We start from the raw sequence: 72,089 nt of genomic DNA, 5'->3' as shown, positions 1-72,089 counted from the left end.
CATGGCAAATGCTCTGCAAACAGATGTGGATAGGGAAATAACTTAAAATGAAATAAAATAGCAAAAAATTACAAATTATTAACCTGCAACTCAGAGAAGGAGGTGGATATGGAGTCGGAGGTTGAGGAGGCGGTGAATGTGGTGTTGTAGGTGGAGGCAGCAATGGAGGAGGAGGTGGTAGCCAACAATGTTTATTTTTATTTATTTTTTACTGGGGTAGGTAGCCCCCAAAATATTGGGACAAATAAAAAAAAAAAGAGAACAAAGAATCATTGCACTTGGCTTGAGTACAAGAATGTATGTTTGATGGTGGTATAAATGTTTATTCTGAACAAGGTACAGACAAGTCTTGTGGGATCCAAGCCTGGTTCATTTTAATGGCTGGCTGTGGACAGGCGGCTGCGTCTGTCTGTATTGAAGCCTCCTGCCATGCTAAATACACGTTCAGAGAGTACACTGGCTGCAGGAAAGGCCAGCACCTCCAAGGCATACAGGGCAAGCTCTGGCCATGTGGACAATTTGGAGACACAGAAGTTGAATGGAGCGGAATCATCAGTCAGTACGTGTAGGCGTGTGCACAGGTACTGTTCCACCATGTTGTTCAAATGCTGCCTCCTGCTAACACGCTCCATATCAGCAGTTGGGGACGGTTGTTGCGGCGAAGTGACAAAGCTTTTCCACATGTCAGCCATGCTAACCCTGCCTTCTGAGGTGCTGGCGCTGACACAGCTGCATTGGTGACCTCTTCCTCCTCCCCTGCCTTCGCCTTGTGCTTCCACTTGTCCCCCGGCGTCAGTCGGGAATGCTCTCAGGAGCACGTCTACCAGCGTGCGCCTGTAGTCCCACATCTTTCGATCACGCTCCAGTGAGGGAATTAAGGACGGCACATTGCCTTTGTTACGAGTATCCAGCAGGGTGGCCACCCAGTAGTCAGCACACGTTAAAATGTGGGCAACTCTGCTGTCGTTGCGCAGGCACTGCAGCATGTAGTCGCTCATGTGTGCCAAGCTGCCCAGAGGTAAGGACAAGCTGTCCTCTGTGGGAGGCGTATCGTCTGCGTCCTCCGTATCCCCCCAGCCATGCAGCAGTGACGGGCCTGAACTGCGTTGGATGCCACCCTGCTGTGAACATGCTTCATCCCAATCCTCCTCCTCATCCTCATCCTCCTCCTCCTCCAGTAGTGGGTCCTGGCTGGCCAAATTTGTACCTGGCCTCTGCTGTTGCAAAAATCCTCTTTCTGAGCCTGTTCAAAAAGACTGGCCTGAAAGTGTTAGAGATGACCCCTCTTCCTCCTCCTCGTCCTGGGCCACATCCTCTTCCATCATCGCCCTAAGTGTTTTCTCAAGGAGACATAGAAGTGGTATTGTAACGCTGATAACGGCGTCATCTCCACTGGCAATGTTGGTGGAGTACTTAAAACAGCGCAACAGGGCACACAGGTCTCGTATGGAGGCCCAGTCATTGGTGGTGAAGGGTGAAGTGGTGCTGTTCCGCAGTGCGACTCACCCGTGCGTGCTGCAGCAGAAACTTCACTATGGCCTGCTGCTGCTCGCACAGTCTCTCCAGCATGTGCAAGGTGGAGTTCTACCTGGTAGGCACGTCGCATATGAGGCCGAAGTTACGCTGTAGCGCAGACAGCCGAGCGGCGGCAGGATGAGAACGCCGGAAGCGCGCACAGACGGCCCGCACTTTACGCAGCAGCCCTGACATGTTGGGGTAGTTGTGAATGAATTTCTGCACCACCAAATTCAGCACATGCGCCAGGCAAGGGATGTGCGTCAAACCGGCTAGTCCCAGAGCTGCAACGATATTTCGTCCATTATCGCACACCACCAGGCCGGGCTTGAGGCTTACTGGCAGCAACTCCTCGTCGGTCTGTTGTTCTATACCCTGCCACAACACCTGCGCGGTGTGGGGTTTGTCCCCCAAACACATCAGTTTCAGAACAGCCTGCTGACGTTTACCCCTGGCTGTGCTGAACTTGATGGTGAAGGTCTGTCGCTGACCGGATGAGGAGGTGGTAGAAGAGGATGAGGAAGCCGAGTAGGAAGAGGAGGCAACAGGAGGCAAAGAATAATGCCCTGCGATCCTTGGCGGCAGAAGGACGTGCGCCAAACAGCTCTCTGCCTGGGGCTCAGCCGCCACTACATTTACCCAGTGTGCAGTTAGGGAGATATAGCGTCCCTGGCTGTGCTTACTGGTCCACGTATCTGTGGTTAGGTGGACCTTGCCACAGATGGCGTTGCGCAGTGCACACTTGATTTTATCTGATACTTGGTTGTTCAAGGGAGGGCACGGCTCTCCTGGAGAAGTAGTGGCGGCTGGGAACGACGTACTGTGAAACAGCAAGCGACATGAGCTTTTTGAAGCTGTCCGTCTCCACCAGCCTGAATGACAGCATTTCAAAGGCCAGTAGTTTAGAATTGCTGGCATTCAGGGCCAGGGATCGAGGGTGGCTAGGTGGGAATTTACGCTTTCTCACAAAGGTTTGTGAGATGGAGAGCTGAACGCTTCCGTGTGACATGGTGGAGATGCTTGGTGAGGGAGGTGGTGTTGTTGGTGGCACATCCTCTGTTTGCTGGGTGGCAGGTGCCAACGTTCCTCCAGAGGCGGATGAAGAGGCCGAGGCAGCAGCAGAAGAGGGAGCAGGAGGGGCCTAAACCCTTTCTTGGTTTTGAAGGTGCTTACTCCACTGCAGCCCGTGTCTCGCATGTAGATGTCTGGTCATGCAGGTTGTGCTAAGGTTCAGAATGTTAATGCCTCGCTTCAGGCTCTGATGGCACAGCGTGCAAACCACTCGGGTCTTGTCATCAGCACATTGAAGTGAAGAAGTGCCATGCCAGGGAACTCCTTGAAGCTGCTTTTGGAGTGCTCGGTCTCTGGTGACGGTGGCCAGTAGCAGGCGAACTGTTTTGGCAATGGCTGCCCTCTTTTGCACCCTGTTCCCGCTTTTGCTACGCTGTTGGCTCGGTCTCACCACTGCCTCTTCCTCCGAACTCTGAAAGTCAGTGGGACGACCTTCATTCCATGTGGGTTCTAGGACCTCATCATCCCCTGCATCGTCTTCCACCCAGTCTTCCTCCCTGACCTCCTTTTCGGTCTGCACACTGCAGAAAGATGCAGCAATTGGCACCTGTGTTTCGTCATCATCAGAGATGTGCTGAGGTGGTATTCCCATGTCCTCATTAGGAAACATAAGTGGTTGTGCGTCAGTGCATTCTATGTCTTCCACCCCTGGGGAAGGGCTAGGTGGATGCCCTTGGGAAACCCTGCCAGCAGAGTATTCAAACAGCATAAGAGACTGCTGCATGACTTGAGGCTCAGACAGGTTCCCCGATATGCACGGGGGTGATGTGACAGACTGATGGGCATGGGTTTCAGGCACCACCTGTGCGCTTTCTGCAGAAGACTGGGTGGGAGATAATGTGAACGTGCTGGATCCACTGTCGGCCACCCAATTGACTAGCGCCTGTACTTGCTCAGGCCTTACCATCCTTAGAACGGCATTAGGCCCGACCAAATATCGCTGTAGATTCTGGCGGCTACTGGGACCTGAGGTAGTAGGTTCAGTAGGACGTGTAGCTGTGGCAGAACGGCCACGTCCTCTCCCTGCACCAGAGGCTCCACCAACACCACCACCACGACCATGACCGCGTCCCTTATTAGATGTTTGCCTCATAGTTAGCGTTCACAAAGCAAAGTAAAAAGTGGTTAAGTCTGTTAAAATTAATTAACCGCTAATAAAAACCCTGATGTAGGGTATTGAACTCCAATATTTTTTTTTTTTACTCTATATGACAGCGGAATTTGTGGCCTAAATTTCACAGTAACTTATGCACGTCTAATCCCAGATGTGCAGTATATCAGAGGTTTTTTTTCACCCCAGTAACCAAAAAGCCGTATTTCTGGCCTAAAAAAGACAGTTGCTTATGCTCGTCTAATCCCACATGTGCAGTATATATTAGAGGGTTTTTTCACCCCAGTAACCAAAAAGCCGCATTTCTGGCCTAAAAAAGACAGTCGCTTATGCACGTCTTATCCCAGATGTGCAGTATATTAGAGGGTTTTTTCACCCCAGTAACCAAAAAGATGTATTTGTGGCCTAAATGTGACAGTCACTTATGCACGTCTTATCCCAGATTTTGCAGTATATTAGAGGGTTTTTTCACCCCAGTAAGCAAAAAGATGTATTTCTGGCCTAAATGTGACACTCACTTATGCACGTCTTATCCCAGATGTGCAGTATATCAGAGGGTTTTTTCACCCCAGTAACCAAAAAGCCGTATTTCTGGCCTAAATGTGACAGTAACTTATGCATGTCTAATCCCAGATGTGCAGTATGTTAGAGGGTTTTTTCACCCCAGTAACCAAAAAGATGTATTTCTGGCCTAAATGTGACAGTCACTTATGCACGTCTTATCCCAGATTTTGCAGTATATTAGAGGGTTTTTTCACCCCAGTATGCAAAAAGATGTATTTCTGGCCTAAATGTGACAGTCACTTATGCACGTCTTATCCCAGATTTTGCAGTATATTAGAGGGTTTTTTCACCCCAGTAAGCAAAAAGATGTATTTCTGGACTTGCAGACATGCAGATAGCCTGTGCTGGTGCACTATCGTTGCATAAAATGGCTGCCGATTATGTATTGATATTGACAAACTGTAAAAAAAGTTTGTTTTCAGCAGTAGTTGGCTCAGGGCAGGCTTAAAAAAATTGTGCACTGCACCCACAAAACACATTTGCTGTAGATCGCTGAGTAAAAAAAGCAGTTCTTGATAAGATTTCTCCCTGATCTCTCCCGCACAGCAGCTGCAGCCTCTCCCTACACTAATACGAGCAGAGTGAAGGGCGGCGCTATGTGACTCCAGCTTAAATAGAGGCTGGGTCACATGCTGCAGTTAGCCAATCACAGCCATGCCAATAGTAGGCATGGCTGTGATGGCCTTTTGGGGCAAGTAGTATGACGCTTGTTGATTGGCTGCTGTGCAGCCTTTCAAAAAGTGCCAAGAAAGTGCCGAACACCGAACCCGAACCCGAACTTTTACTTAAATGTTCGGGTTCGGATCCGGGTGCCGAAAAACCTAAAGTTCGGTACAGTTCGGGTTCGCTCAACTCGAGACCCAACCCCACAGATGAACACCATAAAAAATAAAAATAAAAACAGTGCCAAAAAAGCCATTTTTTGTCACCTAACATAACATTACGTGCAACACCAACTGATCAAAAATGCGTATGCCCCCCAAAACAGTACCAATCAAATTGTCACCTCACCCTGTAAAAAATGAGATCCTACCTAAGACAATTGGTTGAAAAATAAAAAAGCTATGGCTTTCAGACTATGGAGACACTAAAACATTTTTTTTTTGTTTCAAAAAAGCTATTATTGTGTAAAACTTAAATAACAAAAAGTAAACATATTAGGTATTGCTGTGTCCGTAACGACCTGCTCTGAAAAAATATCACATGACCTAACCCCTCAGGTGAACACTCTAAAAATAAATAAATAAAAACTGTGCCAAAACATTTTTTGGTCACCTTGCCTCATAAAGTGTGATATTGAATGATCAAAAAAATCATATGTACCCAAAAATGGTACCAATAAAAACATCAACTCTTCCTGCAAAAAACAAGCCCCTGCACAAGACGATCGGCGGAAAAATAAAAAAATTATGGCGTTCAGAAAATGGAGACACAAAACCGTACCAAATTGCTGTATGAAAATAGCACATGATCTAACCTTTCAGATGAACATTGTAAAAAACAAAAAATTAAAATGGTGCCAAAACAGCAATTTTTTGGTTACCTTTCCTAAAAAGCATATGTACCCTAAAATATTACCCATAAAACGGTTACCTTATCCCGTAGTTTCCAAAATGGGGTCACTTTTGGGAGTTTCTACTGTAGGGGTGCATCAGGGGGGGCTTCAAATGGGATATATCAGTTTACGACCACATATGGGGTGTTTCTGTAAACTATAGAATCGCGGTAATAAATATTGAGTTTTGTTTGGCAGTTAACCCTCGGTGTGTTAAAGAAAAAAAATAGATTAAAATGGAAAATGTGCGTGACCGCTGAGCGTGATGGAGGTCTGAGACAGAGCTCCTGCCGCTTAGACCCGTGTTTCAATACATAAAGACACCCAGACGCCGATGAACATGGTCAAAATCGGGAGAGACAAGCCCAGAGACCATCAGGCAACCCCAAAACATAAAAAAGGACAGACGGAGATGGACCGTTTTAGACGGAGATGGACCGTTTTATCAGAAAAAAGCTGTCGCTCTCACCAGCGCGGCTGATCAAAATGGCGCCACAACCCTCGCTACCGGAGTCGGAGGAAGACGACGGAGAGGAGTGCACAGGTGCAGAGGGAGGAGGGGAAGAGGTCGATACCGTACATTCGGACGACAACAATACCATCCTCACGAGATCTTTCCTCAAAGACTCACTTGCCCAAGCAATGGCGCCGCTGCTCCAGGAAGTTAGAGACATGAGGGAAGATGTGAAATCGCTAGGCCACAGGGTCGAGTCCCTTGAAGGGAACCAAAGTCTGCTAACTAATAGAGCGTCTGCAGTATCCGATCTCCTGGACATGCAAGAAAAATCGCTCAATACAGCTCTGATGCTAATTGAAGACCAGGAGAATCGGAGCAGAAGAAAAAATGTCCGATTCAAAGGCCTACCAGAATCTGTGAGTAATGCAGATCTTCAAGATACTGCCGAGCAACTTTTTATTGATTTATTAGGGGCAGATAAAGCGCAGGACATTACTATTGAAAGGATCCATAGATCCCTGCGACCAGTCCCTAAGAAAGGGGAACCACCACGCGATGTCATTTGCGGCCTACTAAGTTTCAGAAGCACCGCGGCCCTATTACAAGCGGCAAGAAAAAGGAAGGAGCTACGTTACGAGGATGCGAAAATATCCTTATATCAGGACATAGCCCCATCTACGCTTTATAAAAGAAGGTTATTGAAACCACTAACGGATCACCTTAGAGAACAAAAGATACTATATAGGTGGCTGTATCCCTTCGGTCTCACCTTCAACAAAGATGGCCGACGCTTCACGATCCGAACCTTAGCAGACCTACCTGAATTATGGGATCACCTGGGAATTGATCCTATACCGGTGGACTCTTGGATGCCTGTAGACAGCTCTTCTAGACAGATGCCCCCTCTACCGCGATTGGAACCGTGGTCGACCCCATCCAGAAACAGACATTCGAGATCAACCCGAAGATGAAAAATGCTTCACATCCAGAAGATACTTATCAAGAATACCAGCTAATTAAGTATTGTGTTCTCGTTTAGTGAACCTGCTAAGTCAATTACTGATAATCTCCCCCTCCATACATAGATACAAAAGCAGTGTAATATTCGCACTGCGCTCTCTCCACTTATGTCTCACTTACTGTCTCTCCATTCTTTACGATTTTCTCTTTGTTTAATCGATCTTCTTCTTTTCTCCTTGTCTTCGCTTCCTTTCCCCTGCGCCTCCCCCCTCCACCTCTGCAAGTTCGCTCCACTTTTTAGATAATATCTGAGTGATTGCAGTTTCTCTGAACCCCCTATCATCTACACCCTTCTTCTCATATAATGTACTTCTCCATCTTCTTCACTATTCTCCCACCCACTAATTTGTCTTTATCTAATCGTGTCTCTAAACGTATATATGTAATTTCTGTCTCATGCTATACCATTGTTCTAACATGATTTTAGAGCTTCTTGATGCAGAAATAGGTATGTGTACAGTTGGTGGCCAAATAACAGATCCACCTACTGCAACACATACAATCACAGTTAGCAATAGATTATTTGGTGTCTTTACCTTTTATAAATATCTAAGGATAAGGATTATGCATTGTCACATTTTGTTTCGGGGATAACTTAACCCTTTACTGATCAATATCTCAATGAATACTCATTATGGTCACGTTGAAAGCCTATTTCACTGGATACCTTCCCACTCTCTTCCTATAATCCTCTCCCCCTCCCTACCATTGTTTGTGTGTCCTCCCCCCTCCCCACCTTCTTTTTCCACCCCCATCCTCCCATTTAGGCTTTTTAATGTTGCTATTGATCAGTTTTTCGAGATTTGATTACCCTGAACAGTTTCTAATGAGGCGTTTATAGAATGCATATCTTTACCTACCTCACACACGGGTCTACGGTGCCAGATCAGGAATCCCATTGGATCTTCTGTCCCCGCATATCCTCTCTACATGAGCAACAGTGGCCAACGTACTAGGCCCATTCCATCATGTAGAAGAACTAGGTCCTTCTTAAAACTTACTCTAAGAATAACATCTAATGGACCTACTTTTGTTTATAAGTCAGATTTGAATGACTTTGTTTATAAGTCAGATGTTAATGACTATGTTATTGTTTCTTTTATGTATGATTTACTACAGGCTGCTTCCAGGAATTTTCTTCCTGATGACTACATTCCCTTACAAATCTCAAATCCATGGCATCTGTAACCACAACTACCTTTAACGTCAGAGGATTCAACTCACCTCAAAAGAGGTCCCAGGTACTAGCTCTCTTGAGGAAGAGCAATTCAGACATTTGCTTTCTTCAAGAGACCCATCTAAAAACTGATAGAATACCTAAATTACCACATTTACGTTATGACAAATGGTTTCACTCTACTTACAAAAAAGCAGCCAGAGGAGTCAGCATAGCAATAGCTAAACACATACCCTTTGAACACATTTTAACGCTCTCAGATTTAGAGGGGCGTTTTATTTTTGTTAAGGGTAAGATAGGTCAAACCTTAATATCCCTAGCGAGCATTTATGCACCAAATAAAAATCTATTTAGGTGGCTCAAAACCACACTTGAAAAATTTCAAACGTTTGCTAAGGTCTATTGCTAGTAGGAGGGGACTTGAACGTATCCCTTAACCCCAGTTTGGATACTTCAAGAGGTGTCTCAGCCCTAGCACAAAAAACTCTTGGAAGCATTCAAAAACTTTTAACCAAGACCCACTTAATAGATACATGGAGAACCCTTAATGTCTCAGCAAAGGATTACTCCTATTTCTCACAAGTCCACCACTCTTTCCAAAGAATAGATTACATATTCATCTCAGACGCGCATTTGAACACTCTTGAAAAGGCAGAAATCGGATCTATCACAATTTCAGATCACGCACCGGTCTCGGCGTGCATGTCCCTTTCCTCCCTTCCAGCGAGGGAATGGACATGGAGGCTAAATGAGACTCTGCTTGACACGGATCGCTCTCTAACAGATCTATCTAAGAAATTGGCCCTTTACTTTCAAGAAAACAAATCGTCTGACACATCTCAGACCATAGTTTGGGAGGCACATAAAGCTTTCATTAGAGGAGAATTAATAGCCCTAGGTACTAAGGTCAAAAAGGATAGACAAAAAATGTTAAATTCCCTTTTATCACAAATTGCAGCTCTAGAATCTATACAGAAACATTCAAAAGCAAAGATCATGAATGAGGACCTGATTTCTCTTTGCAATAAATTAAAAGAAATGCTCAATATTAGATGTGCTAAAGAGTACCAGTATGCACAATTCAAACATTATGCACACGGAGACAGGGGGAGCAAACTAACATCCTACCTAATCAAAAAAAGGAAAGATGCACAGTTTATTAAATGCATTAAAACACACTCGGGTAACCTGGTCAATGACACGAGGGAGATAGCTACCGAATTCAGTCACTTTTATAGTCAACTATATAATTTACCCTCAAATTCACAAATAGAAATGAAGCTACAAAAAATTGATGCTTTTCTTTCCAAACTTAACCTTCCTAGCATTTCCGAAAAAGATAGTATATCTCTATTAGCTCCTATAACAGCGGATGAACTTACAGATATTGTTAAAGCACTCCCTAATGGAAAAGCCCCGGGTCCTGATGGACTACCTGCGGGATATTATAAAAAATTACTCCCGGTTCTTCTTCCTCATATGACAGCATGGTGTCAGGCACTAATGTCAGGAACTCGTCCACCAAAACAAACTTTAGAAGCTACCATCACAGTTATAGCGAAAGAGGGCAAAAAAGAAACAGAGTGCGGTAGTTATAGACCAATCTCTCTCCTCAATCTAGACGTTAAGGTTTGGGCGAAGATCCTAGCAAATCGACTCAATAAAATTATTCCAAGTATAATCCATTGGGACCAAGCTGGATTTGTTAGGGGCAGAGAAGGAAATTTTCACTCGTGTAGAGTCCTACATGCGATACAACTAGCGAAATCTAGGAAATGTCCTCTCATCCTTCTCGGCACAGATGCCGAAAAGGCATTTGACCGTGTTGACTGGTCATATATGCAAAAGGCTCTTCATAGATTCGGTATACCCCCCCTCTTTGTTGATGCGATTATGTCTCTTTACCACCAACCTAGTGCAAGAGTGAGGGTCAACGGCACGCTATCAAAACCATTCAACATAAGTAATGGCACCCGCCAGGGTTGTCCGTTGTCCCCCACTCTTTTCATTATCACTATGGAGACCTTATTGCAAGCAATAAGGGACAACCCACAGATCAAAGGTATAAAAACCAACCTGGAGGAGCATAAATGCGCCGCTTTTGCGGATGATCTTCTTCTCCTAATTACAAACCCCATCCAAGCATTCCCACCACTTATGACTTTATTTGAACAATTTGGAACAATATCAATTTTTTAAATTAATTACTCTAAGTCAGAAGCACTTAATATTTCCATCCCATCATCCTAAGTCCAACTTTTACGCTCTTCTTACCCATTTGTATGGCAACAAGAAAAAATCAAGTATCTTGGTATTTTCTTAACAAATGATACAAAGTCCCTTTATTCCATGAACTATACTCCCTTACTGAAAAATATCAAAGACCAGCTGGGTTCGCTATCTCTTCCCTTCGTGTCATGGCTAGGCAGAAAAAACCTTCTTCAGATATATAATATGCCTAGACTGCTATATCTCCTTCAAATGATTCCCATCCACCTACCGCAATCCTTTCTTGCTACTACGCGCTCATTATTCTCTTCTTTCCTTTGGAAAGGGAATAAGTCACGCTTAGCGTATGACAAATTAATTAGAGACAGATCACAAGGAGCATGGGTCTACCAGATGCGCAGACCTATTACAAAGAAATCCAACTAAAAATATGGTTGCAACTGTGCATCCCTAAATTCAGAATTGTAGGTTCTGACATAGAACTCCTATCCCTGACCAAGTGCCAAATAGAAAATCTATGGGGCATAAAGAAATCTGCATACCCGATTGGTGGGCTGTCCAAAGGGATCCTCACAACCTTCAATACTATCTCCAAAAACACTCAATTGCTATCCGACCCCCCCCCCCAATTTTCTTCCCTCTCCATTGAGCCCTTTTTTGGTCTACCCTAACATCACAAACCCACCAGATTTTTGGAACTCATTTAAAGACATAACTATAGGAGAACTAATGGTTAGCACTAACACAACTTCAGCAAAAGATGCAATAAGTTCCCTTCATGTAAAGCAGGACAATTTTTTGGACATAAAAGTGTTTAAAGATACGTGCTCTAAATTGCATAGCAAATATGCAATGGACAAGGAATTAACTTGGTTTGAAAAAATTATACAAAAACAAAAAACTCTTAGTCATGCAATTTCCAATATTTATAGAAACCTGCTCCACTTACGAAAACAGAATAAACCAGACTATATTGCCCAGTGGGAGAAGGATTTGGGAGTATCATTTAGCGTAAAAGAAATAGACCAAATCCATCTAAGATCACACGGTTTCGCTAGATGCGTAAAAATACAAGAACATTCATGCAAAACAATGGTTCGGTGGTATAACGACCCTAGTAAACTTCTGAGGATGGGTCTGACAAAGACAGACACATGCTGGCGGTGCTTCCAAGGTGTAGGTACTCTAGGACACATAATGTGGTCATGCCCTAAAATAACTGGTTTTTGGTCACTTATTGAAAATGAAATAAATAATATCTGCAATTCCTCACTTAAGCTCACTCCTACTTCTGTACTTCTATGGCTTCCAGTTAAAAGCTGGTCCCCTAAAGCCTATGATCTAGTCACATGGCTGGTTCAAGCAGCTAGGTCACTGATACCTCTACGTTGGCTAGATCCGGACCCTCCTACAATTTCTCAGTGGAAGGCAAAGGTTGACCAACTGTATCTCATGGAGGAACTCAGCAGCTGGGCCAACCGCTCGCACTCCAAATTCCTTAGATTATGGAAACCCTGGACTGATCACAGGAAAACATAGATATCACAGCTATCAAATTTAATTTCACTTAATTTGAGCTTTATACACACTTGCCATACAGTATTACATCTTAAACAATCCCATTATATCTACAAACGCCTCTTGAATATATATATATAACACATGACGGAATGAATCCACATGTGTTCCTTATTTGAGATTTGTAACGGTCACATATTTAGCACAAATCTACAAATTTAAAAGCTATATAACATTTTTCATGGTCTATAGATCTTCGTACCTAGGAGCAGTCTATGTAGTCTTCTTGTTATGTTAGATATATTTGTTATATGGAGGTCTTATCGTTCCTCCAGATGTTATTTTACCTATCACTATTACCGACAATTGAATAATGGCTCTTCAATGTGATTGTATTTAAACTGTGAAAAGTGAACAGTTTTAATTCACATGAACCTAAGAAGCTTAACTACATTTGTCAAGCCTATTGTAAATTTAAACTGACATTTAATCTTTTTACTATGCAAGTAACTCTTTTTATTTGATGTTATATGCACATTATTGCTATCCGATTTTATATCACGTCTTTATTTTTTCCTTGAATTGTATTGCTACAATTGTCATGTATTTACTTTATATAAAAAACAAATAAAAAGATATTTGTTAAAAAAAATGGAAAATGTGCCAAAAAAAGTGAAATTTTTAAATTTCATCTCCATTTTCCTTTAATTCTTGTGGAACGACTTAAAGGTTAACAACGTTTGTAAAATCTGTTTTGAGTAACTTGAGGGGTGTAATTTCTACAATGGGGTCATTTATGGGGGGTTTCTACTACAGTTGAAACCAGAAGTTTACATGCTCTATATAAAAAGACACATATGAATGTTTTTCTCAATATCTGACAAGAAATCTGAATAAACCTTTCCTGTTTTTGGTCAATTAGGATTACCATAATTATTATTATTTGCCAAATGCCAGAATAATGAGAGAGAATGTTTAAGGCATTTCATTAATATTTGGTACCATTGACCTTAAACTGCATGACTTGGGTCAAACGTTTTGGATATCCTTCCACAATCTTCTCACAATAGTTGGTCGGAATTTGGGACCATTTCTGAGTCCTGAAAAAACTGGTGTAACTGAGCCATGTTTGTTGGTCGCCTTGCTCGCACCTGCCTTTTCAGCTTTGCCTATAAATTTTCAATAGGATTGAGATCATGGCTTTGTGATGGCCACTCCAAAACATTGACTTTGTTATCCTTAAGCCACTTTGTAACTAGTGTTGATCACGAATATTCGAATTTCGAATTTTTATTGCGAATATAGGTACTTCGAAAATTCGCAAATATTTCTAATATAGTTATATATATTCGTAATTTCGAATATTCATTTTTATTTCATTTTTTTTATTATAATTATTATTATTTTTTTATCAGTACACATGATCCCTCACTGCTTCTAGCTTGTGGGCCAATAAGAAGGCTGCAATATACTTGACTTTAGGAGTAGTAGTGTTGCGAATTTTGCTCTATATAATTTTTTTTAAATATTTGCTATATTGCTAAATATTCTTATTTTAGAATATTACGATTATTCGAAAAAACTAAGTTATAGCAATATAGAGAATATTCGAAAAAAAATCGAATATAGAGCAATTTAGCTAATATAGTGCTATAATCTTCTTTGTCTAATAGTTGTAAGTTGAAAAATTCGCAATACAAAATTTGAATCCGAAAATTCGAATTCCAAAAATTCGCATATTACACAGTCATTACCTTTACGGTTTTTTGAGTAAAAAAAAAATCGTGAATTTTCGAATTTGCCAATTTTTTGACGAATATTCTACAAAATATTCACGAAATATCGCGAATTCGAATATGACCCCTGCCGCTCATCACTATTTGTAACCAGTTTGGCAGTATGCTTCGGGTCATTGTCCATTTGAAAGACCCATTTGCACCCAAGCTTTAACTTCCTGGCTGATGTCTTGAGATGTTGCTTCAGTATTTCCACATAATCTTCTTTCCTCATGATGCCATCTATTTAGTGAAGTGCACCAGTCCCTCCTGCAGCAAAACAACCCCACAACATGATGCTGCCAACCCCGTGTTTCACAGTTGGGATGGTGTTCTTAGGCTTCCAAGCTTCTCCCTTTTTCTTCTAAACGTAACGATGGTCATTATGGCCAAAAAGTTCAATTTTAGTTTTGTTAGACCACAGGACATGTCTCCAAAAATGTAGGTCTTTGCAAACATTAATCTGGCTTTTTTATGTTTCTTTTGGAGTAATGGCTTCTTCCTGGCAGAGTAGCCTTTTAGCCTATGTTGATACAGTACTCGTTTTACTGTGGATATTAACACAATCTTACCAGCTTCCGCCATCATCTTCGCAAGGTCTTTTGCTTTTGTTCTTGGGTTGATATGCACATGTCGGACCAAAGCACATTCATCTCTGGGACACAGAACCCGCCTCCTTCCTGAGCGATATGATGGCTGGACATTCCCATTTTGTTTGTACTTGCGTATAATTGTTTGTACAGATGAACGAGGGACCTTCAGGTATCTTGAAATTGCACCCAAGGTTGAGCAAGTCCACAAGTCTCTTCCTGATATCTTGGCTGATTTCTTTAGACTTTCCCATGATGCTACACAAAGAAGCAGTGTGTTTTAGGTCTGCATTTAAATATATCCACAAGTGTGTCTCTAATTAACTCAGATGTTTCCAACAAACCTAACAGAAGCTTCCAAACACATTACATCATCATATGGGCAGTCTAGAATTGTTTAAAGGCATAGTGATCTTAGTGTATTCGGACACAGTGAGGGGTTGTGTCTGGCATGGCAGGTATTTTCCTCCAAGCATGCGTGGCTGGGCTGGTTGCAAGCCAGGTGAGGTCAAATACCGGAACCGAGTTTAAGTGCTGGTCTGGGTTTTGACAGCACCTGGGTGTCCTTAAATAGGCAGCTGGGCTCAGCAGAGTGTCTCTGTTTTTGAGATATGAGGCTTTGTGCCGTGCTGTAGGTCTGGGAGGTGCACACTGGGGAAACAGGCCCCCTAAAGCCTGCTGTGGACTACTGGATGCAGAACTGCCAGCAAGGTGACTTGTGTTATATGAACTTTCTATTGTGTGTGAATTAAAACCAAGACTGCAAAGTTACATGCTGTTTTGTGCAATTGACTCAAGTGTGAATAAACACTGGTGTGTTGAGTTAAGAACTTGTATTTTGCCTCTGTACTGGGCCCGCCTACCCTATCTACCAGAGTGAAAACCCCACAGTATGTCAAACTTTTGACATTGCAGAAAGTAATAAAATGCCTTAAAACATTCTCTCTCTAATTATTCTGGCATTTGGCAAATAATAATAATTATGGTAAACCTAATTGACCAAAAACAGGAAAGGTTTATTCTGATTTCATGTCAGATATTAAGAAAAACATGCATATGTGTCTTTTTATATAGTGTATGTAAACCTTTGGTTTCAACTGTATGTAAGCCCTACAAAGTGACTTCAGAACTGAACTGGTCTGTAAATAGTGGGTTTTTGAAATTTACTTAAAAACTTTAAGAATTGCTTTTAAAATTGCAAACCTTCTAACGTCCTAAAAAAATAAAATGACATTTACAAAATGGTACCAACATAAAGTAGACATATGGGGAATATTAAGTAATAAATATTTTATGAGGTATCACTTTGTTTTAAAAGCAGATAATTAGAAATTTTGAAAATTGCTAATTTTTCAAAATGTTTTGGTAAATTTGGGATTTTTTCATAAATAAAGGGGAAATTATAGTGACTCACATTCAAAATGGCCTGGGCAGGAGGGTGAGAACTGGGCAGGTGTAGAAGGGGTTAAACTCATTGTCAATGTCATGTATATAACTTAAAACTTTTAATAAAAAGAGAAAAAATGCAGTATACTCAGGTTAATAAGTCACATTGGACACTTGCAGGATCAAAGGAACATTAAATGGAGCTATAGCAGATAGGGGCAAGGCATCCAGACAAGTTCAGATACTCTGGAAGACCTTAACTTCTTGTTTATGGAAACCTTTTTAAGTCATTTGTCAGCAAATTCATATACATCAACATGCAATGGGGTAGACATGGCAACACAGTAGGAATCTGTAGTCTGGTGATTGGTGATACAGTCACAAATCACATACTGGATAGTAGAATCTCAAAGTCACAATCAGATTGGCTAGCATGGGATTAAGTGGGATTAGTGGGTGGGTGTGGTCAGCATAAAACAGGAGATATCCTCAAATCAGAACCAGACATAGAACTAGAAGCAGGTGATAAAAATTTGAGGCACTCAGTCTGGAAGTTTTGCAATTCAAATGTGTTTTTTTTATTTTTTCATTTTTCTGCATCATCCATTTGCCCGTGGTAAATTAAGGAATAACAGATTATCTCTGACCAGACGTTTCGGTCACGGTGGACCTTCATCAATGGTCATGTTATCTGGAATGCCATAACTGTGAATGTCCATATGCTGATATGACATCCCCCATGGGATGTATAGCCGGTTTTTCAGTAGTTGATATTTATGAATACCCACATGTCTCATATTCCCCATGGGATTTATAACCTGTTTTCCACATATGTTGTACCTGTGAATATCCACATGTTCATATGACATCCCCCATGGGGTCCATAGCCTATTCTTTCAGTACGTTCTCTCAGTATGGTGTACTTTCTGGGACGCCCTCCCAACATGCGATGTTTTTTGTGCAATTAACATAGATAATACTACAGCGATCTATATAATCATGCTTCAAATTCCTATAGAATCATGTTTTTTTTCCCTTCTTTCATCACTTGCCCCCCATTATACTTCCTCCTGTTCACATCCAAATAATCATGTTTGACAAATTATATCCGATTACTATGAATATAGGAACTTTCCATGAATTTGTACGTATACGTCTCCACCCACCCCTGGACACTTATCCACTCTGCTGCTATAACTTTATGAAATTTTGCTTGTAAATTATTCATTGTCTTGTTATGTTATATTGTTAATTATGTGACTTCATGCTCTGCCATCCATGTAAAAACAATATAAATATGTATTTAATACTGTTCCAGATAACATGACCACTGATGAAGGTCCACCGTGACCGAAACGTCTGGTCAGAGATAATCTGTTATTCCTTAATTTACCTTGGGCATATGGATGATGCAGAAAAAAAAAAAAAAAAAAAAACACATTTGAATTGAAAAACTTCCAGACTGAGTGCCTCAAATTTTTATCACTTGGATACGGCCTTATAAGCCCTTGATCGGCACCGGTGATACTACTTGAACAGAGTGCGGTTCCTCACTTCTCTACATAGAACTAGAAGCAGGCATGGTATCCAAAGGGCAATGTGGGAGCATAGCCAGGACCAAGACCAAGGTCAGTATCAGAATAAATAGTCAATAGCGATATAATTACAAATGCACAAAACAGTGCCAGGAAGGATGTAACTCAATCACTAGGTGGTGTTTAGCAGCAGAGGGCATTTTTAAATAGTTTGTTCAACCCTTCAACATCTGAAGATGCTACTGTGGTAACCTGACATGGATGGCAAACAGGAATAGAGATACGGCCAGGGAACATAGAATGAAGAGTGGAGTGTCATATTGCCTGGTAACCTGATGCAACCAACAACAGAAGTGAGTTGGCTTTAGAGTGGGGAGGCTGCATTAATTCTATTGCTAAAATGGCTATAAAAAATAGCTAAAATAGCTCCTCTGTGGGATTGTGCCATTTCCAATGCACATGAATAAGCTTTGGACTCCCATAACCCTATTGTTGATCCAGCAGTTATTCTCTTTTTAGGCTCTTTCTGGTAGATAACCACTGCACATCCACACCCAATAAAAGTATGGCGTTGGGCACAAATGTCATGTGAACAGAGCAAATTACATAACATCAGAGCTATTTTGCTACCTTTTCACCTTGGTTATATTTCTGTAATTGATTTAAAGTAGGTTAGCTTCCCTGATCTCATCTGATATTCTATACAGGACATCTTGTTTTTCCGTACAAGGTCATACAAGTACTGCTTTTTGTTTTAAGATAATTACCCTGATTTGCCATAGAAACTGTAACCTATGAAAGATTTAATGACAGCAAATTAAATGTGAAATGAAAATCAGGTGTATTCCTAATATCGTCACTTTCCTTGCCACGGTCTTTAGTGCACTTGCTAATGTGCTGCACACCTACACATTTCTACTTCAATTTAAATATGACAATTTGTGAGTGTAGGAGGCATCTTTGTGATAACAATTTATGCACTGAAGAAAAGATTTTATTAACTGACAGCAGGGAATGAATAATGAAATGCCAGAATGGAATTAACCCTTTGAGTGTATAAAGTTATATGTATAAGAGGAGAGTAATTTCCAAGCACTTTTCTGTCACTTTTGTCTCATTTATACCTAGTAGATAATAAATGAAGACGTAGAACCACTTGTTGAATGTATGCTTTAAAGTAATTTTGTAGGGTGCCAGCTGCGATAACTGTTGCTCCCTAGTTCAGAAGCCCCTGCTGATTCACTTCAGAGAAAAACTGAAAACTGAAAACTACTCACTCAGCTGGAAGAAAAGTGAAATAAATAATTAAATAAATATCACCAACTAGGTGATTGGAATTGACATTTAAATTGATGGCTAAAATTGGCTGACATTATGTTTAAAATGAAATAAAATTATATATATATATATTTTATTTTTTTGCCAGTGCTATGAAATTGCATCAAAGAGAAAAGAATGGATTCTTAGTCTTTTATACAAGACAACATTGACACTTTTTATTAATGTTAATGACCACTAGTAACAGCCTGGCGATTGGTTCTATGAATAATTTGTAGCCTAATATCTTTGATGCCAAATGGCAAGGTTCAGCACAATAATATTTAGGTCGTTTTAAAAAGTAATTTAAAGTTTCACTATACATCTAAGCAATTCAAAAGGGTTTTGGAACCGCGCTGCTAGAGACTATGTCTCCCGGTCATCAGTGAATAAAAAAGGGTGTCAGCCCCTCTCCTCAATACCCGCCGGATCCAGTCCTCCCCAGAACTCTCTCACTGCAGGGCTGAAAGGAAATGGGCAGAATAGTGAAGCACCCTTTACACTCTTTTTATAAAAGGTTTTATTCTACTCACAAAGGTTCGTAGACAAAAGGCATAAAATCAATATCAGTCGTCACATTCCTGCCCGACCCGGGTTTCGCTACCTTGCTTCTTCAGGGGCGATAACTGCGCATGCTTGCAGTCAAGCCTCTTAAATAGCCCAGCTGATTAAATTACACAGGCCGGTCTAATTTCGGATCATCACATGATTCTAAAACATCATTAACACAACATGATCTAAAGGCATCATTCACAATTCATACATAATAAAAATACCATCAGTGATCCTTTGACACAATCACATTTCAAACATAAAAAGCATATACAATATAAAACTGCGAGAGGATTTTCTCTCTCTCTTACCAATTAATACACAAATACATATATCTCTCTACCCTTTCGGGTTACCGCAATTCCATATATTCAATCTATGTCTCTAACCTCCTTATAGAAACTCTTATCCCATATTCTAATCATACCATCCAATATCTCAAACGTCATATATTAGGACCACAGTCTCGATATTATACCTTGATATCGGTCTATTCTGAGGACATAGTTCCTATGTTCTCCACCCACCTCTGGGGCGTTTCTTCAGGTGTAATCCACCTACTCCCGTGGCGTCACTCGGGTGTTCCCGACCTCTCCTCCACCCAGACATCCACATCACAAGGCTCCACCGTTCAATCAGACAGTCAAGCCAAAGTGACGTCACTCGAAGGTCCTTAAGAGGTCAGGTAGGGAACAGCCAACTTCACCATCGGTGAGAACAATATTTCTCATGCATTTATCCCAATATAGGTGCCACTACTCCTTAGTTCCCCTCCCTCTCCTGGGGTACCATTTGGATGTCCTTCCCCATTATGTGTCACTCAGGTGTTCTCGACCCCGCCTCCACCCCGTCACCCACATCACAAGGTTCCACCGTCCAATAGGACAGGCAGGCCAATATGACGTGGCTCAAGGTCCTTAAGGGGCCAGGTACAGAACAACCGGTTACTCCACTGTTTGGGAACATTTTATACTAAACACTTTATACCAAACATGGTTTTAGGTCAAATTCGATGTTAAGACCACTGGGTTGTAGGGTCCCTAATTTATAGATCCACTCTATCTCTTTTTTGTTGATCTGTGCCAATGAATCCCCCCCGCGCCAGTGCGGTTTAATTATTTCCACACCAGCAAATTTTAAACCTTGCGGGCTTTTTCTGTGCACCAATTTAAAATGTGCTGATACGCTGTGGGTCATCAGGCCTTTCTTGATGTTCCGTAGGTGTTCTTGTACCCTAACCTTCAGCTTCCTGATAGTCCTACCCACGTACTGGAGCCCACAAGGGCACTCCAGTACATATATGATGCCCTCATTTTCACATGAGCAATTATTCCTTATGCGGAATTCGGCCCCTTTCTTTTTGGATACTATAGAGTTAATACTCCTCTGTCTTTCTTTTTGATTACGGTTTTTACAGCCTGCACAAAATCCGCACCAAGTGAATTTTCCTACTTCTTTTTTCACTTTTATATTTACAGGGGGAATGGCACTATGCACAAGTTTTTCTTTAATGCTAGCCGCTTTTTTGAAGATAAAAGGGGGGTTCACTGGTATTATTTTTCCTATTATCGGGTCGTTTCTTAATACTCCCCAGTTCTTTTTTACCATTTTCTTGATGTTACCAGACATGGAACAGAACTTGGTCACAAAGGAAAACCTATAATCCCTATCCTTCTTTTCCATTTTTTCTTTTGTGTGTTCACTTCTTCCCTCTCTTTCTCTTTCCACATTTTGTATGCACATATCTAGATTGGCCTCGTCATACCCTCTTTCCACAAACCTGTTTTTGAGTACCCCACATTGTGTTCTGTAGTCACTCACTTCTGTACAATTACGAGCCATTCTCTTGAACTGACCTTTCGGTATGTTCTTGAGCCATGGGCCGTAGTGACAGCTCTTCATATCAATGTAAGAGTTTACATCTGTTTCTTTGAAGTATGAAGTTGTTAAAAAGCTACCATTTTCTATCCGAATACATAGATCCAAAAAGTTAACACTACTGTTGCTGATCTCTCCCACAAATCGTAGATTCCAATCATTGACATTCAGCTGGGAAATAAAGGACTCAAGTCCCTCTCTCTCCCCTTCCCACACTAGGAGACAGTCATCAATATACCTCCTCCAGAAGGTCAATTTGCCCCCTGGGGTATCTGCTCCTAGTTTGGGAAGGATCGAGTTTTCCTCCCAAGCCCCCATGAAAATATTAGCAAAACTGGGGGCGAATTTCGCCCCCATCGCCGTGCCAATACACTGAACATAATGCGAGTCTTTAAACCAAAAATAATTGTAATCAAGGCAATAACTGAGGCACTCCAAGATAAAGGTTCCTTGCTGATCTCCTATTTTTTCATCCCTCATAATTCTGTTCTCCACCGCCTTCATTCCTAATTTTTTAGGGATAACTGTATATAAGGATGCCACATCGATTGTGGCCATCCATGTATTAACAGTAGGGGGATTCAGATCTTTAATAAGGCTTAGTATAGACCCGGTATCTTTTAAGTGTGAGGGATTCTGCAGAACATACCCCTGCAGGTAAAAATCGATATACTCCGTGATCCTACACGTCAGAGAGTTGAGCCCCGAAATAATTGGCCTCCCTGGGGGATCCAAAGGATTCTTATGGACCTTAGGTAGATGGTATATCACCGGTACCAGGGGAAATGGAATAGTGAGATATTCATACTCTTTTTTGTTCAGTATTCCTTTCCTAAAACCCTCAGTTAATATACCATCTAGAATCCGTTTGTACTCCTGGGTGGGGTTGCTCTTTAGTTTTCTGTACGTTGTTGTATCAGAAACTAATCTTGACATTTCGGTCTCATATTTTTCTTTACTCATTACAACAACCCCCCCCCCCCCTTTATCTGCCGGCTTTATAATAATATCCGGATTCCTTTCTAGGTCTTTAAGGGCTTTTCTCTCTTTATAGGTGAGATTGTACACCACCTTATCTACATCCATCTCCTCCAGCTCTTTTAGTAACCCGGTTTTAAAAGCCTCTACGCATTCATTATTAGGGTTTTTCGGGAAGAATTTGGATTTTTCCTTCATTTTTGTGTGTAGGATCTCCTCTTTTGTGTTTGACCCATTAGTTATCACTGCAGGGTTAGTATTCTGTACTACCGGGTTATTAATCCAATATTTCGCCATGTTTATTTTCCGGATAAATTTGTGTATGTCCAGAAATGCCTCAAATTTGTTAATTTTTTGACTTGGTGCATACTTTAGGCCCTTCTTTAGAACGTTCACTTCCCCTTCTGTTAAATTATGATCGCTCAGATTAAAGATTCCTTTTAGGTCTCCTTGCACCTTTTCATTTTTGGGCTTATTTTTACTTTCTCCCCGTTTTCCTCTATCAGACTTCTTTTTTGTGGTGTCCTCGTTGCCTGTTCTTTTATTTCTCCCTCCCTCTGTACTCCTTTTATACTCTGATGGGGAAAATTCTGTTCACCTTGTTGTTTAAAATTTGGTCTATTTCCCTCACAGTTGTCTCTTTTTAGATCTTCTCCATAACTACTATTTTCATATTGGGCCCCTTTCTCAGGATAGTTTGGACCATAATTCTCATTATAATTCTCTTGTGGTCTCCAATTGGGTTTTCCTTTGTACCCTCCCCCTTGGTACGGCTGTCTGTACGGTGGTCTATACTGTTGTCTCCTATATCCATTATTTTGTCCATAATTTCCACTGTTTTGCCCTCCTCTATATCCATAGTTTTGACCCCAGCCCCCCTCCTGTTGTCCTCTATAATTGTGCTGGTATACATTGGTCTGTGGGTATCTATTATCAAACCGTCTCCCAAATTGTGGCTCCCGTGTATATTCATTTGGTTGGTATGTACGTTCATGGTTTCTATATTCATTTCCATAATTTCGTTGCGGTATATATTCATTAATTTGCTGATTATAATTAAAAGCCTTTTGTTTCCCAACCCCATTATCGTGTTTCCTAAAACCTCCAGTGTAATTTCCTAAACTCGGATTAATAACACTGCATTCATCCGCCGGTGCCGTATCTAACATAGTCTCCACTATATGCTTCTGTTTACTTTTCCATTTATACACCATATCCGATTTATAATCACTACAGATTTTGGCGTATTTTTTCTGTTTTTTACTCCTTACTTCTTTTTCAGATTTTACTACAGATTCTTGACATTGTTTACTGCATTTCTCATTGTTTACTTTGCTAATATTTTCATGGGGGCTTGGGAGGAAAACTCGATCCTTCCCACACTAGGAGCAGATACCCCAGGGGGCAAATTGACCTTCTGGAGGAGGTATATTGATGACTGTCTCCTAGTGTGGGAAGGGGAGAGAGAGGGACTTGAGTCCTTTATTTCCCAGCTGAATGTCAATGATTGGAATCTACGATTTGTGGGAGAGATCAGCAACAGTAGTGTTAACTTTTTGGATCTATGTATTCGGATAGAAAATGGTAGCTTTTTAACAACTTCATACTTCAAAGAAACAGATGTAAACTCTTACATTGATATGAAGAGCTGTCACTACGGCCCATGGCTCAAGAACATACCGAAAGGTCAGTTCAAGAGAATGGCTCGTAATTGTACAGAAGTGAGTGACTACAGAACACAATGTGGGGTACTCAAAAACAGGTTTGTGGAAAGAGGGTATGACGAGGCCAATCTAGATATGTGCATACAAAATGTGGAAAGAGAAAGAGAGGGAAGAAGGGAACACACAAAAGAAAAAATGGAAAAGAAGGATAGGGATTATAGGTTTTCCTTTGTGACCAAGTTCTGTTCCATGTCTGGTAACATCAAGAAAATGGTAAAAAAGAACTGGGGAGTATTAAGAAACGACCCGATAATAGGAAAAATAATACCAGTGAACCCCCCTTTTATCTTCAAAAAAGCGGCTAGCATTAAAGAAAAACTTGTGCATAGTGCCATTCCTCTGTAAATATAAAAGTGAAAAAAGAAGTAGGAAAATTCACTTGGTGCGGATTTTGTGCAGGCTGTAAAAACCGTAATCAAAAAGAAAGACAGAGGAGTATTAACTCTATAGTATCCAAAAAGAAAGGGGCCGAATTCCGCATAAGGAATAATTGCTCATGTGAAAATGAGGGCATCATATATGTACTGGAGTGCCCTTGTGGGCTCCAGTACGTGGGTAGGACTATCAGGAAGCTGAAGGTTAGGGTACAAGAACACCTACGGAACATCAAGAAAGGCCTGATGACCCACAGCGTATCAGCACATTTTAAATTGGTGCACGGAAAAAGCCTGCAAGGTTTAAAATTTGCTGGTGTGGAAATAATTAAACCGCACTGGCGCGGGGGGGATTCATTGGCACAGATCAACAAAAAAGAGGTAGAGTGGATCTATAAATTAGGGACCCTACAACCCAGTGGTCTTAACATCGAATTTGACCTAAAACCATGTTTGGTATAAAGTGTTTAGTATAAAATGTTCCCAAACAGTGGAGTAACCGGTTGTTCTGTACCTGGCCCCTTAAGGACCTTGAGCCACGTCATATTGGCCTGCCTGTCCTATTGGACGGTGGAACCTTGTGATGTGGGTGACGGGGTGGAGGCGGGGTCGAGAACACCTGAGTGACACATAATGGGGAAGGACATCCAAATGGTACCCCAGGAGAGGGAGGGGAACTAAGGAGTAGTGGCACCTATATTGGGATAAATGCATGAGAAATATTGTTCTCACCGATGGTGAAGTTGGCTGTTCCCTACCTGACCTCTTAAGGACCTTCGAGTGACGTCACTTTGGCTTGACTGTCTGATTGAACGGTGGAGCCTTGTGATGTGGATGTCTGGGTGGAGGAGAGGTCGGGAACACCCGAGTGACGCCACGGGAGTAGGTGGATTACACCTGAAGAAACGCCCCAGAGGTGGGTGGAGAACATAGGAACTATGTCCTCAGAATAGACCGATATCAAGGTATAATATCGAGACTGTGGTCCTAATATATGACGTTTGAGATATTGGATGGTATGATTAGAATATGGGATAAGAGTTTCTATAAGGAGGTTAGAGACATAGATTGAATATATGGAATTGCGGTAACCCGAAAGGGTAGAGAGATATATGTATTTGTGTATTAATTGGTAAGAGAGAGAGAAAATCCTCTCGCAGTTTTATATTGTATATGCTTTTTATGTTTGAAATGTGATTGTGTCAAAGGATCACTGATGGTATTTTTATTATGTATGAATTGTGAATGATGCCTTTAGATCATGTTGTGTTAATGATGTTTTAGAATCATGTGATGATCCGAAATTAGACCGGCCTGTGTAATTTAATCAGCTGGGCTATTTAAGAGGCTTGACTGCAAGCATGCGCAGTTATCGCCCCTGAAGAAGCAAGGTAGCGAAACCCGGGTCGGGCAGGAATGTGACGACTGATATTGATTTTATGCCTTTTGTCTACGAACCTTTGTGAGTAGAATAAAACCTTTTATAAAAAGAGTGTAAAGGGTGCTTCACTATTCTGCCCATTTCCTTTCAGCCCTGCAGTGAGAGAGTTCTGGGGAGGACTGGATCCGGCGGGTATTGAGGAGAGGGGCTGACACCCTTTTTTATTCACTGATGACCGGGAGACATAGTCTCTAGCAGCGCGGTTCCAAAACCCTTTTGAATTGCTTATATCGGTGTGAACGACCTACCACACTACTTCGGGACCTGCAGCAGCGCAAGTAACTTGTCCGTGTTGGGACACAGGACTGACTTTCTGTTTTTTGTATTTAATTCACTATACATCTAAACTCTTCACCAAATATTAAAGAGGTATTACAATTTCGGCAAATAAAGCATATTGATTGTGGCAGATTTACTAATCCTATAGACGGCATCAACTAAGGCTGTCTAGACCTGCACCAAGTTTATCACAGTGGCTCATGCTGGATGGTGCATGGCTAGACACTTTATTTTAACTTTATACCAATGAAGCTACACAGATTTAGCAATGCCCGGTTCTCAGATAAGCAACAATTTTTCTAAATCTAGATGGACAAAGCTGTATCAAATTGTGCCATATTTTGATGCAATTTACGCCAAAAAATAGGTGCACTTACATTTAGGGTTGAGCGAACGGATTTTTGGACCCCGGACCCGAACCCGAACATTTCCGTAAAAGTTCGGGTTCGGTGTTCGGCGCTTTCTTGGCGCTTTTTGAAAGGCTGCACAGCAGCCAATCAACAAGAGTCATACTACTTCCCCAAGAGGCCATCACAGCCATGCCTACTAATGGCATGGCTGTGATTGTCCAGAGCAGCATGTGACCTAGGCTCTATATAAGCTTGAGTCACATAGCGCTGCACGTCGCTCTGCTGTTACAAGTGTAGGGAGAGGATGCTGCTGGACTTGTGATTTCAGGGAGAGAATAGGAGAGAATCTAACTTAGCGATCTACAGACAAATAGTTGTGTGGGTGCAGGGCACTATCGTTTTACCCTGCCCTGAGCTCATTGACCAAAAAATACTAACTTTTAGAATTCTGTTAGTTAGGTTGGTGGCTGCGGCGGTGGCCATTTTATGCATGCTCAGTGCACCAGCACTGCATCTGAGCTTTTGGGACATTGCAAATCACCATTTTTTGGGCGCAAACTGCAACATCTGGATTAGTCAGTGTGCAATTTAAGGTAGAAATACACCCATCATTTTTTGGGGTTTTAAAAACACACAATTTTTTTCAAAAAACAGTATTTTCCAGATCTGCAAGTGTTAAATTCAAGTTTAATATATACAGTTTTCATATTCTGCTAGAAAAAAAGACTTTTTGGGCAATCTACAACATCTGTATTAGTCAGTGTGCAAGTTAAGGTAGAAATACACCCATTATTTTCTGGGGTTTGAAAAACACGCTTTTATTTTATTTTTTTCAAAAAACTGTATTTTCCAGATCTGCATGTGTTAAATTCAAGTTTAATATATACAGCTTTCATATTCTGTAACCAAAAAAAAAAGACTTTTTTGGCAATCTACAACATCTGTATTAGTCAGTGTACAATGTAAGGTAGAAATACACCCATCATTTTCTGGGGTTTGAAAAATACATTCTTTTGACAAAAAACACAATTTTCAGGACTTGCAGCTAGTGTTGAGCGAACAGTTCGAGCATAGTTCGGGTCCGTACCGAATTTTGGGGTGTTCGTGACACGGACCCGAACCCGAACTTTTTCGTAAAAGTTCGGGTTCGTCGTTCGGCATGTATTTTGGCGCATTTTGAAAGGCTGCAAAGCAGCCAATCAACATGCATCATACTACTTGCCCTAAGATGCCATCGCAGCCATGCCTACTATTGGCAAGGCTTTGATTGGCCAAGTGCAGCATGTGACTCAGCCTCTTTATAAGCTTGTGTGCACGTCGGGACGTGCTCACTCCCGATGTGAATAGAACAGGGATAGACGCAGCTGATGCTAGGGCGAGAATAGGCAGGGATAATTGAATAACTGGAAGCAAATTTCTCTCCTCCACCTGTGATTCATCTGAACAACTGCAGCTGAGCTGCTTTTTTGATAGGGATTGGCTATTTTTAGAGTGGCCAGAGTGATTTTTCCATCCACATGTACCTGGGCTGACCGCCGGCCGCCATTTTGCGACTTGTAGTGCTGCAGCAGAAGCTGCCACAGTGTGCATTCCAAAGCTCCAAACAAGTCAGACATCTACACCTGGGATTCAGACCAATAGCGATTTAGCAGCACAGTGCAAGGCTATTTTTTTTAAAGGTTGTGCAGACCATTTTGTGGCACATGTTACTGGGCTGATAGGCGGCGGCCATCTTGGGACTAGTGCTGCAGCACAATCTCTCCCAACGTCCATTAATCACTTGTAATAGTGGTCTGTGCCATAGAAATCCTACATCAGGGACTTGGGTGTGCTTGTGTCACCCCTACTAATACCAGTCCACCTGTAATCCATACAGTGAAAAGCCATAAAGTATTCCAGTGAGGGAATTTTTTTTTTATTTAAAAAAGGCCAAGTTAGTTTATCTGGCATTCAATATACTAGATACAGTTAGGCCTGCGTTTCATACATCTGGAATTAGCAAACTAATGTGCTGGGGTTGGGAAAACATATATGTACCCATACTAGAATCTGTCAAAGAAAGCGGTACTCACATATAACAGTCATTCCATCTGTAATCCATACAGTCAAAAGACTGAAAGTATTCCAGTGAGGGAATTTTTTTTTTATTTAAAAAAGGCCAAGTTAGTTTATCTGGCGTTCAATATACTAGATACAGTTAGGCCTGCGTTTCATACATCTGGAATTAGCAAACTAATGTGCTGGGGTTGGGAAAACATATATGTACCCATACTAGAATCTGTCAAAGAAAGCGGTACTCACATATAACAGTCATTCCATCTGTAATCCATACAGTCAAAAGACTGAAAGTATTCCAGTGAGGGAATTTTTTTTTTATTTAAAAAAGGCCAAGTTAGTTTATCTGGCGTTCAATATACTAGATACAGTTAGGCCTGCGTTTCATACATCTGGAATTAGCAAACTAATGTGCTGGGGTTGGGAAAACATATATGTACCCATACTAGAATCTGTCAAAGAAAGCGGTACTCACATACAGTAGGTGAACCCGATTTTGTGTCAATCTCGCTCTCTTTCTCGGCGAGATTGAGCACCTACGAGCCCCATCGCGGGAGCCAGCGCCGAGCTGGCTTGCCGCGATGGAGACAGAGCCGTCATAGAAGCGACGGGAGATCCGACTTGGATTCCCGCCAATTCTACACGTGTGCGGCGTTTGTTATGAATCCTGAGGGGGAAGTCCCCGCCGGATTTTAAATAAAAATCCGGCATGGGTCCCCCCCTCAGGAGCATACCGGGCCCTTAGGTCTGTTATGGGTTGTAAGGAGAGCCCCCCCTACGCCGAAAAAAAACGGCGTAGGGGGTCCCCCTACAATCCATACCAGACCCGTATCCAAAGCACGCTACCCGGCCAGCCAGAAAGGGAGTGGGGACGAGCGAGCGCCCCCCCCCCCTCCTGAGCCGTACCAGGCTGCATGCCCTCAACATGGGGGGGTTGGGTGCTCTGGGGCAGGGGGCGCACTGCGGCCCCCCCACCTCAGAGCACCCTGTCCCCATGTTGATGAGGACAGGGCCCCTTCCCGACAACCCTGGCCGTTGGTTGTCGGGGTATGCGGGCGGGAGGCTTATCGGAATCTGGGAGCCCCCTTTAATAAGGGGGCCCCCAGATACCGGCCCCCCACCCTAAGTGAATGAGTATGGGGTACATCGTACCCCTACCCATTCACCTGCAAGAAAAGTGGTAAAAACACAAATAAACCACACAGTGTATTAAAATATTTTATTTTTCTGCTCCGGAGGCCGCCCCCTGTCTTCTTTATTAGCTCTTTTACCAGGGGGGGGCTCTTCTTCTTCCGCTATCCCGACGGTCTTCTCCGCTATCCGGGGGGGTCTTCTCAACTCTCCGGGGTTCTCCTTCTGTCTTCGCCGCTCTCCGTTGTTGACTCGGCGCACCCCGGTTCTTCGTCTCGCGAGATCTCGGATTTTAAATAAAAATTTAGCGAGACGAAGAACCGGGGTGCGCCGAGTCAACAACGGAGAGCGGCGAAGACAGAAGGAGAACCCCGGAGAGTTGAGAAGACCCCCCGGATAGCGGAGAAGACCCGTCGGGATAGCGGAAGAAGAAGAGCCCCCCCTGGTAAAAGAGCTAATAAAGAAGACAGGGGGCGTCCTCCGGAGCAGAAAAATAAAATATTTTAATACACTGTGTGGTTTATTTGTGTTTTTACCACTTTTCTTGCAGGTGAATGGGTAGGGGTACGATGTACCCCATACTCATTCACTTAGGGTGGGGGGCCGGTATCTGGGGGCCCCCTTATTAAAGGGGGCTCCCAGATTCCGATAAGCCTCCCGCCCGCATACCCCGACAACCAACGGCCAGGGTTGTCGGGAAGGGGCCCTGTCCTCATCAACATGGGGACAGGGTGCTCTGAGGTGGGGGGGCCGCAGTGCGCCCCCTGCCCCAGAGCACCCAACCCCCCCATGTTGAGGGCATGCAGCCTGGTACGGCTCAGGAGGGGGGGGGGGGGGGGCGCTCGCTCGTCCCCACTCCCTTCCTGGCTGGCCGGGTAGCGTGCTTTGGATACGGGTCTGGTATGGATTGTAGGGGGACCCCCTACGCCGTTTTTTTCGGCGTAGGGGGGGCTCTCCTTACAACCCATAACAGACCTAAGGGCCCGGTATGCTCCTGAGGGGGGGACCCATGCCGGATTTTTATTTAAAATCCGGCGGGGACTCCCCCCTCAGGATTCATAACAAACGCCGCACACGTGTAGAATTGGCGGGAATCCAAGTCGGATCTCCCGTCGCTTCTATGACGCGCTTGCTGGGATGTGCTGTCACTATTCCAGTGAGTGCGAGATCTCGGCACCATGTCGCCGAGTATCAGCGCGACGCTGTCGTGCTAAAAGCACAATATCACAAACACCTACTGTATAACAGTCATTCCATCTGTAATCCATACAGTCAAAAGACTGAAAGTATTCCAGTGAGGTAATTTTTTTTTTATTTAAAAAAGGCCAAGTTAGTTTATCTGGCGTTCAATATACTAGATACAGTTAGGCCTGCGTTTCATACATCTGGAATTAGCAAACTAATGTGCTGGGGTTGGGAAAACATATATGTACCCATACTAGAATCTGTCAAAGAAAGCGGTACTCACATATAACAGTCATTCCATCTGTAATCCATACAGTCAAAAGACTGAAAGTATTCCAGTGAGGGAATTATTTTTTTATTTAAAAAAGGCCAAGTTAGTTTATCTGGCGTTCAATATACTAGATACAGTTAGGCCTGCGTTTCATACATCTGGAATTAGCAAACTAATGTGCTGGGGTTGGGAAAACATATATGTACCCATACTAGAATCTGTCAAAGAAAGCGGTACTCACATATAACAGTCATTCCATCTGTAATCCATACAGTCAAAAGACTGAAAGTATTCCAGTGAGGGAATTATTTTTTTATTTAAAAAAGGCCAAGTTAGTTTATCTGGCGTTCAATATACTAGATACAGTTAGGCCTGCGTTTCATACATCTGGAATTAGCAAACTAATGTGCTGGGGTTGGGAAAACATATATGTACCCATACTAGAATCTGTCAAAGAAAGCGGTACTCACATATAACAGTCATTCCATCTGTAATCCATACAGTCAAAAGACTGAAAGTATTCCAGTGAGGGGATTTTGCTTATAAAAAATAATATATTTCATTGTGGTGCGAGTTGAATCGCAACAATGAAGAAAAATACTATTAAGGGACGAGGACGCGGTCGTGGTGGTGTCCGTGGAGCCTCTGTTGCTGGTAGAGGACGTGGCCGTTCGGCCCCAGGCGCACACAGTAGGGAACGAACTCCCTCAACTAGCCGGCAGAATGTACCGCAATATCTCGTGGGGCCCAATGCCGCTCTTAGGATGGTAAGGCCTGAGCAGGTACAGGCATTAATCGATTGGGTGGCCGACAGTGCTTCCAGCACGTTCACCACATGGTCTTCCACCCAGTCTTCTGCGGAAAGCGCACAGGTGGCACCTGAAAACCAAGCCCATCAGTCTGTCACATCACCCCCAAGCATATCAGGGAAACGGTCTGAGCCACAAGTTATGCAGCAGTCTCTTCTTCTGTTTGAAGACTCTGCTTCCAGGGTTTCCCAGGGGCGTCCACCTAGCCCTTCCCCAGTGGAGGAAGACATACCATGCACTGACGCACAACCACTTATGTCTCCAGATGAAGAGGACATGGGAATACCACCACAGCAGAGTCACCGATTCTCTGATGATGACGAAACACAGGTGCCCACTGCCGCGTCTTTTTGCAGTGTGCAGACTGAACAGGAGGAGGTCAGGGAGGGAGACTGGGTGGAAGACGATGCAGAGGACGATGAGGTCTTAGACCCCACATGGACTGAAGGTCGTGGCGATGACTTTCACAGTTCAGAGGAAGAGGTAGTGGTGAGACCGAGACAACAGCGAAGCCAAAGAGGGAGCAGGGGGCCAAAGCAGACGAGCCGCCGCCCCCAGAGTTCGCCTGCTACTGGACATCGCCAACAGGGACCCAGCCCCACAAAGGCAGCTTCAAAGAGTTCCCTGGCATGGCACTTCTTTAAACAATGTCCTACCGACAAGACCCGAGTGACTTGCACGCTCTGCCATCAGAGCCTGAGGCGAGGCATTAACGTTCTGAACCTCAGCACAACCTGCATGACCAGGCATCTACATGCAAAGCATGAACTGCAGTGGGGTACACACCTTAAAAACCAGGCACTCGCTGAGGCTCCCCCTGCTCCCTCTACCGCTGCTGCCTCGGCTTCCGCCTCGAGAGGAATGTTGCCACCTGCCGAGCAGCAAACAGAGGATGTGCCACCGACACCACCACCACCGCCACCGTCAACTAGCGTCTCCACTATATCACACAGCAGCGTTCAGCTCTCAATATCTCAAACCTTACAGAGGAAGCGCAAATTCCCCCCGAGTCACCCTCGAGCCCTTGGCCTGAACGCCAGCATTTCTAAACTGCTGGCCTTTGAAATGCTGTCATTCCGGCTGGTGGACACAGACAGCTTCAAACAGCTGATGGCCATGGCTGTCCCGCAGTATGTGGTTCCCAGCCGCCACTACTTCTCCAAGACAGCCGTGCCTTCCCTGCACATGCAAGTGTCCGATAAAATCAAGTGTGCACTGCGCAACGCCATTTGTGGCAAGGTCCACCTAACCACAGATACGTGGACCAGTAAGCACGGCCAGGGACGCTATATCTCACTAACTGCACACTGGATGAATGTAGTGGCGGCTGGGCCCCCGGCGGACAGTTCCTTGGCGCACGTCCTTCCGCCCCCTAGGATCGCAGGGCATCATTCTCTGCCTCCTGTAGCCTCCTACTCGGCTTCCTCCTCCACTGCTTCCACCAGCTCATCCGGTCAGCCACACACCTTCACCACCAACTTCAGCACAGCCCGGGGTAAACGTCAGCAGGCCATTCTGAAACTCATATGTTTGGGGGACAGGCCCCACAGCGCAAAGGAGTTGTGGCGGGGTATTGAACAACAGACCGACGAGTGGTTTCTGCCGGTGGGCCTCAAGCCAGGCCTGGTGGTATGCGATAATGGGCGAAATCTCGTGGCAGCTCTGGGACTAGCCGGTTTGACGCACATCCCTTGCCTGGCGCATGTGCTGAACTTGGTGGTGCAGAGGTTCATTCACCACTACCCCAACATGTCAGAGCTGCTGCATAAAGTGCCGGCCGTCTGTGCGCGCTTCCGCCGTTCACATCCTGCCGCTGCTCGCCTGTCTGCGCTACAGCGGAACTTCGGCCTTCCCGCTCACCGCCTCATATGCTACGTGCCCACCCGGTGGAACTCCACCTTGCACATGCTGGAGAGACTGTGCGAGCAGCAGCAGGCCATAGTGGAGTTTCAGCTGCAGCACGCTCGCGTCAGTCGTACTGCCGAACAGCACCACTTCACCACCAATGATTGGGCCTCCATGCGAGACCTGTGTGCCCTGCTGCGCTGTTTCGAGTACTCCACCAACATGGCCAGTGGCGATGACACTGTTATCAGCGTTACAATACCACTTCTATGTCTCCTTGAGAAAACACTTAGGGCAATGATGTTAGAGGAGGTGGCCCAGGTGGAGGAGGAGGATGAGGGCTCGTTTCTAACACTTTCGGGCCAGTCTGTTCGAAGTGGCTCAGAGGGAGGTTTGTTTAAGCAGCAGAGGACAGGTTCACAAGTCGCCAGCCAAGGCACTGTACTGGAGGACGAGGAGGATGAGGAGGAGGAGGAGGTGGAGGGGGACGAGGATGACGCAAGTTCACAGCGGGGTGGCAGCCCAGGCCCATCACTGGTGCGTGGCTGGGGGGATACGGTGGACGATGACGATACGCCTCCCACAGAGGACAGCTTGTCCTTACCCATGGGTAGCCTGGCCCACATGAGCGAATATATGCTCCAATGCCTGCGCAACGACAGCAGAGTTGCCCACGTTTTAACGTGTGCAGACTACTGGGTGGCCACCCTGCTGGATCCCCGGTATAAAGACAATGTGCCCACTTTAATTCCTGAACTGGAGCGCGACCGTAAGATGCGCGAGTACAAGCGCACGCTGATAGAGGCGCTCTTGAGAGCATTCCCACATGTCACAGGGGAACAGGTGGAAGGTGAAGGCAGAGGAGTGGCAAGAGGTCGCCAACGCAGCTGTGTCACGGCCAGCTCATCTGAGGGCAGGGTTAGCATGGCAGAAATGTGGAAAAGTTTTGTCTCCACGCCACAGCTATCTGCACCGACACCTGATACGGAACGTGTTAGCAGGAGGCAGCATTTCACTAACATGGTTGAACAGTATGTCTGCACACCCCTCCACATCCTAACGGATGGTTCGGCCCCATTCAACTACTGGGTTTCGAAATTGTCCACGTGGCCAGAGTTAGCATGTTATGCCTTGGAGGTGCTTTCCTGCCCGGCGGCCAGCGTTTTATCTGAACGCGTATTCAGCACGGCAGGGGGCGTCATTACTGACAAGCGCAGCCGCCTGTCCACAGCCAACGTGGACAAGCTGACCTTCATAAAGATGAACCAGGCATGGATCCCACAGGACCTGTCCCTCCCTTGTGCAGAGTAGTCCTTATTAACTGCCTAAAACATGTCTTGTTGTGCTACGGGCCACTTCTTTATTTGATACAAATTTTATGAAACCCACAGTTGAATGAAACTCTTCTCTGTCTGGGCGCCGGGGCCTAACCAGATGAAAGTGGCCGGTTAAACTAACGGGTGACATGAAGCCATAACCTCTGCCATGCTACCTCTGTCTTCTGTCTGGGTGCTGAGGCCTAAGTCAAATAAAGCGGTCTTCTGCTGTGCTGGGGGATATGAAGCTAATCTCTGACCTCTCTCCTCTGTCTGGGTCCAAAGGCCTAAATCACTGAAAGAGGCCTTCTCCTGTGGTGTGTGATATGATGCCAGAATATGTGCTGTGGGGCCTCTCTCCTCTTCCTGGGTGCAGGGGTCAAATAAACTAAATTGTGGCCTACTCCTGTGGTGGTTGATATGATGCCTGATTCTCTGATGTGGAACCTCTCTCCTCTGTTTGGGTGAAGGGGTCAAAGTAACTAAATGGTGGCTTCTCCTGTGGTGGCTGATATGATGCCAGAATATGTGCTGTGGTGCCTCTCTCCTCTTCCTGGGTGCAGGGGTCAAAGTAACTAAATGGTGGCTTCTCCTGTGGTGGCTGATATGATGCCAGAATATGTGCTGTGGGGCCTCTCTCCTCTTCCTGGGTGCAGGGGTCAAAGTAACTCAATGGTGGCTTCTCCTGTGGTGGTTAGTATGATGCCAGAATATGTGCTGTGGGGCCTCTCTCCTCTTCCTGGGTGCAGGGGTCAAAGTAACTCAATGGTGGCTTCTCCTGTGGTGGCTGATATGATGCCAGAATATGTGCTGTGGTGCCTCTCTCCTCTTCCTGGGTGCGGGGGTCAAAGTAACTCAATGGTGGCTTCTCCTGTGGTGGCTGATATGATGCCAGAATATGTGCTGTGGGGCCTCTCTCCTCTTCCTGGGTGCAGGGGTCAAAGTAACTCAATGGTGGCTTCTCCTGTGCTGATTGATATAAAGCTGATGGTTGTGCCATCTGACATGGTTGCCAGGGTCTGATTCAATGGGGGCCTACTCCTGTGGTGGGTGATCTAAATGCCTGATTCTCTGCTGTGAAACCTCTCTCCTCCGTCTGGGTGTAGGGGTCAAAGTCTTTCAAAGTCGCCTTCTCCTGTGCTGATTGATATGAAGCTGATGGTTGTGCCATCTGACATGGTTGCCGGGGTCCCATTAAATTGTGGCCTACTCCTGTGGTGGTTGATATGATGCCTGATTCTCTGATGTGGAACCTCTCTCCTCTGTTTGGGTGAAGGGGTCAAAGTAACTAAATGGTGGCTTCTCCTGTGGTGGCTGATATGATGCCAGAATATGTGCTGTGGTGCCTCTCTCCTCTTCCTGGGTGCAGGGGTCAAAGTAACTAATTGGTGGCTTCTCCTGTGGTGGCTGATATGATGCCAGAATATGTGCTGTGGGGCCTCTCTCCTCTTCCTGGGTGCAGGGGTCAAAGTAACTCAATGGTGGCTTCTCCTGTGGTGGCTGATATGATGCCAGAATATGTGCTGTGGTGCCTCTCTCCTCTGTCTGGGTCCAAAGGCCTAAATCACTGAAAGAGGCCTTCTCCTGTGGTGTGTGATATGATGCCTGAATATGTGCTGTGGTGCCTCTCTCCTCTTCCTGGGTGCGGGGGTCAAAGTAACTCAATGGTGGCTTCTCCTGTGGTGGCTGATATGATGCCAGAATATGTGCTGTGGTGCCTCTCTCCTCTTCCTGGGTGCGGGGGTCAAAGTAACTCAATGGTGGCTTCTCCTGTGGTGGCTGATATGATGCCAGAATATGTGCTGTGGGGCCTCTCTCCTCTTCCTGGGTGCAGGGGTCAAAGTAACTAAATGGTGGCTTCTCCTGTGGTGGCTGATATGATGCCAGAATATGTGCTGTGGGGCCTCTCTCCTCTTCCTGGGTGCAGGGGTCAAAGTAACTCAATGGTGGCTTCTCCTGTGGTGGCTTATATGATGCCAGAATATGTGCTGTGGTGCCTCTCTCCTCTGTCTGGGTCCAAAGGCCTAAATCACTGAAAGAGGCCTTCTCCTGTGGTGTGTGATATGATGCCTGAATATGTGCTGTGGTGCCTCTCTCCTCTTCCTGGGTGCGGGGGTCAAAGTAACTCAATGGTGGCTTCTCCTGTGGTGGCTGATATGATGCCAGAATATGTGCTGTGGTGCCTCTCTCCTCTTCCTGGGTGCGGGGGTCAAAGTAACTCAATGGTGGCTTCTCCTGTGGTGGCTGATATGATGCCAGAATATGTGCTGTGGGGCCTCTCTCCTCTTCCTGGGTGCAGGGGTCAAAGTAACTCAATGGTGGCTTCTCCTGTGGTGGTTAGTATGATGCCAGAATATGTGCTGTGGGGCCTCTCTCCTCTTCCTGGGTGCAGGGGTCAAAGCAACTCAATGGTGGCTTCTCCTGTGGTGGCTGATATGATGCCAGAATATGTGCTGTGGTGCCTCTCTCCTCTTCCTGGGTGCGGGGGTCAAAGTAACTCAATGGTGGCTTCTCCTGTGGTGGCTGATATGATGCCAGAATATGTGCTGTGGTGCCTCTCTCCTCTTCCTGGGTGCAGGGGTCAAAGTAACTCAATGGTGGCTTCTCCTGTGGTGGTTAGTATGATGCCAGAATATGTGCTGTGGGGCCTCTCTCCTCTTCCTGGGTGCAGGGGTCAAAGTAACTCAATGGTGGCTTCTCCTGTGGTGGCTGATATGATGCCAGAATATGTGCTGTGGTGCCTCTCTCCTCTTCCTGGGTGCGGGGGTCAAAGTAACTCAATGGTGGCTTCTCCTGTGGTGGCTGATATGATGCCAGAATATGTGCTGTGGGGCCTCTCTCCTCTTCCTGGGTGCAGGGGTCAAAGTAACTCAATGGTGGCTTCTCCTGTGCTGATTGATATAAAGCTGATGGTTGTGCCATCTGACATGGTTGCCAGGGTCTGATTCAATGGGGGTCTACTCCTGTGGTGGGTGATCTAAATGCCTGATTCTCTGCTGTGAAACCTCTCTCCTCCGTCTGGGTGTAGGGGTCAAAGTCTTTCAAAGTCGCCTTCTCCTGTGCTGATTGATATGAAGCTGATGGTTGTGCCATCTGACATGGTTGCCGGGGTCCCATTAAATTGTGGCCTACTCCTGTGGTGGTTGATATGATGCCTGATTCTCTGATGTGGAACCTCTCTCCTCTGTTTGGGTGAAGGGGTCAAAGTAACTAAATGGTGGCTTCTCCTGTGGTGGCTGATATGATGCCAGAATATGTGCTGTGGGGCCTCTCTCCTCTTCCTGGGTGCAGGGGTCAAAGTAACTCAATGGTGGCTTCTCCTGTGGTGGCTGATATGATGCCAGAATATGTGCTGTGGTGCCTCTCTCCTCTTCCTGGGTGCGGGGGTCAAAGTAACTCAATGGTGGCTTCTCCTGTGGTGGCTGATATGATGCCAGAATATGTGCTGTGGTGCCTCTCTCCTCTTCCTGGGTGCGGGGGTCAAAGTAACTCAATGGTGGCTTCTCCTGTGGTGGCTGATATGATGCCAGAATATGTGCTGTGGTGCCTCTCTCCTCTTCCTGGGTGCAGGGGTCAAAGTAACTAAATGGTGGCTTCTCCTGTGGTGGTTGATATGATGCCTGATTCTCTGCTGTGAAACCTCTCTCCTCCGTCTGGGTGTAGGGGTCAAAGTCTTTCAAAGTCGCCTTCTCCTGTGCTGATTGATATGAAGCTGATGGTTGTGCCATCTGACATGGTTGCCGGGGTCCCATTAAATTGTGGCCTACTCCTGTGGTGGTTGATATGATGCCTGATTCTCTGATGTGGAACCTCTCTCCTCTGTTTGGGTGAAGGGGTCAAAGTAACTAAATGGTGGCTTCTCCTGTGGTGGCTGATATGATGCCAGAATATGTGCTGTGGTGCCTCTCTCCTCTTCCTGGGTGCGGGGGTCAAAGTAACTCAATGGTGGCTTCTCCTGTGGTGGCTGATATGATGCCAGAATATGTGCTGTGGTGCCTCTCTCCTCTTCCTGGGTGCGGGGGTCAAAGTAACTCAATGGTGGCTTCTCCTGTGGTGGCTGATATGATGCCAGAATATGTGCTGTGGTGCCTCTCTCCTCTTCCTGGGTGCAGGGGTCAAAGTAACTAAATGGTGGCTTCTCCTGTGGTGGTTGATATGATGCCTGATTCTCTGCTGTGAAACCTCTCTCCTCTGTCTGGGTGTAGGGGTCAAAGTCTTTCAAAGTCGCCTTCTCCTGTGCTGATTGATATGAAGCTGATGGTTGTGCCATCTGACATGGTTGCCGGGGTCCCATTAAATTGTGGCCTACTCCTGTGGTGGTTGATATGATGCCTGATTCTCTGATGTGGAACCTCTCTCCTCTGTTTGGGTGAAGGGGTCAAAGTAACTAAATGGTGGCTTCTCCTGTGGTGGCTGATATGATGCCAGAATATGTGCTGTGGTGCCTCTCTCCTCTTCCTGGGTGCGGGGGTCAAAGTAACTCAATGGTGGCTTCTCCTGTGGTGGCTGATATGATGCCAGAATATGTGCTGTGGTGCCTCTCTCCTCTTCCTGGGTGCAGGGGTCAAAGTAACTAAATGGTGGCTTCTCCTGTGGTGGTTGATATGATGCCTGATTCTCTGCTGTGAAACCTCTCTCCTCTGTCTGGGTGTAGGGGTCAAAGTCTTTCAAAGTCGCCTTCTCCTGTGCTGATTGATATGAAGCTGATGGTTGTGCCATCTGACATGGTTGCCGGGGTCCCATTAAATTGTGGCCTACTCCTGTGGTGGTTGATATGATGCCTGATTCTCTGATGTGGAACCTCTCTCCTCTGTTTGGGTGAAGGGGTCAAAGTAACTAAATGGTGGCTTCTCCTGTGGTGGCTGATATGATGCCAGAATATGTGCTGTGGTGCCTCTCTCCTCTTCCTGGGTGCGGGGGTCAAAGTAACTCAATGGTGGCTTCTCCTGTGGTGGCTGATATGATGCCAGAATATGTGCTGTGGGGCCTCTCTCCTCTTCCTGGGTGCAGGGGTCAAAGTAACTCAATGGTGGCTTCTCCTGTGGTGGCTGATATGATGCCAGAATATGTGCTGTGGTGCCTCTCTCCTCTTCCTGGGTGCGGGGGTCAAAGTAACTCAATGGTGGCTTCTCCTGTGGTGGCTGATATGATGCCAGAATATGTGCTGTGGTGCCTCTCTCCTCTTCCTGGGTGCGGGGGTCAAAGTAACTCAATGGTGGCTTCTCCTGTGGTGGCTGATATGATGCCAGAATATGTGCTGTGGTGCCTCTCTCCTCTTCCTGGGTGCAGGGGTCAAAGTAACTAAATGGTGGCTTCTCCTGTGGTGGTTGATATGATGCCTGATTCTCTGCTGTGAAACCTCTCTCCTCCATCTGGGTGTAGGGGTCAAAGTCTTTCAAAGTCGCCTTCTCCTGTGCTGATTGATATAAAGCTGATGGTTGTGCCATCTGACATGGTTGCCAGGGTCTGATTCAATGGGGGCCTACTCCTGTGGTGGGTGATCTAAATGCCTGATTCTCTGCTGTGAAACCTCTCTCCTCCGTCTGGGTGTAGGGGTCAAAGTCTTTCAAAGTCGCCTTCTCCTGTGCTGATTGATATGAAGCTGATGGTTGTGCCATCTGACATGGTTGCCGGGGTCCCATTAAATTGGGGCCTACTCCTGTGGTGGGTGATCTAAATGCCTGATTCTCTGCTTTGAAACCTCTCTCCTACGTCCGGGTGTAGGGGTCAAAGTCTGTCAAAGTCGCCTTCTCCTGTGCTGATTGATATAAAGCTTATGCTTGTGCCATCTGACATGGTTGCCGGGGTCTGATTCAATGGTGGCCTACTCCTGTGGTGGGTGATCTAAATGCCTGATTCTCTGCTGTGTAACCTCTCTCCTCCGTCTGGGTGTAGGGGTCAAAGTAACTAAATGGTGGCCTACTCCTGTGGTGGGTGATATGATGCCTGGTTCTCTGCTGTGGGACCTCTCTCCTTTGTCTGGGTGCTGTGGTCAAAATAATAGTAAGTGACCTTCTCCATTGGTGGGTGACTTGAAGCCTGATTCTGTGCTATGGGACCTCACTCCAATTAATATTGTTTAATTTTTATTTATTTTATGTTAACTCATCATTTCCCTATCTACATTTGTTTGCAGGGGATTTAACTACATTTTGCTGCCTTTTGCAGCCCTCTAGCCCTTTCCGGGTGTGTTTTACAGCCTTTTTAGTGCCCAAAAGTTCGGGTCCCCATTGACTTCTATGGGGTTCGGGTTCGGGATGAAATTCGGGTCGAGTTCGGATCCCGAACCCGAACATTTTTAGAAAGTTCGGCCGAACTCGTCGAACCCGAACATCCAGGTGTTCGCTCAACTCTACTTGCAGCATGAGCATGTGTGAAATTACAGACTTATATTCTGCTGTCAAATTCAGTTTTTAAACAAACACTCATATGGGCACAAAAAATTTAGTTGGCAGCCTTTGATGCAGATGTTATAGTGAGATACACCCTACATACATTTGGGTTACATTCAGAGATTTTAAATACCACCATGTGGTGCACCAATATTGAATTCAGGCCTACACTGGTTCAGGCCCTGTGAGATACCCCCTCTACATACAGGGGTTTGAATCAGGCATTTGAAATACAGCCATTTGAAATACAGCCATTTTGTGCAAAGATATTTTTACTTCAGGCCTACAGTGGTTCAGGCCCTCTGAGATACCACCTCTACATACAGGGGTTTGAATTAGGCATTTGAAATACAGGCATTTGAAATACAGCCATTTTGTGCAAAGATATATTTACTGCAGGCCTACACTGGTTCAGACCGTGTGAGATACTACCTCTACATACAGGGGTTTGAATTAGGCATTTGAAATACAGCCATTTGAAATAAAGCCTTTTTGTGCAAAGATTTATTTACTTCAGGCCTACAGAGGTTCAGGACCTGTGAGATACCACCTCTACATACAGGGGTTTGAATTAGGCATTTGAAATACAGCCATTTGAAATACAGCCATTTTGTGCAAAGATATATTTACTTCAGGCCTACAGAGGTTCAGACCCTCTAAGATACTACCTCTACATACAGGGGTTTGAATTAGGCATATGAAATACAGCCATTTGAATTACAGCTATTTTGTGCAAAGATATATTTACTGCAGTGCTACACTGGTTCAGGCCCTGTAAGATACTACCTCTACATACAGGGGTTTGAATTAGGCATTTGAAATACAGGCATTTGAAATACAGCCATTTTGTGCAAAGATATATTTACTGCAGGCCTACACTGGTTCAGACCGTGTGAGATACTACCTCTACATACAGGGGTTTGAATTAGGCATTTGAAATACAGCCATTTGAACTACAGCCTTTTTGCGCAAAGAAATATTTACTGCAGGCCTACAGAGGTTCAGGCCCTCTGAGATACCACCTCTACATACAGGGGTTTGAATTAGGCATTTGAAATACAGCCATTTGAAATACAGCCATTTTGTGCAAAGATATATTTACTGCAGGCCTACAGAGGTTCAGGCCCTGTGAGATACTACCTCTACATACAGGGGTTTGAATTAGGCATTTGAAATACAGCCATTTTGTGCAAAGATATATTTACTGCAGGCCTACAGAGGTTCAGGCCCTATGAGATACTACCTCTACTTACAGGGGTTTGAATTTGGCATTTGAAATACAGCCATTTGAAATGCAGCCTTTTTGTGCAAAGATATATTTACTTCAGGCCTACACTGGTTCAGACAGTGTGAAATACCCCCCTACATACAGGGGTTTGAATCAGGCATTTGAAATACAGCAATTTGAAATATAGCCATTTGGTGCAAAGATATATTTACTTCAGTAGTACAGAGGTTCAGGCCCTCTGAGATACTACCTCTACATACAGGAGTTTGAATTAGGCATTTGAAATACAGCCATTTGAAATACAGCCATTTTTCTGAAAATATACAGTGGGGGAAATAATTATTTGACCCCTCACTGATTTTGTAAGTTTGTCCAATGACAAAGAAATGAAAAGTCTCAGAACAGTATCATTTCAATGGTAGGTTTATTGTAACAGTGGCAGATAGCACATCAAAAGGAAAATCGAAAAAATAACTTTAAATAAAAGATAGCAACTGATTTGCATTATATTGAGTGAAATAAGTATTTGAACCCTCTAACAAAAAAAGACTTAATACTTGGTGGAAAAACCCTTGTTTGCAAGCACAGAGGTCAAACGTTTCTTGTAATTGATGACCAAGTTTGCGCACATTTTAGGAGGAAAGTTGGTCCACTCCTCTTTGCAGATCATCTCTAAATCCCTAAGGTTTCGAGGCTGTCTCTGTGCAACTCTGAGCTTGAGCTCCCTCCATAGGTTTTCGATTGGATTAAGGTCCGGAGACTGACTAGGCCACTCCATGACCTTAATGTGCTTCTTCTTGAGCCACTCCTTTGTTGCCTTTGCTGTATGTTTTGGGTCATTGTCGTGCTGGAACACCCATCCACGACCCATTTTCAGTTTCCTGGCAGAGGGAAGGAGGTTGTCGCTCAGGATTTCACGATACATGGCTCCGTCCATTTTCCCGTTTATGCGAATAAGTTGTCCTGTGCCCTTAGCAGAAAAACACCCCCAAAGCAAAATGTTTCCACCCCCATGCTTGACGGTGGGGACGGTGTTTTGGGGGTCATAGGCAGCATTTTTCTTCCTCCAAACACAGCGAGTTGAGTTAATGCCAAAGAGCTCTATTTTGGTCTCATCAGACCACAGCACCTTCTCCCAGTCACTCTCTGAATCATTCAGGTGTTCATTGGCAAACTTCAGACGGGCCTGCACATGTGCCTTCCTGAGCAGGGGGACCTTGCGAGCCCTGCAGGATTTTAATCCATTGCGGTGTAATGTGTTTCCAATGGTTTTCTTGGTGACTGTGGTCCCTGCTAATTTGAGGTCATTAACTAACTCCTCCCGTGTAGTTCTAGGATGCTTTTTCACCTTTCTCAGAACCATTGATACCCCACGAGGTGAGATCTTGCGTGGAGCCCCAGAGCGAGGTCGATTGATGGTCATTTTGTGCTCCTTCCATTTTCGAACAATCGCACCAACAGTTGTCACCTTCTCTCCCAGCTTCTTGCTAATGGTTTTGTAGCCCATTCCAGCCTTGTGCAGGTCTACAATTTTGTCTCTGACATCCTTGGACAGCTCTTTGGTCTTTCCCATGTTGGAGAGTTTGGAGTCTACTTGATTGATTGATTCTGTGGACAGGTGTCTTTTATACAGGTGACTAGTTAAGACAGGTGTCCTTAATGAGGGTGACTAATTGAGTAGAAGTGTCTAACCACTCTGTGGGAGCCAGAACTCTTAATGGTTGGTAGGGGTTCAAATACTTATTTCACTCAATGAAATGCAAATCAGTTGCTATCTTTTATTTAAAGTTATTTTTTCGATTTTCCTTTTGATGTGCTATCTGCCACTGTTACAATAAACCTACCATTGAAATGATACTGTTCTGAGACTTTTCATTTCTTTGTCATTGGACAAACTTACAAAATCAGTGAGGGGTCAAATAATTATTTCCCCCACTGTATATTTACTTCAGGCCTACAGAGGTTCAGGCCCTCTGAGAAACTACCTCTACATACAGGGGTTTAAATTAGGCATTTGAAATACAGCCTTTTTCTGCAAAGATATATTTACTTTAGGCCTACAAAGGTTCAGGCCCTCTGAGATACTACCTCTACATACAGGGGTTTGAATTAGGCATTTGAAATACAGCCATTTGAAATACAGCCATTTTTTGGCAAATATATATTTACTTCAGGCCTACAGAGGTTCAGGCCCTCTGAGAAACTACCTCTACATACAGGGGTTTGAATTTGGCATTTGAAATACAGCCATTTAAAATACAGCCATTTTGTGCAAAGATATATTTACTTTAGGCCTACAAAGGTTCAGGCCCTCTGAGATACTACCTCTACATACAGGGGTTTGAATTAGGCATTTGAAATACACCAATTTGAAATACACCTATTTTGTGCAAAGATATATTTACTACAGGCCTACAGAGGTTCAGGCCCTCTGAGATACTACCTCTACATACAGGGGTTTGAATTAGGCTTTGAAATACAGCCATTTTGTGCAAATATATATTTACTGCAGGCCTACACTGGTTCAGGCCCTGTGAGTTACCACCTCTACATACAGGGGTTTGAATTTTGCATTTGAAATACAGCCATTTAAAATACAGCCATTTTGTGCAAAGATATATTTACTTTAGGCCTACAAAGGTTCAGGCCCTCTGAGATACTACCTCTACATACAGGGGTTTGAATTAGGCATTTGAAATACAGCCATTTGAAATACAGCCATTTTGTGCAAAAATATATTTACTGCAGGCCTACACTGGTTCAGGCCCTGTGAGATACTACCTCTACATACAGGGGTTTGAATTAGGCATTTGAAATACAGCCATTTGAAATACAGCCATTTTGTGCAAAGATATATTTACTACAGGCCTAATGAATTTTCAGGCTCTCTGAGATACTACCTCTACATACAGGGGTTTAAATTAGGCTTTGAAATACAGCCATTTTGTGCAAAGATATACTTACTGCAGGCCTACACTGGTTGAGTCCCAGTGATATACTACCTCTACATACAGGGGTTTGAATTAGGCATTTGAAATAATGCCATTTAAAATACAGCCATTTTGTGCAAATATATATTTACTGCAGGCCTATAGAGGTTCAGGCCCTCTGAGATACTACCTCTACATACAGGGGTTTGAATTAGGCATTTGAAATACAGCCATTTGAAATACAGCCATTTTGTGCAAAGATATATTTACTGCAGGCCTACACTGGTTCAGGCCCTGTGAGATACTACCTCTACATACAGGGGTTTGAATTAGGCATTTGAAATACAGCCATTTGAAATACAGCCATTTTGTGCAAAGATATATTTACTACAGGCCTAATGAAGGTTCAGGCTCTCTAAGATACTACCTCTACATACAGGGGTTTAAATTAGGCTTTGAAATACAGCCATTTTGTGCAAAGATATATTTACTGCAGGCCTACACTGGTTGAGTCCCTGTGATATACTACCTCTACATACAGGAGTTTGAATTAGGCATTTGAAATACAGCCATTTAAAATACAGCCATTTTGTGCAAATATATATTTACTGCAGGCCTACAGAGGTTCAGGCCCTCTGAGATACTACCTCTACTTACAGGGGTTTGAATTAGGCATTTGAAATACAGCCATTTGAAATTCAGCCATTTTGTGCAAAGATATATTTACTGCAGGCCTACAAAGGTTCAGGCCATGTGAGATACCCCCTCTACATACAGGGGTTTGAATAAGGCATTTGAAATACAGTCATTTGAAATACAGCCATTTTGTGCAAAGATATATTTACTTCAGGCCTACAATGGTTCAGTCCCTCTGAAATACTACCTTTACATACAGGGGTTTGAATTAGTTATTTGAAATACAGCCATTTGAAATACAGCCATTTTGTGCAAAGATATATTTACTACAGGCCTACAAAGGTTCAGGCCCTTTGAGATACTACCTCTACATACAGGGGTTTGAATTAGACATTTGAAATGCAGCCATTTGAAATACAGCCATTTTGTGCAAAGATATATTTACTGCAGGCCTACAGAGGTTCAGGCCCTCTCAGATACTACCTCCACATACAGGGGTTTGAATTAGGCATTTGAAATACAGCCATTAGAAATACAGCCTTTTTGTGCAAAGATATATTTACTTCAGGCCTACAGAGGTTCATGCCCTGTGAGATACCACCTCTACATACAGGGGTTTGAATTAGGCATTTGAAATACAGCCATTTGAAATACAGCCATTTTGTACAAAGATATATTTACTGCAGGCCTACACTGGTTTAGGCCCTGTAAGATATTACCTCTACATACAGGGATTTGAATTAGGCATTTGAAATACAGCCATTTGAAATATAGCCATTTGAAATACAGCCATTTTGTGCAAAGATATATTTACTTCAGGCCTACACTGGTTCAGACCGTGTGAGATACCCCCCCTCCATACAGGGGTTTGAATTAGGCATTTGAAATACAGCCATTTTGTGCAAACATATATTTGCTTCAGGCCTACAGAGGTTCAGGACCTCTGAGATACCACCTCTACATACAGGGGTTTGAATTAGGCATTTGAAATACAGCCATATAAAATACAGCAATTTTGTGCAAAGATATATTTACTTCAGGCCTACAGTGGTTCAGTCCCTCTGAGATACTACCTCTACATACAGGGGTTTGAATTAGGCATTTAAATTACAGCCATTTGAAATTCAGCCATTTTGTGCAAAGATATATTTACTGCAGGCCTACAAAAGTTCAGGCCCTGTGAGATACTAACTCTACATACAGGGGTTTGAATTAGGCATTTGAAATACAGCAATTTGAAATATAGGCATATTGTGCAAAGATATATTTACTGCAGGCCTACACTGGTTCAGGCCCTGTGAGATACTACCTCTACATACAGGGGTTTGAATTAGGCATTTGAAATACAGCCATTTGAAATATAGCTATGTTGTGCAAAGCTATATTTTCTTCAGGCCTACAGAGGTTCAGCCCCTCTGAGATACTCCCTTTACATAGAGGGGTTTGAATTAGCCATTTGAAATACTGCCATTTTGTGCAAAGATATATTTACTTCAGGCCTACAGAGGTTCAGGCCCTCTGAGATACTTCCTCTACATACAGGGGTTTGAATTAGGCATTTGAAATACAGCCATTTGAAATACAGCCATTTTGTGCAAAGATATATTTACTTAAGGCCTACACTGGTTCAGACCAAGTGAGATACCCCCTACATACAGGGGTTTAAATCAGGCATTTGAAATACAGCCATTTGAAATACAGCCATTTTGTGCAAAGATATATTTACTTCAGGCCTACAGAGGTTCAGGCCCTCTGAGATACTTCCTCTACATACAGGGGTTTGAATTAGGCATTTGAAATACAGCCATTTGAAATGCAGCCATTTTGTGCAAAGATATATTACTTAAGGCCTACACTGGTTCAGACCAAGTGAGATACCCCCCTACATACAGGGGTTTAAATCAGGCATTTGAAATACAGCCATTTGAAATACAGCTATGTTGTGCAAAGATATATTTACTTCAGGCCTACAGAGGTTCAGGCCCTCTGAGATACTACCTCTACATACAGGGGTTTTAATTAGGCATTTGAAATACAGCCATTTGAAATAAAGCCATTTTGTGCAAAGATATATTTACTTCAGGCCTATAGAGGTTCAGGCCCTCTGAGATACTACTTCTACATACAGGGGTTTGAATTAGGCATTTGAAATACAGCCATTTGAAATATAGGTATTTTGTGCAAAGATATATTTACTGCAGGCCTACACTGGTTCAGGCCCTCTGAGATACTACTTCTACATACAGGGGTTTGAATTAGGCATTTGAAATACAGCAATTTGAAATATCGCTATTTTGTGCAAAGATATATTTTCTTCAGGCCTACACTGATTCAGGGCGTGTGTGATCCTCCCTATACATATAGGGGTTTGAATCAGCCATTTAATATACATCCATTTGAAATACAGCCATTTTGTGCAATGAAATCTTTATTTGAGGCCTAGTCTAGTTCAGGCCATGTGAGATACCCTCTTTACATACTGTCGTTCTTTTCTACTATTAATTAAACATCCATTTAGGGCAAGATCCTAAATTCTAAAAATATGAGGAGAGCGTTAAATAAGGGACATGGCCCAGGTCGTGTTGCTGCTGGTGGAGCTCCTGTTGCAGGGAGAGGACATGGTCGATATGTGCCAGCTACACGCACAAGTGAAACCCCTTCGTCAGGTGCGAGTAGGCGAAAAAAACCTGCAGCGGTATTTGGTCGGGCCTAAAGCTGCTCTACGAATGGTGAGGCCTAAACAAGTACAGGCGATAGTAGATTGGGTTGATGACAGTGAATCCAGTTCCTTCACATTGTCTCCCACCCAGTCTCCTGCTGAAATACCACAGTTGGCACCTGTAGCCGATGTCCATCAGTCTTTCACCTCACCCCCTTGCAAATCAGCCAAGCAGTTTGAGCCCCAAGTCATGCAGCAGTCTCTTCTGCTTTTTGATGACTCTGTTAGCAGGGTTTCCTAGGGCCATCCACCTAGCCCTGCCCCAGAAGTGGAAGAGATTGAGTGCACCGATGCCCAACCACTTATTTTTCAAGATGAGTACATGGGAGGACCATCGCAGCACGTCTCGGATGATGACGAAACACAGGTGCCAACTGCTGGGGCTTTCGAAAGTGTGCAGACCGACAAGGAAGTCAGGGGTGAAGACTGGGTGGAAGATGATGTGGAGGACGACGAGGTCCTCGACCCCACATGGGATCAAGGTCATGCGAGTGACCGATGTAGTTCGGAGGAAGATGCGGTGGTCGCACAGAGCCACCAGCACAGCAGAAGAGGGAGCAGGGTGCAAAAGCGGAGCGGCCGTCCTTTATACAGTACGCCTCCTACTGCCCACCGCAGCAAGGGACCGAGCACACCAAAGCCAGCTCCAAGGAGTTCCCTGGCATTGCAGTTCTTCAGACAATGTGCTGACGACAAGACACGAGTGGTTTGCACGCTGTGCAATCAGAGCCTGAAGCGAGGCATAAACATTCTCAACCTGAGCACAACCTGCATGACCAGGCATTTAAGTGCAAAGCACGAGCAGCAGTGGAGTAGACACCTCAAAAACCAAGAAAGGTCTCAGGCTCCTCCTGCTACCTCTTCTGCTGCAGTCGCGGCCTCTTCATCCACCTCTGGAGTGACAGTGCCATCTGGCACCCCACAAACAGAGGATCTGCCAGCAACACCAACACCTAGGTCACCAAGCATCTCCACAATGTCCCACGGAAGCGTTCAGCTCTCCATATCCCAAACGCTGGAGAGGAAGAGGAAGTACCCCCCTAACACCCGCGATCCCTAGCCCTGAATGCCAGCATTTCAAAATTACTAGCATTTGAAATGCTGTCATTCCGTCTGGTGGAGACGGATAGTTTTAAAGGCCTTATGGCGGTGACTGTCCCACAGTACGTCGTGCCCATCCGCCACTATTTTTCCAGGCGAGCCATCCCTTCCCTTCACAACCAAGTAGGGGACAAAATCAGGTGTTCACTGCGCAACGCCATCTGTGGCAAGGTGCACCTGACTATGGATACGTGGACCAGTAAGCACGGTCAGGGACGTTATATCTCCATAACAGCACACTGGGTAAATGCAGTGGCGGCTGGGCCTGAGACGGATAGCAGTTTGGCGCATGTCCTTCCACCACCGAGGATTGCAGGGCGCTTCAGTTTGCCTCCTGTTGCTTCCTCCTCCTACTCTGCTTCGTCATCCTCTACCAGCACCTCATCCGGTCAGCGTAACACCTTCACCACCAACTTCAGCACAGCCAGGGGTAAACGGCAGCAGGCAGTTTTAAAACTTATCTGTTTGGGGGACAAACCCCACACCGCGCAGGAGCTGTGGACGGGCCTTGAACAACAGACCGATGAGTGGTTTGTGCCAGTCAGCCTCAAGCCCGGCATGGTGGTGTGCGATAATGGGCAAAATCTCGTAGCAGCTCTAGGATTAGCCGGTTTGACGCACATCCCTTGCCTGGCGCATGTGCTGAATTTGGTGGTGCAGAGATTCCTTAAAAATTACCCCGACATGTCAGAGCTGCTGCATAAACTGCCGGCCGTTTGTGCACGCTTTCGGCGTTCTCACCCTGCTGCTGCTCACCTCTCAGTGCTGCAGCGTAACTTCGACCTTCCCGCTCACCGCCTCATATGCGACGTGCCCACAAGGTGGAAGTCCACCTTGCACATGCTGGCCAGACTGTGCAAGCAGCAGCAGCGATAGTGGAATTTCAGCTGCAGCACGCACGGGTGAGTCGCTCGGCGGAACAGCACTACTTCACAAACAATGACTGGACCTCCATGCGAGACCAGTGTTCCTTGTTGCGCTGTTTCGAGTACTCCACCAACATGGCCAGTGCCGATTACGCCGTTCTCAGCGTTACTATCCCACTTCTATGCCTCCTTGAAAAAACGCTCCTGGTGATGATGGAAGAGGATGTGGCACAGGAGGAGGAGGAGGAAGAGGGATCATTTTGTAGGGTTTCCGGCCAGTCATTCCCAAGTGGCTCCGAGGGTGGGTTCCTGCACCCACAAACCTAAGGTACATAATTGTCCAGCCAGGGCACAGTTCTGGAGGATGAGGAGGTGGAGGATGAGGAGGAGGAGATGGAGGAGGAGGAACCATGTTTACAGCAGGGTTGCACCCAGACCAGCTCATGGCCATCACTGGTGCGTGGATGGGGGGATACAGAGGACACAGACGATACACCTCCCACAGAGGACAGCTTATTGTTGCCTCTGGGCAGCCTGGCACACATGAGCGATTACATGCTGCAGTGTCTCCGCAACGACCGCTGAGTTGCCCACATTCTAACTTGTGCTGATTACTGGGTGGCCACGCTGCTGGATCCCCGTTACAAGCACAATGTACCATCCTTAATTCCGTCACTGGAGCATGATCGTAAGATGCGCGAGTACAAGCACACGCTGGTAGATGCGCTGCTGGTGGCATTCCCACCTGACAGCGGGGGCACAGTAGAAGCACAAGGCGAAGGCAGAGGACGAGGAAGAGGTCGCTAATGCAGCTGGGACACCGCCAGCACTTTAGAAGGCAGGGTTAGCATGGCCGAAATGTGGAAAAGCTTTGTCAGCACGCCACAACAACCAGCACCACCAGCTGATATGGAACGTCTTAGCAGGAGGCAGCATTTCACCAACATGGTGGAGCAGTATGTGTGCACACGCCTGCACGTACTGAATGACGGGTCTGCCCCCTTCAACTTCTGGGTCTCCAAATTGGGCACATGGCCTGAGCTTGCCCTTTACGCCTTGAAGGTGCTGGCCTGCCCTGCAGCCAGTGTAGAATCTGAACGTGTGTTTAGCACGGCAGGGGGCGTCATCACAGACAAGCGCAGCCGTCTGTCCACAGCCAATGTGGACAAGCTCACGTTCATTTAAATGAATCAGGCATGGATTCCTCAGGACTTGTCCATACCTTGTGCAGAATAGACATGTATACCGGCACTAAGCAGCCATTGTTATACTGCAGCGCAATTGCTCATGTTTGTATTTTGGATATTTCACACTCTTTTGGAGTGTACCATAATTTTACAAAATTAAATTAAAACCAAAAACCTGTGTTGGCTATCTCGTCCTCCTCCACCGCCGCTTCCACCTACTCTGCTACGTCCACCGCCTCCTCAAACTCCTACTCCATATGGAATTCCACCTCATAAATCCATATATTTTTTTTTGTACGTGTTTTATTTTATATAATTTCACTACTTTGTCTTTTACATTTTCTGGGGGAATTCACCAATTTTTGGGTGTATAGTACCACTGCTAAACCTAGTATGATGGTTAAAAAAAATAAAAAAATTGTCATTAACATTTTCTGGTGAAATTCACAAATTTCTGGCTGTATAGTACCACTACTATACCTAATAGGCCGGTTTAAAAAAATAAATAAATTGTCATTAACATTTTCTGGTGAAATTAACCAATTTTTTGGTGTATAGTACCACTGCTATACCTAGTAGGCCGGTTAAAAAATAAAAATAAATTGTCATTAACATTTTCTGGTGAAATTCACCAATTTATGGGTGTATAGTACCACTGCTATACCTAGTAGGCCGGTTAACAAAAAAAATATATTTGTCAGTTACATTTTCAGTTGAAATTCAACATTTTTTTTGTGTGAAGTACCACTGCTATACCTAGTAGACGGGATAAACAATAAAAAAAATTGTCTCTTACATTTTATAGTGAAATTCACTAATTTTTGGGTGTGATGTACCACTGCTATACCTAGTAGGCCAATTAACAAAAAAAAAAAAATTTGTCAGTTATATTTTCTAGTGAAATTCAGCAATTTTTTGGTGTGATGTACCACTGCTATACCTATTAGACCGGTAAAAAAAAAATAATAACATTTGTCAATTACATTTTTGTGTCAAATTCACCTATTTTTGGGTGTAATATACCCCTCCTCTACCTAGTTAACAGCTTAATAAATTTCATTTTTATTTTACTTTTTCGGTTGACAATAAACAATTGTTTTCTGTCATAGACCCCTGCTCTACCAAGTAGACAGGTTAACTAATTTCTGTAATTTTCCTGTTACATTCTTGGGTTAACATTATACAATTTTATATGTGAATAAACCCCTGCTCTGCATAGGTGACAGGGAATAAAATTTCTGAAATGCTACTTTAATTGATGCGCGCCACCTCCTTTGATTCAATGCTTAAACTTAAGCAAGTTGTACCACATTTAAGCTTAAATACTTTGTCCCACATTTCCGCTATACTCTTTTGGCCAACATTTGCGCCTCAATAGCTTTTCCCACAATTCTGCTTGACTCTTTTGGCCCACATTTGGGCTTCTGTAATTTGTCCCACATTTGCGCCTCAATAACTTTTCCCATATTTCTTCTTGATCCCAATTTTTTTACCATCACCATGGTAGGCGCATAAAAAAACATCGAAAGTTGATAGAGCAGATATCAAATTGGATCGTGAACATCACGGGGACGTGCGACATGGTGGGTGGGGCAGTAAGTATGCACACGCCTACACGAACTAACTGACAGGTGTCAGCCCCTGCAACTTCTGGATCTCCAAATTGGGCACATGGCCAGAGTTTGCGGTTTATGCCTTGGAGGTGCTGGCCTGCCCTGCAGCCGGTGTACTGTCTGAACGTGTGTTTAGCACGACTGGAGGGTTATATTTCCCAATGTTTTGGGGTGTACCCTAATAAAAAAAATAAAAAATTAAAACCAAAAAGCAGTGTAGGCTACCTCCTCCTCCACCGCCACTTCCACCTACACCGCCACATCCACCGCCTCCTCAACCTCCTTCTCCATATGGACCTGGTCCTCCTAGATGAAGATTATTATTTTTTATTTTTACGTATTTTATGTTATTTTAAGTCATTTCCCTATCCAGCACTTGCCATGCTCTGAACCACATTTTGACGCCATTTGCAGCCCTCTAGCCCTTTCCATGACATTTTTACAGCCATTTTAGTACTCAAAAGTTCGGGTCCCCATTGACTTCAATGGGGTTCGGGTTCGGGGTCAAGTTCGGCCGAACCCGTCGAACCCGAACATCCAGGTGTCCGCTCAGCTATACTTAAATTAGTAAATGTGTCGACCACTGTATGAAAAAATGTTCTGCCATTTTATGTTTTATTTTGTGTAACAAAATTCATATTTTGTATGTCATATGCTTCCTGTCAGTGCATGGGAACAATCTTTGCATCCAGAGGAGGAAAATATGTTCTAATCATGTAATTACTAGTGATAGGCGAGCATGCTCGACCGAACACTAGTTCGGCTCTAGCATCGTGATGCTCGTAACATCACGCTGTTTGGCCGAATACAGTGTGTGCTCGAGCACGATGCTTGAGTCTCCTCCCCAGACGTTTGTTGCCTGCTACGTAGCAAATGAACATGCAGGTAAGTACTACCATTCACTGTAATGCCGTAGCCATGTTGGCTGCTGGCATTACAGGGATTGGCTGGCCAAAACGTGTCATCGGGTGCTATATAGTAAAGGATAGCTGGAGAGCAGAAGGGAGAAGTAGTCTAGGGATTGAAACAGCAATATTTTAGTTTTTATACTTGTTATAGACCCAAGAGTCCTTTTTAGGACTATTGTGTGTGGCAGCATTATATATTTTTTTTGTGCAACCTGCGCTAAATTGCTAAAACTTGTTAGAGACTCAAGAGTCCTTTTAAGGACTATAGTTATATCTGGCAGCAATATATATTTTTAGACAGTGACATTATCTGCTCTACATCTGTGTAACGTCTGCGCAGCCTAAAAATATCTATGACATCCAGTGTACTTTTTACGTAGACCATGTCTGCTGCGGACCGTTACATTAGCTGCGACATTCATTCAGTGTAATTTTTTATTAGGCGGTGGTGACAGCGACATTACTTGCACTATTGCGCATACACTTACAAAACATGCGGTACTGTACGTGTGACATACTTGCAAGCATATATACCATTTAATATGCGCAAGGCAAGCAGAAAGGGACGGGGAAGCGGCCGTGCTGCTGATGGTGCACGTAGAGGTCGTGGCCCTGGACGCGGTGAAACTGTGCCTGCTACCAGAGCACATAAACACACTTATCCACGATACCTAGCTTCATGTCCAAGTTTGCAGGGCGGCGCAGGACACCACTCTCGAAATCAGACCAGTGCGACCAGATAGTCGGTTGTATTGCAGCAGATAATGTTTCCAGTCGGCTAAGCACCACCCTGTCTTCCACAAAGTCCAGTCTCAGTAGCCAAGAGTCTGGTCAATAGAATTCTCCCCTTGATACTCCTTCTATCCATCATGGAGAGTCTTGGCAAACAAGTGATCTCACACTCGGATATTCCGTGGAGCTGTTTTCATCGCCATTCCGGAATTTGGGCCTTTCACCAAGCGCGGTTGAAGAGGGACATGAGGAGATCTTGTGCCCTGATTCCCAAACTCTGGAGCATCCACAGTCAGAAGAAGATGACAGTGGGGAATGGCAATTAGTGTTTCATGAGGTGGATGATGATGATGAGACACAGTTACCAATAAGTCAACCGCAATTAGAGTCTCAAGAGGTTCATGATGAGGATGAGACACAGTTGTCAATAAATGAGGTTGTTGTTAGGTCAGGAGGATGACAAGAGTGAGGAAGTGGAAGAGGACGCGCTGGACGATAAAGTCACTGACCCAACCTGGGAAGGTGGCAAGCCGAACGAGGACAGCAGTACAGAGGGGGAGGGATCCGCAGCACCACAACAGGCTGGAAGAGGCAGTGGGGTGGCAAAAAGGAGAAGGCGGGCAACTGCTCCCTGGAGCACCCCCTTGCTGCAATCTCCCTTGCCAAGGGGTAAGTGATCCGCAGTCTAGCGCTTTTTGAGGAAAGAGCGGACAATAAAAGAATTGTCATTTGCAACCTGTGCCGTACCAAAATGAGCAGGGGCGTTAACACTAGCAACCTCACCACCCCCAGCATGATCCGCCACATGGCATCAAAGCACCCTAATAGGTGGAGCAAACGCCTGGGTCCACAACCAGTGTCTGCGGGTCACACCACTGCCTCCTCTTCCCCTTTCTTACGTGCTGGCTAATCCCCAGTCCAAGACGCAGGCTCGGATGCCTCCCACTATGCACCTGGACCTTAGCAAGCACCATCAGTTAGCACATCCACTTCTGTGTCCCAGCGCAGCATACAGATATCTAAACCCCAGGCCTTTGAATAAAAGTGCAAATACCCAGCCACCCACTCACAGACCATAGCACTAAATGCGCACCTTTCCAAATTGCTGGCCTTGGAAATGTTACCATGTAGGCTTGTGGACACTGAGGCTTTCCACAGCCTGATGGCGGCAGCTTTCCCGCAGTACTTTGTCCCTAGCCGCCAATATTTTTCATGGTGTGCAGTCCCAGCCTTACACCAGCATGTGTCCCGTAACATCACCCGTACCCTGACCAATGCAGTTATTGGGAAGGTCCACTTAACGACTGACACATTGACAAGTTATTTTGGCCAGGGATGCTACATTTCCCTGACGGCACACAGGGTGAACGTTGTGGAGGACGGGAGCGAGTCGTACCCTGGTATAACACAGGTGCTACCGACGCCAAGGATTGCATGCCATACTTCCATAAGGGTTTCCGCCCCCACCTACGTTAGTGGATGCAAACCTCCTTCTCCTCCTCTGCCCCCTCCTCCATTCCACCCCAGAATTCTCATTTTTCAGCACCAGTCAGACATCAGTCAGTAGCTGAAAGCAGTGTAGCACTGCAGTGGGGAAGCGTCAACAGGCTGTGCTTAAACTGATCTGCTTAGGTGACAGCACACGGCCGCAGAGCTGTGGCAGGGGATAAGGGACCAGACTGAGCTGTGGCTCTTGCCACTCAACCTACAACCAGGCATTGTTGTGTCTGATAATGGCTGTAACTTGGTGGCGGCTTTGGAGCTCGGCAAGCTCACACACATAGAATGCCTAGCCCACGTGTTCAACCTAGTGGTTATGCGGTTTCACAAAACCTACCCCAATAGCTACTGGTGAAGGTGTGCCGCGTGTGTGCCCATTTCCGAAAGTTATCATCAGCTTCCGCCGTTCTGGCAACGCTGGAACAGCGCTTGGAATTGCCAGCTCACCGACTGCTGTGCGACATGAGCACGCGCTGGAACTCGACGTTCCACATGTTGGCCAGGCTTTGTGAGCAGGAGAGGGCAGTAGTAGAATACCAGCTGCAACATGGCCGTCGCCTTTCCTCAATGAAAGCTCCACATCTGCCATCTTTGTACACTCATTAGATCTTGCCAGTAGCAGGGCCTAATAAGATGCAATCATTGGGGTGATTGCAATACTAAAGTACTGCAATTTTTTATATGAGCAATCAGATCACATATCTATACTACAGAGAAGAACAGAAATGTAAAAATATCAATAAAGATGTTAAATTTGTGTCCAAATCTACATATTAAAAAAAAAAATTAAATGTACAAAAAAGAAGGTGCTTCATTTGTCCTGAAAAATTTATATTTCTCTCCCCCCCTCCCTATGCTCTTAAACCAAATGACAGCAATAGCAAATAATGTCAGAGTAACGCTAACATACTATATATAGCTCTGTGTAAACCCGTGCTTGATGGTGTTAACAAACGGTGTGTTTAAAAGCACACTCTGCCATGCTATGCCTTTTCATATTAGAAATCTTCCAAAAATTATCCCTTATAAGGGGCAGATGTTGTTTAAACACACACACAGTGTGATGGGAAAAAACTGTGGCTTGTTGGCACAAAACATCCAAAAATTATACCTAAACAGGTAAAGATCCCTGCCTCTGTTTCTACACAAAGTTAGTGTCAGAAGAAAAATTTGCTCATTCTTCACAAGTGTTCAAAAATTATGCCTTAACAGGGACAAAATGCCTGGCCATCAGTGGCGGATTACAATAGGGACATTCGGGTCGGCAGCCCCGGGCCCAAAACTGCTGGGAGGGCGCAATGCAGACCCGAGCACCCAAATACTGCGGCAGTGCACAGGAGTGCATAGTAACCTGCCCCGCCACCGATCACCATAGGCTTCAGGGCTAGTAGGCACAGGCGTGTGTGATGATGTCATCACGCCGCCTGTGATGGACGCAGCACAGTAAAGTGTACGCGCCTGCCATCGCGCGCCTGGACATAGTTGATTATTTAGCTTTTATTTTTATTTTTTTATTTTATGTGCCAACTTTGGGGAACATGGGGGGTACACACAGGAGGACATGTGAAGAGACAATACATCGGGGGGAAATTGCAGTATGGGGGAAAATTACTATGTGGAGGAAAAATATGGAGGGACTACTGTGTGGGGGGAAATTATTATGGGAGGGATTACTATGTGGAAGAAGGGGGGAAACTATTGTGTGGGGGCAGTGTGGGGGAAATTACTGCGCGGGTGCAGTGTGGGGTAAACTACTGTGTGGGGTCACTGTGGGGTAAACTACTGTGTGGGGTCAGTGTGGGGTAAACTACTGTGTGGGGGCAGTGTGGGGGAAACTACTGTGTGGGGGCAGTGTGGGAGAAACTACTGTGTGGGAGCAGTGTGGGGAAACTACTGTGTGGGGATAGCGTAGGGGAAACTACTGGGGGGGCAGTGTGGGGGAAATTACTGTATGGGGGCGGTGTGGGGGAAACTCCTGTATGGGGGCAGTGTGGGGAAATTACTCTATGGGGGCGGTGTGGGGGAAACTACTATATGGGGCAGTGTGGGGCAAATTACTATGTGGTGGAAATTACTGTGTGAGGGCAAACTACTATATGGGGAGTGTGGGGGAAATTACTGTGTGTGGGGGCAAATTACTATGGGGCAGTGTAGGGGAAATTACTATATGGGGGTAGCGTGGGAAGCCTTGCTATTAGGGAGTCACTGTAGGGGCAAATCTATTATTTATGGGGACACTGTACAGGGATTATTACCTGGAGCACAATATAGGGTGTTATCATGACTGGGGGCACTCTAGGGGACATTATAGCTGCTGTAGACACTATAGGGACATTTGGGGTAATTTATCAAACTGGTGTAAAGTAGAACTGGCTAAGTTGACCGTAGCAACCGGGGGGCGTAGCTAGCTACCGACTGAGGAAGACGTCTCTCTCCTCTGCTCTGACACAGCAGGCTTAATCGGATGCCATCCGCCCAGTATATAAAGTTTAAAAATCCTCTACTCAGCTATCTGGTGTTAGCGGACATCATATGCCCTGATCTGAGACCTTTCTGGGGCTTCTGGACCGCTCCGTTCCGGAGTTATAAATGAGGCCTAGCGGAGGTGGCATCCCCGGCCTAAATTTTGAATCGGAGTGCGGACGTCACCGGAGCTTCACCTTGGATACAGATAGCGGAGTTTAAGTTATCGCAAGTCCGGTGCAAGGTACTGTACCATCCACTGTACCAATCCCCAGCCCGACAACATTAAGGGTCATAATGCCATACCGGAGGCCGTCTTCACCAGCTGGCGCCATCTTGTGATCCAGATGCAGTGACCTAAACGATCGGTCACCTGCGGCACTAGCATTCTCCTATTTTATTAAATATATAGCCCTCCTCTCAAATCTCTGGAGATTGCCAATAACATCGGCCCCAATTTGAGATCTTTTACATCAAAAAGACCGCTCCAAACCGGAGTTACAAGTGAGGACTAATCAGAAGGAGAGACCCGGGCCTAGATTGGATCCGGAGCGCAGCTAGCATCGGAACGTTATCTCTGCTGCACTGCTCCTTTAAGGCTACAACACAGACTGTCAAGGCACACTTATACAACCAGCGCCCACCTAAATTCAGCAATATAAGAGGCAAGAACACTGACCGCATAGCAGACGCCATCTTGTGTTCTAGGCACTGTGTCAATACTGCTAGTCTCCTGACTCATCAGCAGCCCCTGGACCTACAGTACAGACCAAAAGTTTGGACACACCTTCTCATTCAAAGAGTTTACTTTATTTTCATGACTATGAAAATTGTAGATTCACACTGAAGGCATAAAAACTATGAATTAACACATGTGAAATTATATACATAACAAACAAGTGTGAAACAACTGAAAATATGTCATATTCTAGGTTCTTCAAAGTAGCCACCCTTTGCTTTGATTACTGCTTTGCACACTCTTGGCATTCTCTTGATGAGCTTCAAGAGGTAGTCCCCTGAAATGGTTTTCACTTCACAGGTGTGCCCTGTCAGGTTTAATAAGTGGGATTTCTTGCCTTATAAATGGGGTTGGGACCATCAGTTGCGTTGAGGAGAAGTCAGGTGGATACACAGCTGACAGTCCTACTGAATAGACTGTTAGAATTGGTATTATGGCAAGAAAAGAGCAGCTAAGTAAAGAAAAACAAGTGGCCATCATTACTTTAAGAAATGAAGGTCAGTCAGTCAGCCCAAAAATTGGGAAAACTTTGAAAGTAAGGGCTATTTGACCATGAAGGAGAGTGATGGGGTACTGCGCCAGATGACCTGGCCTCCACAGTCACCGGACCTGAACCCAATCGAGATGGTTTGGGGTGAGCTGGACCACAGAGTGAAGGCAAAAGGGCCAACAAGTGCTAAGCATCTTTGGGAACTCCTTCAAGACTGTTGAAAGACCATTTCAGGGGACTACCTCCTGAAGCTCATCAAGAGAATGCCAAGAGTGTGCAAAGCAGTAATCAAAGCAAAAGGTAGCTACTTTGAAGAACCTAGAATATGACATATTTTCAGTTGTTTCACACTTGTTTGTTATGTATATAATTCCACATGTGTTAATTCATAGTTTTGATGCCTTCATAGTCATGAAAATAAAGAAAACTCTTCGAATGAGAATTTGTGTCCAAACTTTTGGTCTGTACTGTACATTAAAATAAAATATCTACCTGTTAGTGAGAGCTTTGTTCAACGGTTCCTGCTGACATCCTAGCGGTGCTGCCACAGGAGGATCGGTCGCATCACACTGCAGCCACATACTGTCTCTGCAACTGCACTTAGTTCCTCAGTCTCTTATGATATGCTAAATAGTTAAAGCTTACCCTGCATCTAACCCCTGGTACATAGGGGACTTACCAGAAGATAATTCGCTTCAACTGTACGGCTTTCCTTATACCATCACATTTAAAGGGCCAGTAACACAGTTGATTTAAGCACTTCCGTGCTGTAACATCATCCTCATGGGCATAGTATGTCATAGGCACTGGAGCATAGCTTATACCCAATTATGTACTCAGTGATGTGTTAATTCTATCCTCACTATATGAAGAAGTGAGTAATCTGCATACATACGCACATATGGTGAAAGTTGGAAGATACAGGGGGCTTATCAAGACTCTCACAAACAATCAAAAGCGCCTTCCTTATCACAATCTGATTTGGACAGATTTATGATGAAGAAAAACCTGTGCAATCAGGGGGCACCCCTGGCCACCCCTAAAAGTAACTCTCAAAGGCAACCAGTATCTCATCAAGAAAGAGAAAGTGATGACGAAGATCAATTAGACACAGCATCAGATCTCCCAATATCAAGATCATTCATCTCACAAGCTTTAGCCAAAGCTTTAAATCCTGTTTTGGAAGAACTATCTGAAATTAAGAAAGAGGTGAGGCAAGTGGGTCAGAGAGTTGAAGCCTTGGAGTCCGCACATTCCGCGGTAGCTGATTACACAAGTAAAAATTCAACCGCTCTCTCTGTCTACCAGCAGTACATCAATTATTTGTACGACTACATTGAAGATCAGTATAACAGAGGGAGAAGAAACAATATTCGCATCAGAGGAGTCCCAGAGACTGTTGCTATGGAAGCTATACCCTCTGCAGTAAAAGAGATATGCCTAGCCTTACTGGGTGAAGAATATACGGATCCAATCACCATTGAAAGAGCCCATCGTGCTTTACGTCCTAAACCTAAACCTGGTGACCCCCCCAAGGGACATCATATGCAAGCTTTTAAACTTTGCGCAGAAGGATTTAGTTATGAAAAGAGCCAGAGAAAGTGGAGTATGAAGGTTCCCAAATCCTATTATTCCAAGATCTTGCTACTCTTAACAAGAGACGTGCTCTAAAACCGCTCACAGATCACCTAAGACAAAGACGCATCGCTTTTAGATGGCTGTTTCCATTTGGGATGCTGATTACCTGCAAGGAAAAGAAGTACATCTTGAGATCTCCCAAAGACCTCCCAGATATTCTAGCAGCTCTAGAAATACAAGATGTGGACATACCCGACTGGTCAGCCACTAATGACGTTCTGATCCCACAAGACATCCTGCCTCCTACTTCATGGGAAACAGTAGGAGGAGGAAAATCTCAAAAATCTAAGAAAAAGCAAGGGAAACTCACTCCTAGACGCATAATTTCAGAGGAAGACTGACCATGTCCATGTTCTCCAGAAATGTTTGTTTTTCTCCTGTTCACTGATAATATAATGAATAAGGGGGCATGATTGCTGATTGAATAATACTTCCATTTTATCTCTCACCCCTCTTGTAACTTGTCGAGGTCACCTTTGGCCCTAGTGGACATGAATATGTGGTTTAGTCAACTAGCAATCTATGTCCTTGATGTCTTTAAGACCAGTCTAGCCGCTTTCAATAAGTTATAATAGCTTATGTCTGTGAGTATGTGGCTATTACATAAATTACGCACTTCTTCACCAATCTAAGTTTAGATTGAAATTTAACACCTCATATGTCAACCCTGAACGGTGCTCAGGGTTTGTCACCTGTGTTACTTTGGTCCTCGCATAGAGGATCTGACCTAGAAAGGTCTCAGAAAGGGACGATAAACTCCCTAGTCTCCACATCTAGCAGAGGATTGTTATTGTTATTGTTTTTGCAATATTTTCTTTGTATGTTGATGCTCTTTCCTTTACCTTATAGCCCCTCCCCTCCCCTCCTCATCTGCAATCACTTTGTTCCAGTGACTCCAGCAACCTATTATGTGACAAGGCAATCAGCATTATGTAAGTACAACATCCTTCCCTCTCAATCACCATCATGGCAGATATACATATAGCTACTTACAATGTCAGAGGCTTCTCTTAGACCCCCTGTAAAGAGAACCCAGATCCTACACTATCTACATAAAGAAAAAGCCAAAGTGATCTTTCTTCAAGAAACATACTTTAAGAACAATAAGACTCCAAACTTGTCAAGATCTTACTACAATCTGTGGTATCATAGTTCTTCAGAACATTCTAATAGGTTCGGCGTGAGTATTGGCTTCCATAAACATATTGACATCACCATGACAGGAGTAAAATTAGACCCCTTAGGCCGTTATTTATTAGTAAAAGGGACAATAAACTCCCAAATGTATACGTTTGTAAACTTATACGCCCCTAATGTATCCCATAATGTCTGGTTTAAAAATACATGGCAACTATTTGAGGAATTTAGAGAGGGGATAGCTATTGTAGCTGTGACTTTAATATCGCCCTAAATCCCCAATTAGACACTTCAGCAAGTAAATCAATGTTCCCTTCAAAAACACTCACAGTCATAAAAAAAACTAATACACAATAATAACCTCATAGACCCTTGGAGAGCGAATAACCCTAGTGAAAGAGATTTCTCCTTTTACTCTCATCCCCATAACACATATCACAGATTAGATTACATACTGGTCCCCATGCCCCAAATTCAGTGTTGCACCGAGACACATATCGGTAGTATAGTTCACTCTGATCACGCACCAGTATTCCTTACATGGAAAGCACCGGACACACCCCGTAGAACATACATTTGGAGACTAAATGAGACATTATTAGATGACCGACAAATGAAGGAAAAAGTAGAAACTAAACTGAGGGAATTTTTCTCTATAAACAAATCTGAGACGACTTCCTCACACCTAATATGGGAAGCCTATAAATCTGTCATCAGACTTTATCTCAATTGCTTCTCACGTAAACAAACAAAGACGAGCCAAAGTGGCGAGTTATATAATAGAATTGCTGAGTTGGAATATTCTCACAAAAAATCACAAAATAAACAACATTTATTGGAACTTTCTGCAATTAGGGATGAGCTTAAGGAACTTCTAAATAAACAGTCAGCTAAACTACAGGGTGGGCCATTTATATGGATACACCTTAATAAAATGGGAATGGTTGGTGATATTAACTTCCTGTTTGTGGCACATTAGTATATGTGAGGGGGGAAACTTTTCAAGATGGGTGGTGACCATGGCGGCCATTTTGAAGTCGGACATTTTGAATCTAACTTTTGTTTTTTCAATAGGAAGAGGGTCATGTGACACATCAAACTTATTGGGAATTTCACAAGAAAAACAATGGTGTGCTTGGTTTTAATGTGTTCAATGTGCTGCCCATTGTGTTGGATTGTCAATGCAACCCTCTTCTCCCACTCTTCACACACTGATAGCAACACTGCAGGAGAAATGCTAGCACAGGCTTCCAGTATCCGTAGTTTCAGGTGCTGCACATCTCGTATATTCACAGCATAGACAATTGCCTTCAGATGACCCTAAAGATAAAAATCTAAGGGGGTCAGATCGGGAGACCTTGGAGTCCATTCAACTGGCCCACGACAACCAATCCACTTTCCAGAAAACTGTTTATCTAGGAATGCTCGGACCTGACACCCATAATGTGGTGGTGCACCATCTTGCTGGAAAAACTCAGGGAACGTGCCAGCTTCAGTGCATAAAGAGGGAAACACATCATCATGTAGCAATTTCGCATATCCAGTGGCCTTGAGGTTTCCATTGATGAAGAATGGCCCCACTATCTTTGTACCCCATATAGCACACCATACCATCAATTTTTTTGTTCCAACAGTCTTGGAGGGATCTATCCAATGTGGGTTAGTGTCAGACCAATAGCGGTGTTTTTGTTTCTTAACTTCACCATTCACATAAAAGTTTGCCTCATCACTGAACAAAATCTTCTGCGTAAACTGAGGGTCCTGTTCCAATTTTTGTTTTGCCCATTCTGCAAATTGAGTTCTCCGATCTGGGTCATCCTCGTTGAGATGCTGCAGTAGCTGGAGTTTGTAAGGGTGCCATTTGTGAGTAGCTAATATCCGCCGAAGGGATGTTCAACTAATGCCACTCTCCAGTGACATGCGGCGAGTGCTACACTGTAGGCTCTTGCTGAATGAAGCTAGGACAGCCACTGATGTTTCTTCATTAGAGACAGATTTCATGCGTCCACATTTTGGCAAATCCAACACTGAACCAGTTTCACGAAACTTAGCAAGCAGTTTGCTAACTGTAGCATGGGAGATGGGTGGTCTCGTAGGGTGTCTTGCATTGAAATCTGCTGCAATGCCCCGGTTACTGCGTTCACCAGACATCAACACAATTTCTATCCGCTCCTCACGTGTTAACCTCAGCGACATGTCAATGGCTGTAAACAAAGAGAAACTTGTAAATAACTCATGAAAGAATAAAGCTATGTTAAAAACCAAGCACACCATTGTTTTTCTTGTGAAATTCCCAATAAGTTTGATGTGTCACATGACCCTCTTCCTATTGAAAAAACAAAAGTTGGATTCAAAATGGCCGACTTCAAAATGGCCGCCATGGTCAACACCCATCTTGAAAAGTTTCCCCCCTCACATATACTAATGTGCCACAAAGAGGAAGTTAATATCACCAACGATTCCCATTTTATTAAGGTGTATCCATATAAATGGCCCACCCTGTATACCTAGCCCTCCAACAGAAGTTTTTTGCCCATGGAAACAAGCCCACTAGGTTCATGCTAGCGCTTATAAAACAACGTAAACAAAAATCTGGGATTTCAGCTATTTTAAATGAAAACAAGATCGTAGTGAAAAACGATGTCGAGATAGCAGAAGCCTTCCAACGGTTCTCCATAGAGCTATATAACATAGAAAAGTCTGACTCAGCCGCCCCTAAAGAGAAAAAAATAAAGATGACCAAAGAGTTCCTTAGCAAAATTCATCTTCCGACTTTAACATCGGAACAAGCTATCGGTCTTTGCTCTCCAATTAAACTCTCAGAGTTATCTGATACTATTAAAAAAATGGCTAAAGGTAAATCCCCTGGTCCTGATGGCCTCCCAATGTTATACTACCTTTCTTTCAAAGAGATTCTATTGCCCCACCTACTTAATTCCTTCAATGAAGCACTCACAGGTAAGCCTTTTCTTCCGCAGACTGTCAACGCCCACATCACTCTTATTCCCAAACCACAAAAGGACCCTAACCTTTGCTCCAGCTACAGACCTATATCTTTGTTAAACTTAGATATAAAAATGTATGCTAAAATATTGGCTAATAGAATTAAACCTCTATTGAAAGAACTTATTCATCCGGACCAAACAGGATTCATTCCTGGGCGAGAAGGTAAAGATAACACATATAAAGTCATAAACTGTATTGCATTAGCAAAAAAGACTGGGACCCCCTTTGTGGTTTTGGGAACAGACGCTGAAAAAGCGTTTGACAGAGTGGCTTGGCCCTTCATTAAAAACACCCTATCTAAGCTAGGATTCCCGACCCTTTCGTTGAGGCTATTTTTTCATTGTATGTCTCCCCAAGCGCCAATATTAAAGTCAATGATATTCTCTCTAAACCTGTCCAGATAAATAATGGGACAAGACAGGGTTGCCCCCTATCACCTCTACTCTTCATTCTCACAATTGAACCTCTTTCACAATCCATCAGACAAAATAAAGAGATAAAAGGCTTGATCTGTGGTAACATGTAGATCAAGCAAGCGGCATATGCCGATGATCTACTTTTAATGATTTCCAACCCAACTAAAGCATTCCCGGCCATTATTAAAACCTTTTCCACCTTCGGCTTCATCTCAAAATTCAAGATAAATCTGTCCAAATCAGTTGCGATGAATATCAATCTCCCACCCAAGCTTTTACAGAAACTCAAAGAAAACTCCCCCTTTGAATGGACACACTCATACATAAAATTACTGGGAATTAATATCACGCCAGATTTAAATAGACTTTATGAAACCAACTTTCCTCTTCTGCTAAAATCCATACCCGAAACATTAAACTCATGGTCCCCCTCTTTTATTTCTTGGATAGGCAGACGTAACATTTTTAACTCTCTAATAGTTCCCAAGATTACATATTTATTGTAAGTTCTCCCGGTAAAATTGCCAAGCAGTTTCTTTAATTCTTTTAGGAAGATCTGTTCCTCTTATATCTGGGGAAACACAAAACCCAGAATCTCAAATAAGATCCTGCTACTTCCCTTCTTAAAGGGAGGTATCGGTTTCCCTTCCATCAAAAGATATCAAAAGGCGGTGCATATGAACAGAATCATTGACCTATTGAGGAAACCAATACATAAACTCTGGATTCCTTTAGAAGAAAAACTTGTAGGATGCTCTATCAGACCCTTATTATTATCAGAACCTGATAAGATAATCCAACCAATTCCAAGAGATCTTTTAGCGTCAGCTACATTGTCTATTTGGAAAAATCCAGATATAAGAGGAACTTGCCTGTCATATCCCTCCTCACTTTTAACTATTAGTGACTGCCTTAGCCTTAAGACTGACAGCTCCCTTATCTTGCCCTCTCAACTACGTAATTCCAATCTTCCGCCTCATGAATTACTGGACAATGAAGGCACCTTTCTTAATCTCCCCTCCGTAGCGGCGAAATTTAAGTTAAAAAGCTTCAACCAGTTGCAATTCTCATACCTGAAAGCCGTCATTAACCCCATTCTAGCAAATGGTCAAGCTGCCCTCCCACTAACATGGTTTGAAAAACTTGTCTCACAATCGCTGTATCCAGCAAAGATTATCTCCATTGTATCTAAAAACCTAATATCATTGGAACTATCTTCCTCCCCCTACTTCATAAAGGAATGGGAGAAAGATCTAGATGTAAAATTCTCTGATAAAGAAACTCAGATTATTTTAAGTACTCCCAAGAGTATATCCAGATGTGTAACCATACAAGAGAACGCTTACAAAGTCCTCACAAGGTGGTACTTAACCCCAGTAAGATTGAGCCTGATGTATGAAGGTACTTCGAATAGTTGCTGGAGATGTCTTTCTGAAAAAGGATCCTTTTTACACATATGGTGGTCATGGCTCAAAATCAAAACCTTTTGGGACCTGGTCTTTAAGATAATAAGAGATATCCTTGAATTAAATGAGGATCTACTGCCTAGCTGTCCAGGAATAGCTCTTCTGACACTAATTCCTAACCCTTTAGCAAACCTGAAACTATCCCTCCTGAGAGTTTTGTTGGCTGCGGCTAGGATACTAATTGCTTCTAATTGGAAATCAACCAAAGCCCCATCAATCTCTCATTGGAGAGGGAAAGTCGAAGCACTAGCAAGACTAGAAGAATTATCACATTGGGAATTACGCTCCCACCATAAATATACAAGAATATGGCATCCCTGGACAGCCAGGAGAGATATCATGATCCCTCACCAAATCAAAGAGTTGGATATCTTGAGCTCCTAACACCTAAGATCACTAAATATTTTTTCGTTAACATCACCACCGAAGCGATTTATACATATAATCTGCCATTACCTTACAATCTGGTTGCCTGGCCTCTACAGCTACCCCCTTCATGCCTGTCTGAAATCTCACTGGTTCCAAAGATTTAGATACTCAACTAGTTCTGTCAATCAAACCTACCCCCCCCCCTCTTCCTTCACTTCCCCCTCTCCCCCCGTTTCTGTGTTCTCAACAGTTTTCATTGTTGGATTACTTAGCCCATTTGAATACGCTTCCAATATGTACTGATCAACGTTTTGCTTATATGAGAAAGACAGGTCTATACTCCAGGCTAAAGCGTTTAAATTTGAGTGATTCTACACGCTTGCACTATGTTGGAGTCTATTCTGGTCTTAGTGATGCTAATCCAATAGATAGTTCCTCCTTTGGCATTTATTAAAGTCCTCCTCATGTATGCAGGTAGTTTTTCTCATTTAGGATATATGCTTTTGCCCTTCTATTAAAAATAATTATTTGCATCATATCTCTCTCTTTGCTTACAATCATTTATTGAGCATTGTACAATATTGGTTTGTATACCATTGTCTGTAATTGCTTTATTACATGTTATAAAATCAATAAAAAGATTTTAAAAAATATATAGTTGACCATAGCAACCAATCAGATTCCACCTTTCATTTTTGACAGCTCTTTTGGAAATCCAGTTCTACTATACACCAGTTTGAGAAATGACCCCAATTATGTCTACTGGGGTCACTATTTTTTCAGCAGTATAGTACCTGGGGCATTGGGGAGCACCACGGGCACAGTATTGGGAGTGGCAGCAAGATGACATTGTCGGGACACTAGGATGGGGAGGTTGATGGAAAAATTTGGAAATCTAACGTGTCTGTATTACAAACTCTGTAGAGACGAGATGCGGCTGAAATAATTTGTCATGGCAGTCTAACGGAGGAGAAGAGGAAACAGAAGGTCTACATGACAGGAGATGTCACTGGATGTAAGAGGTATGTGGTGCTGTATTCTCCTCCAAGTCTTTTTTATGATAATTATATGTATTTTCAATTTGGCGACCAAATTTTTCAGTTTAGGAGCCAATTTGGGGTAATTTGGGGCATTTTTGGGGCGTAGTCTGGAGATGTCATATGGCCTAGGAAGAGACTGTGGCGCTCACAAAGCACCGCAGCCTCTTCATGCAAAAAAAAACTAAACTAAAATGGAGGGAGGGGCCCAAGTTGGCTAGACAGCCCCGGGCCTATCATGCATTTAATCCTCCCCTGCTGGCCATATTCATACATGCACAAGTGTGAGGCCTCTTGCACACGACCATATGGCTTCTTCAGTATTTTGTGGTCCGCAAAAAATACGGATGACGTCCGTGTGCATTCCATTTTTTGCGGAATGGAACAGCTGGCCCCTGATAGAACAGTACTATCCTTGTCCATTATGCGGACAATAATAGGACATGTTCTATCTTTGAACGGAATGGATAAACGGAAATATGGAAACGGAAGGCATACGGAATACCTTCTGGTTTTTTTTTGCGGATCCATTGAAATGAATGGTTCCGTATACGGTCCGTATACGGAATGCAAAAAATGGAACGTAAACAGAAAAAAAAACATTTGTGTGCAAGAGGCCTTAGGGACTGTTCACATCTCGTTTTTGCTGTACATCAAGTAGATACATTTAAAAATACAGTAAAAAAAAGGTATACAAATGTATGCAATTTTGTGGTTATCTATCATTTTTTTAAACGTATAAGTTAAACAGATGTGCATACAGTTCAATATGTTTGTGTCATTTTTTATTTTTTTTGCCTTTCTCGTTTTAAATAAAGATTTTAAATATATCAAAAGAAGTATCTGGATATAAATGGATATATTTAACGGATGGAAACATATGGTCTTACATTTCCATCTGTCTCCAAATTCACTGCTATGTAAAAAAAAAAAATTGTATGCACTTTTTTTTTTTTTTGCAAAGCAGAAAAGCATGGTATGCTTTATTATTCAGTCTTGCAAAAAAAATAATGTACAGAAACATAAACATTGACAAACAGAGTCAAAAGTATGCACTTTTGAACTACATTTGCCCAATCATATTTTATGGGTACATCAAGAAATACATTTCTATATGTTTTATCTGTTTACAAACAAATCCGCTAGTAAAAACGAGATGTGAACAGCTCCTTAATTTTCAGAAGAAAGAATGACTCATTCTGCACAAGCTTCCAAAAATTATACATTAACGAGGGTAGAAAACCTGCCCATATTTAATTGTTAGATGAAAGAGTAGCTTGATATGAACCAGCCTTGAAAAATTCCCTTTTAATTTTGAGCAGTAGCAGTACAGTGTTGATGTGGAAAGGGGAGGGTAATCGTGATATGTGGCTGCAATAGTTCTAGCAGCAGTAGCAGCACAGCATGGATCAGAAAAGGAAGTAGATGTGTGTAGTAGTAGTGGCAACTGTGTAGTAGTAAGGATAGTGGCAAAAAAGTTAATGGAAATGGCAGTAAGGGAATAGCATCAAGGAATGGAAGCTGCAACAATACAGTACGAAACATGATGGTATGCAGGCGCACAACATACAGTTGCAAGAAAAAATATGTGAACCCTTTGGAATTATATGGATTTCTGCACAAATTGGTCATAAAATGTGATCTGATCTTCAAGATCAAGTCACAACAATAGACAATCACAGTCTGCTTAAACTAATAACACACAAAGAATTAAATGTTACCATGTTTTTATTGAACACACCATGTAAACATTCACAGTGCAGGTGGAAAAAGTATGTGAACCCCTAGACTAATGACATCTCCAAGAGCTAATTGGAGTGAGGTGTCAGCCAACTGGAGTCCAATCAATGAGATGAGATTGGAGGTGTTGGTTACAGCTGCCCTGCCCTATAAAAAACACACACCAGTTCTGGGTTTTCTTTTTACAAGAAGCATTGCCTGATGTGAATGATGCCTCGCACAAAAGAGATCTCAGAAGACCTACGATTAAGATTTGTTGACTTGCATAAAGCTGGAAAGGGTTACAAAAGTATCTCCAAAAGCCTTGCAGTTCATCAGTCCATGGTAAGACAAATTGTCTATAAATGGAGAAAGTTCAGCACTGCTGCTACTCTCCCTAGGAGTGGCCGTCTTGTAAAGATAACTGCAAGAGCACAGCGCAGACTGCTCAATGAGGTGAAGAAGAATCCTAGAGTGTCAGCTAAAGACTTACAAAAGTCTCTGGCATATGCTAACATCCCTGTTAGCGACTTTACGACACGTAAAACACTAAACAAGAAAGGATTTCATGGGAGGATACCACAGAGGAAGGCACTGCTGTCCAAAAAAAACATTGCTGCACGTTTACAGTTTGCACAAGAGCACCTGGATATTCCACAGCAGTACTGGCAAAATATTCTGTGGACAGATGAAACCAACGTTGAGTTGTTAGGAAGAAACACACAACACTATGTGTGAATAAAAAGAGGCACAGTACACCAACATCAAAACCTCATCCCAACTGTGAAG

The sequence above is a fragment of the Bufo bufo genome, chromosome 1, assembly GCF_905171765.1.
Source record: "Bufo bufo chromosome 1, aBufBuf1.1, whole genome shotgun sequence".
NCBI classification, from domain to species: Eukaryota; Metazoa; Chordata; class Amphibia; order Anura; family Bufonidae; genus Bufo; species Bufo bufo.
The sequence above is the reverse complement of the archived record's forward strand: the minus strand, read 5'-3'. Positions refer to the sequence as shown.